The 72,089-nt window shown below is 45.3% G+C and overlaps 1 protein-coding gene across 1 annotated transcript; it reads right to left on the bottom strand.

The window, feature by feature from the left end:
- Positions 1 to 49,861: 49,861 nt before the first annotated feature.
- LOC138249253 (putative gastrointestinal growth factor xP1) lies at positions 49,862 to 68,552 on the bottom strand. Its single transcript, XM_069203224.1, has 4 exons — positions 68,418 to 68,552; positions 67,112 to 67,243; positions 60,085 to 60,183; positions 49,862 to 49,959 (listed from the first exon to the last, which is right to left on the bottom strand). Exons 1-3 carry the CDS (start codon positions 68,494 to 68,496, stop codon positions 60,119 to 60,121), a joined length of 276 nt encoding a protein of 91 aa, XP_069059325.1. The 5' UTR covers positions 68,497 to 68,552; the 3' UTR covers positions 49,862 to 49,959; positions 60,085 to 60,118.
- Positions 68,553 to 72,089: the final 3,537 nt, after the last annotated feature.

Here is a 72,089-nt window from a genome sequence, read left to right as displayed (position 1 = left end):
GCCAGAGAGGACCGCCAGCACCAGCCCCGCTGGGCCAGAGAGGACCGCCAGCAACTGAGTCACTACAAAGGGCACCGCCACCACAAGCATCGCTGAACAGGGCACTGCTGCCACAAGCACCGCTGAACAGGGCACCGCCACCACAAGCACCGCTGGCCCATGAGCGCCAAGGGCACTGACGCTACTGAGTCCATCACGAGCAGGATGAAGCACTCCGGGCACCATGCCCCCTCCAGAACCAGTGGAGATTGACATCCACTACCTTAGTCCTTAGCAGGATGAAGCACTCTGGGCACCATGCCCCCTCCAGAACCAGTGGAGATTGACATCCACTACCTCAGTCCTTAGCAGGGTGAAGCACTCTGGGCATCATGCCCCCTCCAGAACCAGTGGAGACTGTCATCCACTTGTGAGACTGTGGCTTTGCACTACCCAGGACGGAACAGTGGGCAACCCACCCACTGTAGAGACTTGTGAGACTGCGGCTTTGCACTCCCCAGGATGGAACAGTGGGCAACCCACCCACTGTAGAAACTTGTGAGACTGTGGCTTTGCACTCCCCAGGATGGAACAGTGGGCAACCCACCCACTGTAGAGACTTGTGAGACTGTGGCTTTGCCCTCCCCGGATGGAGCAGTGTGCAAACCACCCACTGTAGAGACTTGAGGGACTGTGGCTTTGCACTCCCCAGGATGGAACAGTGGGCAGCCCACCCACTGTAGAGACTTGAGAGACTGTGGCTTTGCACTCCCCAGGATGGAACAGTGGGCATGTTGCTCTCTCGTGGATTTGGCATTGTGCACCCAACCGGCTGAGGTGCCCCCCCTTTCCCTCCCCCTGAGGTGCCTGTTTTCTTTCTCTCTGATGCCCCTGCAGTGTTCTCTCCGTCATGGTCGGGTATCTTGTGTGGGCCTCGCCCATACCATGTGGGCCCAGTGTTCCACGGACTTCATTGGAGCACTACCAGGACTACTAAGCTTGGTGTATATTTTGTTTATAGTGTATATATATATTTTTGCGTACATGATTTTAATATATTACAATGGTTACACTCATTTTCTTTTGTCTTTGCATTCTTCCGGGGGGGGGTTGGGAGGTGTAACTATAATGTATCAATATGTATTAGTGTGTGTGTTGTCGTGGGTGGGAGTGGGGGTGTTGCGTGTTGCCTGTGTGTGTCCCTGTTTCCCCCCCCTCCCCTGTGTCGTAGGTGCAGTACTCACCGTTGTCTTCGCCGCCGGCGTCCGTGCTCCTGGTAGAGGAGCAAGAAGATAAGGGCTGGCAGTATCTGCAGCTCTGGATCCATGGCGTCCGGATTCCTCGTGGGTGTGCAGAGGTGAGCGTTTTCCCTTCGAAGTCCTGTTTCTGCCGTGTTTTTGTCCGCGGTGAATCCGCCCCGGAAAAGGTGGTGGATTTGTAGGTTGTGATACTGTGGGCGGTACTTTGTCCTCTGCCTGTCTGTTGGAGGTGACCGCCGCGCTGTTTGTTCATACCGCCGTTGCGGTCGGAGTGTTAAAGTGGCTGTCTCTGGTGGCGGTTTCCGCCACAGTCGTAATTGCAATGTTTTTACCGCTGGCCTGTTGGCGGTCTTACCGCCGCTTTAACACCATCCGCCAGGGTTGTCATGACCACCTTTGTCTACTATTTAGCGCTCAAGGTTTTCAAGTAGATTAGGTCCAAAGATGAAGCTGGTAAGGGTTCTTTGAAGGTAGATATGGTGGCATTGAGCTCCACTCAAGTTGTTGGTTTTGGTACTTAAAGTGTTAAGTGGAACAAAGTTGAATTTTCATAGCTGCTGACGTATTTGCCACCCTGTTCAATGTTTTTTTCTGTGGACATAGGCAATATTTTTATTCTAAAAATCCACCGGACGGGCAATGCTGAAAGTTGTAGCTGGGCATGGCTTCCCAGTGGCAGATACCCTTACCATGAAATCGGCCTGAAACTGTTTTCAGCACAGGAAAATACTTTGAGGGAACAAACCTGGTTTTGCCATGCGAAGGGCACACCTTCCGTGAGAGACCCTCAACATCTTGCACCAATGATGTCATTTTCAAAGTCAACAGTGATCTCATCAAAGATGTAATTTAAAATATCAGGAGTGGCCACATATCAGGAGTGATAAAATGCGTTGTCATAAGCAATACACAGTCGGGGGCAAGTTAGGTCAGGAAAGTAAAACTGGTGAATTTCTTTAGTTTTTTGGGGTTTCTAAATGTTAATTTTTATATTAATGCTAGAGCTAACTGTAATGTCTCTTTAACTTTTTACAGGAACTTTCTTGAGTTTTTCTAAATGTAAAATAAAATCTTAGTACCTTATCTGCCTATAACATCACTTTATTTGTTCTGGTTTATTTCATAAGTTTTTGGCTCATACTTACCTAAACACCCCACTGAGGACCCTGTGAGAAGCCAATCCACCTCTGTGCATGACTTGCAGCCAAGCTCTGTCCCCATCCCCTCATGGGTAGCTACCCCCCACAAGAAGCCATTGTCTCTCAGACCGTCTTTGCCCAGCAGTACTCCTACAGTGTCGCATCCAGTACCAAAGACCATGCAACTTTCACTTGTTGATGCTTGCATGATCTCGGAGTTCCACGGCTCCCACAACAGTTGCATGCACCACACTGAGGCCAAGCTGTGTCCTGCTAGAGTACCACAGGAAGGGTCCCTCTGGGGCCTCTATACAAGACCAGGTGTCAGGTCACCCATAGACTGCCCCCATACATTATATGTTTTTCATTAAGTTAGGAAATGGGGACCGAGTACCTGAGTCATGAAATAGCAACTGCAAATTTCAGTTCATGTTGCAGTCAGCAAATCAGATTTCTTGGTTTTGCTGGAGCAATTCTGGTCCCACAGGACCAAAGGACTGACAGGAAAAAAGCTCTCTTGATTAATCAGAATGCTATTTTATTTTTTAGATCTATTTTACTGAGGGAATACTGCAGAATTTCTGCAGGATCAACTGTCCATATAGCAGTATATTTTGAACCTTAATGTCTCAAAAACAGATTTACCCCTAATCTAGATTTTTGCCAAGTTTCATGCAATTCGGTTCAACCTTTATTTTTTATATCGCTTCCCACAATTCTTGTTGCAATTTACATAGTAAAACATGTTTTAGGACCTCTGTTTTTCTTGCCCCCCACTTGAAGGAAGAATCATTGTGAAACTTCCCAGGAAGGAGCTGAGGTGGGTAAACGGTGCTTTTGGAAATGTTTTGGGGAGATGTGTCAAATGGTAACAAAGTTATTGACAAAAGAAAAAAACACTCTTCCTATGGAAACTGTGTCCTAATGTACAACTGATCAATGGCTACCGCCACTGAAAAAAGACAAAGGAAAAGTGGCATTATAGATAAATATAGAAATAAGGCCTTAAATTCCTAATAAAATACTGAACAAATACAAAGTTTATTTTTTGAAGTGAAATTGTATTTAGGTGTGAGAAGAAGACGTTGGCCCAGATTTAATAAGAGTTCACGCAATGAAGAGCAGTAAGTAAAGTTGCTATGCTGTGCTTTGTTCAGTGAAGAAGGAGCAGAACTGTGTCAAATCTACAATTAAATGGTTGTCAGAGTCACCAGATCCTCGGGGTCTATGCACACTCCCAACACTTCCACCACAAGACAGCTCCAATACTTTGATTAGAATTTTCACAGAGTCTAAGAGAGTCCAAGTGGGGAAAAGGGCAATTAGGAAGGGAACAGCTGGGAAGGAGACCTGTAGGAAGCAAAAGGTTAAAACACACAATATCAAGATTATATCATATGAATCTATACTAGTCTATGACCCTAAGCATTGTCATTCTGAAAAAACATGGACAACCTAAGCAATAGACTTAAAATGTCTAGGCTTCAAGATGACTGGATACCTGTGAGGAAATCAAGAAAGGTTAAATGCAACTTTCAAATTCAAGTACTTTCCTTTGCATGAGAATCAGGAAACAATCTAAATGATTTTTAACCCATCATATGAATCATGTTCGAGAAAACATATTAGGGGCACACAACATTACAACTAGAACTCTGGCCTTTTTTGTTCTCTCAAATTGCCGGAACATGAATTGCGCACATTGCAGATTTTCACATAGGTAGTAAATATCATAGAATGATTGTGTACCATGAATACCACAAGCTAGACTCGAGAAATCAATCACGTGACTTGTCAACTCGAAAACCACCAAGTAAATGCCTTAGAATGGTAGAGCATAATGAACACCGTGTTTTCAAACACAGAAAATGAATCACGCGTCTTGCCTATTCGAGTACCACCATGTAACTGCCAAGTAATGGTTGCGCACAATGAATAACATGAATTAAGCACGAGAAAAGAATAGCGCGTCTTGCCAATTCGAATGCCACCATGTAACTGCCAAGGAATGGTAGCGCACAATGAATATCAAGGGTTAAAGCACAAGAAAATGAATCGCGCGTTTTGCCGATTCGAATGCCACCATGTAACTGCCAAGGAATGGTAGAGCACAATGAATAACATGAATTAAGCACGAGAAAAGAATCGCACGTCTTGCCGATTCAAATGCCACCATGTAACTGCCAAGGAATGGTAGCGCACAATGAATAACATGAATTAAGCACGGAGAAAGAATCGCATGTCTTGCAGATTCGAGTATGCGCATGCAAATGCCACAAAACGACAAAGCACACATTCACACGCACAAGAGTAGAATTGTTTATCATGCAAAGATTAGGCCCAAGAACTCAAGCGTCCTCAATAACGGGTTCGGGGGCCCAGCACAATGCATAAATTATGTTAGCTTGAAATTGCTAGGTTTTTGCATTCTAGTCGCCCGTAGAGCACGCACTGTCCTGATGTTGACAATGGTTCAGTTCTCCTCTTTCCATTCAGTGGGGCACTTTGTGCAATCATGCACCAATGGAGGCCACATAGTGTCATAATACAGAGGTGTTAGCTTTGTGGTCTGAACATTTTCTGTGCAAAACTTTAGTCTTTATTATAGTGAGCACCATATAACATACAATGCTGCACTAAAATTATTTCCAGGACTATGCTATTTCTATTCAATACATGCACACATGTACATAGGGTCACTCTGTGACCCTGAAGATGCACTCACTCACCATTTCCTTACTTGTAGGTAGTTCGCCTGCCATCATTTGGCAGGTGTCTGGCTCTCTGATACTTCACATGGTACACAAAGGTCAGATTACTTCATTTTTATTTTATTTTATGAGTTTGTTTTTCTCACTGTTTTTTTAGCTTTATTTTAGTTGCCAGTAGTATTCAGCTGCAGGGGAGCCTGTTAATGATTACAGGGGTTGCTGGACCCCGGTTTGACCTTAACAGTTTCATGGTTGTCATGCTGCCTTGCACGCAAGCCACAGCGCCTGCCTTGTCCCCTTCTTGGGTGGCGGGCTACTTCCAGCCTTCAAAAGTGTATCCGCGCAGTAGATGCGAACAGCCGGTGTGTCTTTGGCGCGCAAAAGGTGCACATAAGGCAAGCCCGTCTGCGCCCGTCTGTCTCTGAACTGCACCCACCTCAGGTCCCCCTGGTCGTTTGAGGCCAGAACACCTCCTTAATAATGGTGATATCACCAGCTGTAATGTAATGGATCATGAATCAACGAGGCCCTACACAAGGCTTAATTGGCGGACAATGACTAGTCTTAGAAATGTGGCCGGCTGGATTTGCATCAAAGACAGCCCCCTTAAAATGCACACTGGCGCCTAGAAAAGCTTTATCAGCAAGAGTGTTCATGCATACTGCATCTTGTGTACTCATCAATGCCAGATCTCTAGTAAAACACAACATTGAATTCTCTCTGTTTATGGACACAGACAAACCTGACATGGCGCTCATTACAGAAACCTGGGTGGATCCAGCTAGCAACCCCGATTTGCTATCAGCATTACCCCAGGGTTACTCCATTATCATACAGGACAGGGCACTCAAGCCGGGGGGGAGTTATAGCAATAGTACATAGAGCTGACTTACCATTTAAGCCTAATTCTGTACTCCCTCATCACTGTGAAGCAGTCTCCTTTAACATAGAGATATCAAATACCCAAACCTGTAATGGCATGCTAATTTACCATCCAACCTGCCCGAGACAATCTTTCACACAGGAGATCAGCCGCCTCCTAGAATGTCACATTCTGGCCAATGATTTAGCTCTGCTAGGTGTCTTCAGCCTTCACTTAGACCCCCCTGACTCTGATACCTTAGATCTCCTCCAGACTTTAAATGGGCTCGAGCTCCCCCAAATTGTTAATGGTGCTACCCATTAGACCAGCCATACCCTCAACAGGATTTTCAGTAACAATAAGTCAGAAGACATTGTAAAAAGTATTCCTTTAGTCTGGTATGATCATAGCGCAATCTTTTTCAATATCACTTATAAACATCCCAGCTCCAACATCAAAGACATAGCCATCACCACCATAGCCCATGTTTGGCATAACATCCAAACAGATCTCTTTGCTAAAGTTCTGAGAGACTCTACCCCGATTCTCACCACCGACTCAGACATGGCAGTCGATCAATACAGGTTATGGCTTAATACTGCAGTCAATAATGTAGCGCCAGCAAAAAAGATCAGTCCTAACCATAATTCCAGATCAGCTCCTTGTTTTTCCACCGAGCTCAGAGCACTGATACAGGGTGATGGAGGAGGGAGTACAATTCTGGTGAAAAATCCAAATACAAATTATGCTTAGGCAATTATGAGATGCTCATTGCTAAGGAAAATGCCACATATTTCACCAGAAGGATTACAGAGGCAAAAAAACTCAACTAGAGAATTATTCCCAGTGGTCTCCATGCTATCTAAGAACATACCTTTTATGTCATTTCCTATGACCCAATCTTTCTGCAACTCCTTAGCCACTTTTTGTAGCGATAAGATAGAAGCTATATTTAATAATGTCTAATATACTACATCCTCCAACGGCAACAACAGTCATGCCTCATCTCCCTCAAAACCAAAGGGTTTCAATAACTTTACTCAACCTTCTGTTGAGGAGGTCTCTAGACTAATTTGCTCCATATCTTCTGGCTACCCTCTCGACCCATGCCCCTCTAAAGTGGCTAAGCTTGTGGCAGAGAGTGCTGCCTCTCTACCATCATTTTGGTCATATGTTTCAGTTTGAGATTTTCCCATAGGTCTGGAAAAAAAGCCTCAGAGCGTTCCCTTTCTAAAAAGACCTCTTTGGACCCTAGGGACCCAAATAACTACTGCCCAATCTCATACCTACCACTGGCTGCTAAATTGTTGAAAAATCATGAACATATAACTCACTGAGTACATCCATCATAACAAACTCTTAGTTGGCTACGCAATTTGGTTCCCAATGCGGCCATAGCACAGAAAGAACCTTGCTGAAGGTGCTTGGTCAATAAAGGATCACGGCTCTCTTACTTCTAGATCTCTCGGCAGCCTTTGATACGGTCAGCCACCAGCTGTTTCTAGATTGACCTGCTAATATCGGAATCAGCGGCTCAGCTTAGGCCCTTCCAAACGTCTTTCTTTCCGGTCATGAGCAATCGGTAAGAGTCACCGAGTTAGTTTCGCAACCCTTTCTCACTCCCTTGTGGAGTCCCCCAAGGATCTTCACTTAGCCTGACTCTTTTCAATGTTTATGTATCCCCTTTCGCTGAGCTGGTTCATTCTTTTGGCTTTACTTCATATGCAGACGACATGCAAATTGTTGTCTTTTTAGCCAACGATGAGCCAGGCTATGTGAATGGATGTAGGCAGTTAACAGATAGATGGGTTAGAACTGCCTGAAATTAAACTCTGAAGACAGAAGTGATTTTTATGGTGCCCAGCTCCTCACTCTGGTGCCCAACTTGCTGGCCACAAGACATGGGGTCATGGGTTCTTTACCCATACCCGTGAGGAAGGCATGCAACTTAGGCATTCTCATTGATGACAAACTAAGCAATCATGATCAAGCCAATGCACTGACACCCTCTGCCTTTCTCATTCCTAGAATGATTTTCCCACATATTTCTATTTATTTGCAGAAGACCTTGGTTATGTCACTTGTGTTGGCCAAATTAGATTACTGTAATAGTCTTTATCTCAATGATCACCAACACATTTTAAACAAACTACAAACACTACAGAATGCAGCAGCTAGACTCCTTTTAAAGATTCAGAAAAAACACTCAGTGTCAGTCTCAATCAGAACACTTCATTTGCTGCCTATTAGACAGAGGATCTCTTTCATATCTCTGTATTGTTTATAAAGCTCTTCATGGCCTTGGCCTGGAATTTCTTCAACACAAATTCACTTGGTACTCCCCATGAAGAATCTTACGCTCAAACAGTAACAGATGGGTTGTAGCTCCTAGGTTCAAGGGATCAGCTTTGGGTGGCATGTGCTTCTTAGTAGGTGCCTCAAAAGTCTGGAATGCATTTTGTCTTGATATCAAGAACACCCTTACCCTACTATCTTTTTGGAAATGGCTAATGACTTGGCTTTTTAACTCTCCCCCTCTTACCAGCGCCAATACACCTCAGGGTATTCACTGCGCTTTACAAATTCCAATAACATAACATAACATAGAGTCAAACTATGCTGTATATTATTGTTGGCTCTTTAATTTTGTTTATAATGCTGGAAAAGTGTATAGAGTAATATTGTTATTAGCAGCTTAGATTATGTCATCAGTGATATTATTAGTGATGTCATAAGCTATGTAATCGGCTATGCCATTTAACCTGTTATGAGTGATGTAATATGTGACATCATAAGCAGTTCATGACAGGGGTTCAAGTTATAGTTAGCTTAATGAAATATACCTGGAGAATTTCAGTGTTTTTTAAAATGTTACATTTTGTGTTGCTTCATCAGCACTTAGCTATACCATCACTTTAACCCTAAACACATACATGAGAGAGTGGTGGTCACATATGTGTATAGTTAGGATTAGGTTTCGATAGGAAATATTTTTTTGTTTTGCTAATAATTTTGGCATTGTTTGACAAATGTTCACAAAAACATTCAAATAAAGGTTCATTCATCTCAGATCCTTCCTGAAAAGATTCAAGATGATCCTTCATGTGGGGGCTGAAAAAAAGGTGAAGTCCCATAATGCATTTTTCTCTTGCAATTTGTTCTAGGGAAATTGTACAGCAATACAGCCAAAATGGCTGAACCAATTTACACCAAGTTTAGCAGAGAGCAAGATCTTGGTCCAAAAAGCATGCTATGTGTGACTTAGCATAATTCCATCCAGTAGTTTAAGAGAAAGTAAGGTTAAAAATATGAGTGAGATGAGATCTGATGCCTGCTACCCAAACAACAAAGATGTGTTGGCAGCCATTTTAGTACTTGTGCACTCACTCCTTTGTCATACAAAGAACTACATTTTAAAAAATTGGGAAGCCAGGTAGAAATACCCTGACCCCCTAAGACTGACCATGCTCCTCGGGCCAAAAACCTTTTTATGAGCACCACGGATCCATGAAGGATCTGCATTTTTCTGGAAAAAAAAAATTGCAGTCTCCCTCATTTTATAAAAAAAACTCCTGGGGTGGGCCAGGGGCCAGGGGGAGGCACAAACACATTTTTTTCTAAGAAGGGTATGCAGCCCCTCTGTCCAAGGCTGCAGGGATCCCATCCTGTGGAGCTGTATTTAAAATGAAAGGGAAAGGGCATGCAGCCACCCCTCTCCAAGCTTTCGAGAGAGCCTGAGCCCTATTTCCCAGGGCTGTATTAAAAATTAGGGTAGGGGGCATCATGGTGCAAGGGTGCCTGCATCATAGGCAAGGTTGTTTTTGTGCAGGAAGAGATACAGGGCCAGATGTAGCAAAGGTTTAGCGAGTCGCAAATGGCGAAAATCGCCGTTTGCGAGTCGCTAAAGCCACTTTGCTATGTAGAAATGCATTTTGCGAGTCGGAACCGACTCGCAAAATGCATTTCCGACTCGCAAATAGGAAGGGGTGTTCCCTTCCTATTTGCGACTCGCAATGCGATGCAATTCCATTTGCGACCGCGAAAGCGGTCGCAAATGGACTCGCAGTTACCATCCACTTGAAGTGGATGGACCCCTTCCCCTTTGTGTCTGGCATAAAAAATAATCCAATGGACCACTACCTGCCCTGAAAAATACCGAAACTAAAGGTTTCGTTTTATTTTTCAAAGTGCAGCTCGTTTTCCTTTAAGGAAAACGGGTTGCACTTTGAAAAAAAAAAAAAACGCTTTATTTAAAAGCAGTCACGTACATGGTGGTCTGCTGTTCCCAGCAGGCCACCATCCCCGTGAGTGCCCATACTCGCTATGGGGTCGCAAATTGCGACCCACCTCATTAATAATAATGAGGTGGGTCTTCGCGACCCCATAGCGACTCGCAGAAGGTGTCTGAGACACCTTTCTGCCTTCCAAATTGCGAGTTGCAATTTGCGAGTCGCTGGGACTCGCAAATTGCAACTCGCAATTTGGAATCTTGCTACATCTGGCCCACAGTCTTCTATAAAACTTTCCAAAGATGACATAACAAGGAGAAAAAAGATGTTTCTCCTGTGATAGGTGGACAAACTTCCGACAATTCCAACTTTCCTAAACTTAAGTAAATGTGGAATCGTTTGAAATCCATTGATCAATGAAAGGAAATACCCATCATTAAGAAATGTAACACAATGCAGCACAAACTGCTGCATTGCATTACATTTCTTTACAGAGCCGTGCAAGGTTCAACAAATTAGACCGTGTGTGGCTTTGTTAATCCCAAAGAATCCTTTGCATTACTCTGCTCACCTTACATTATGCAAGGGTGATGGAAAGGCCAAGTAAATCTACTCTTAAATTAGTGGTTAGAGTATACTTTAGGAAAATCGTAAAGAGCTCCAAAAATTAAACTGATCGTATTTGTTGGTAATGGCCCTCCTTACAGAGTACCACCAAACGTTTTGCCTTCTTCCTCCAAATTTTTGCTGGAATTTTGCTTGTTGGCCTTCAGACTCTGTGCGCTTTACCAGTGCTAACCATTGCTAAAGTGCTTATGCCCTCTCCCTAAAACATGGTCAAATTGGCTTATGCACAATTGGCATATTTAATTTACTTGTGAGTCCTTTAAACAGCGCTATACCATTTACCCAGGGCCTATAAATTAAATGCTACTAGTGGGCCTGTGTCCATATAACAAGGGAAACCCAAATATATAAAGGGACCAGGGGTCCAAGTATATTTCAAGGAACAGGGGTCCATTTTTAGCAAAATATAGTTAACAATTCAAACATAGAAATACAATGAGTTCTATGCGGAATATCAAAGCACAATTATTTATTAATAAAGGAATCACAGAAAAAAATAAAAGAATGGGGACATACACATACGAAAATAACATAAAGTGTGCAACTTGCAGCCAAGCTAGTATAATAGAGAAAAAACTAAATAATTGGTTTCAGGTTCAACAGTTATATACATGAGAATTTGTCATCAAACATAATGGGCAACAAATAATCATCACAACACATGTCAATAACCAGTATTAGGTGACACAGTACAATCTAGAAATTTGTGTGAAATTCAAGTAGTATCAATACTCATACAAAGATCCAAATTACAGGTATACAAATGGGCTAAGGTACAATTGTCAATGACGCTTTGATCCCTAAAGCTAAATACTTGGAATCATTATCAGGACTCATGGGATTATGCCTGAGAAGGACACATGGGTTGCCATCATTCATAACCATATACCAGCTGAAAGGAAAAAGAAGTAAAAACAAAGGAGAGAGGGAGAGAGGGGACAGAAAATATTAAGGATAAACATAGAAGAGTGGTACGATTGAGTTCTTTTGTTTTATCAAAAAGAAAAAAGTGGGAAAAGATGTTTAATATTGAAATTAGAAAAATTTAAATTGTCAAAATATGAATGCAGCAAAATTTCAGGCAAAATTATATAAACAGTGAGTGGCAAGCAAACAGAGAAAAATACTTGTACAGCACATACAAAACATAAGAAAAAGTGAAGGTGAAGTGGTATAGTTAAATTCACATTCTAAACACAAAAAAATAATAACCACTCACAATAGAATCTTAGCAACAAAGTAGGATTACACGTGATAAATAATGCCTATAATCAAAAAATTATACTTTATCTTATAGAATGGTAGGGCTGATAAGGCATTTCAGGATACCAAAATTGGGGAAGTGCCCAAAGGTGTACTTTGAAAAATAGAAATAGAAAAATAGCCAGAACAAGAAAAACTGAGGATTAGTCGCAAGGACATACACACACTGCAAAAATGAGGCAGTAGAATGCCACTTACGAATGAGGTAGAATACCACCAGTATGCGCGTTAGCTTAACGTATTCGGCCTCTGTGCACTTTGCCCTAGGTACATTTTATTTAACCTCGCACTGTTATTTTACAATAACCAGTTTCACAGTCTTGTTTTTATTTCATTCTATCACACTGTTTAGCTTACTTCAGCACTGTGTTCGCAAACAATGCATTCTTGCTCGCTCTGTGCTTCAGTCAAGGCTACAGTCGGGTACATTGCCGGTAAACGTGGTAGGAGTTTAGTCTCTAGTGTTCGTAGAAAATACACATCCTTACTTAGGGACATTTTCTTAGAAGATCTGCGCGGTAGTTATAAAAACACTTTCTAGTCCTAGTACAGGGCAGAGGGAGATTCCGACCAGGAACCTACAACTAGATGCTGACTGCCCCGTTGCAGATGCTGATGCAGAATACAGGCCTTTGCTCAGGTATGAGGGTTGATGTCCTCCCGGGGGAACCTGAAAGGCAGGCTTAGAGCTTTACAGGCTGTGCTCAGACTAAAACTTAGAGAGAACCCAATGTAATTGCACTATGATAGCCTTATTCTTGTGCTTCACTCTCATCATTACTATTTTAATCCTACTGTGTTGTATAGTTCTGGTTATTGCAGCTCACGCTTTGCTATTAAAATGCAGTTGTTTTATTAAACCAATCTTTAAAACCTAAACTGCCTTTGCCATTTATATATGAGACTGCACTGTGTATGAGAGAATTGGTTGTGACCTGAGTGACCACGACTTTCCTGGGCAGTACTAAGATGTCATGCGCTCGGCTGCCCAATTGTCTCTTCCCTTTGGGAGAGATGAGGCAGTGCTAGTTAGCCAGAGCAAAACCCAGATTTAGAGAGACAAGGGTCCTTCACCGTGGGTCAGACTTAGTCCCCCACACCGTGAACGATCTTGCCGCCCAAAATCCAGTAGTCTTATTAGGATAATGAGAGCCTAAGCGACATGGCGCCGCCAATGTTTGGTCAGGCTCTAATTTTGGGTCCACCGGCATATCTCAGTCTCATATAATATAATGATTCCTCATTTCTGCATATGGAGACGTCCGTGGTACTGAGGATTTCCACCACCGCTGTATAGGTAACCCTATTTACAGTGGGTGGTTGTTCAAGCTTGAACCTTAAAAGGATAAAACCCGTCTTGGTGTGCCTTCTCTGAATTCTTGGTACTTTTCTAATGGCGAATCTCCAGGTTGTACAAATAGCTCTTAACAAGAGACAACCACTCACAGCACAATTACTAGCAAATGGCCTTACGGCCCAGGGTGGTCCAGTCACGTTTGTGGTGGACGCCCCACGCAGCCTATAGAACAGAACTTTTTTACTCTTGGGTCACATTTCCAGCAGTTGATGGGAACACAAATACATTTCATACATTTGCGAACGCGCCTGGGCAGTACAGGGCATACGCATACTTAGAGATAACTCTATCTTATCAAGGACATAATAATTGGCTTGATGGCGTCCTACCCCATATAATATTACCAGTAAGGTTAGGTCCACCAAGTAATGATGGTCCTACCTGGCCTTTATTGGCCACATATACACCACATCCTGCGGTTGCAAATTTGGCGGTGGCTGAAGTTCGACGTTTATATACAGACTTAACGGCTACATATAGACGCTTAGTACAACTTGTGATGCAGACACTAAATACAAACCCAGCGTGTGCTGCTCCGGCACAACCACATACAGTAACACCAGGTATAAATCCATTGACTTTACACTCTATTATGGGTAAAGTCCCAGCAAAACGAGAGGAGACTCAGTTTTGGCTGGCACAAAAAATTAATACGCTGGAAGCAGTATTTCCCCATATGGGACCTCAGGACAAGCATAGGATATTAACTATGTGTTCACCCTTTAGGATGGTTCCCACAGTGGAACATTGTAATACATGGGGCACGGTGTTTGCCGCACTCTATACAACGGCATACGGTACACCGACACTAGCCAACCTACCGGAAGTGCTTAAACAAATTCAAAATGAATACGGGGCTGCCACGGCCTTAGATTTAGGAGTGCAACTGATGGGCAATTTTGCCACGGTTTCTTCAAGAATCCTAAGTAATCTTAAAGGGGAAGCAGTTGCGCTTGCAGTGTGCATGCGTCTTCGTGACGTCCCGCATCAAGATCAGGAGCGGGAACTGCCTAAAATAATAATGGAAACATATTCCAGTATCGTCGAGATAGCCTGGGGGCTAGACCGCAAAAACATCAATTTCAGGGAAAAAGTAATAAAGACTAAACAACAACCTGAGGGTAATAAGAAGCGCTGGGAGAAAAAACAACAGACACCTAAAAAAGAAAGGGGAGAATCTCCGTGCCTGGAGACCCCGCAGAATAGGTATAATCTCAGAAATAGTTATAATATAAAAATGCCTGATAGATATCAATATACTGATACACGCCAATCTCGTTCCTTTCAGGACTCATCGGAAAAGAGAAATGAGAGAGGTGGGCGGTCAGAGCGGCGAACAGAGTACGTGAAATCGAGACAGGAATCACAACGCTCTTCAGAGGTTTCTGACAAGAAGGAAGAGAAACCATTACAACAAAAACAACAGTTTAAAAAGAAAAAGGTGGCAGCAGTCTCAGTCAGACATGCCACTCAGGAAGAGGGTTCTCTTGAAGAACAAGACATGGGCTCTAGCACTGCTAGACAGCGCGGCATAGGTCACAATGGTTCGCCTGAATCTTCTAGAGCATCTGGAGGTGAAAGCAACTGATGACTTCATACAAGTAGAAACAGCAGATCTGCATGTCTCTGAACCCGATAGGGTGTATACAGTGACTTGACAATAGGAAGGAGACATTGAACGCACTATACACGCAATCTTTTGGGATCGTGTAGTTAAGATATATGACATTGTGCTGGCCGAACAAGATTGGCTGCCAGATTTTGTCCGCTCCTGCCCAGCTGGGGAGGAGGTTATTAAACCTTCCTTCTCGCCCCTTGTTCCAGAGGAACTCGCAGAGTCCTATTCTATAAAATGGGCTCTTGCACAGGCACCTGCCTTATACAGAAATCACATAGGGTAGGACAGGGATTCTCCATATCATGTAATTCCCATTAAAGGTGAACCTCAGCCACAACCGCAGTATCCCATAAAACATGAAGCAAGGGCACCGGTGAGAGAGATACTTACACAATTAGATTACCAGGGACTAATTGAACCCTGTGTCTCACCGATGAATAATCCCTTATTTCCTGTAGCAAAGCCGGACCATTCATACAGAATAGTCTTAGACTACAGACATTTAAACTGACATACACGTACATATGCTATACAAAACTCGCATAGCACCGCATTAATGAGCAAATTGTGCGTAAAAAATATCAAACGACTTTGTATATCTCGAATGGATTCTCCTGCCAGAATATAGCTCCTGAAAGTCGTGATTTAACCAGCTTTAGCGCACTAGGCCCCCAGAAAAAAATTCTATTGTTTGCTTCAGGGGTATAAGAACATCCCAGGACTGTTTGCAGCTCGGGTGACTGCTATTTTGCACGAGTTAGACCCTGAAGTGTTGTCATATGTGGATGATATATATCTCACGGATGACGATTTGATACAACATTTAAGACGGGTAGCCTGCATTGTTGTAGGGTTTGCCGAAATAGGCTACAAATTTAACTTTAAAAAATCAAAAATTGCCTTCCTCAGTGTCCTGTTCTTGGGATATGAGCTGTTGAATGAAGGTAAGAGCCTAGCGCCACGATTCTTAGAAAAGTATGCACAATTGCAACCACCAAATACGATTAAGAAACTCCAATCATTGTTGGGCTTTCAGAATTTTGGCAGAATATACATTCCGGATTATGCTACATGCATAAAGTTTTTATATGAATTAATACATCCAGACTTTTCGAGCAAATTTTGGACAATAGAACATACACATACTCTTCGAGAGTTACAAGCAGATATGCTCGCAGCGAAACATCTACACACACGGGACAATAAGACACATTTGGTCATCAGGGTAATAGCTGGGGCCATTGGGTTTACTTATGACACATTTAATGAAAGTGAGACAGTCCCAATAGCATACAAGTCACACTTGCATTCCGCTGCAGAACAACAATTTGCACCCACAGAGAAAATTCTCACTGCGGTACAGATGACTGTTATTAAAGAGAGACCTCTAGCCCAGGGAAAATGCATTATTGTTGTTTCTCCTATTCCGGCCCCTGAGGCTGTTACAAAAGCTAGCGTCCCGAACGCAAAAGCACTCCACCCAAGATGGATTCAATGGGCCACGTCCTTGACAGCCACTGATGTAGACTACATTTTTGACCCAAAGTTACAAACTCAGGAATTTCTACAATATGAAGTTGAATATCCAGTTCCCGCTGACACATTGCCTATTGATCAATATCAAGTAGTCATGTACACCGATGGCTATGCGCAACCAGCGATTGGAACAAAACACCAATATTCTGCTGCATGTGCAGTAGTGAGCGGCTGTATGGAGGGGGAGAAATTCTGCCCCTAACATACTTATACCCAGACCGTAAGGGATTGTATAGCACAATTGGCTGAGCTAAAAGCTCTACTGATGGCACTAGAACATTCGGATCCGACACAGTTCACACTGATTGTTTGTGATTCGTATTATTACGTCCAGTCTTTTAATGAATACTTTCATTACTGGCGCTTGAATGGGTTCAGAGATTGGAAAGGCAACACCATTAAACACAGACTACTGTGGGGCAGGTAGCAGACCTGAAAGAGCCGCTACCTAAGGTCCATGTTGTGCATACACTTGGACACCAGCGCGTTTTAATACACGTTGCTGGAAATACTTTGGCTGATGAAACCGCGTTCGGCAGTGGCAGTTTGCCACTGTATCTGCAGTGACTCGTTCGAGTTCCAAACCAGACACAGACATTATGGCTGCCATAAAAGCTACGGTTGATGGCACGCCTTATCCTAAGGGATTTCCTAATAAATACCAATACTTTATGGGAAGTATGCCGAATGCTGAAGTTAAGATTCCAGGCGTAGGCGTTACGCGACATCCCCAATAAAGATGTAAGACCACAATTGATTAAAGCAGCACATGAGGGAGTGGCATCTGCACATGCTGGCGTGACGGCTACAATTTCGCTATTACAGGCCCGCTATTGGTGGCCTGGTCTCTATAAAGAGTCCAAGCAGTATGCCCTTTGTTGTGACATCTGTCAACAAACTAAAGTTTCAAAAGCTAAGCGCCCGCCGCAGACACCCCTCTTAATCTCAAACAGACCATTACAATGTGTGTACCTGGATCATTGTGGTCCACTAACACCGGATAGTGCATACAAATATATCCTAGTCGCTGTTGATTCTTGCTCCAGATTTGTGTGGGTGTGGCCACAACGCTCAGCTGACGCTCGGACTGTTATTAAAGATTTGCAAGTCTTTGTCGGTACATATGCAATTGCGGCATTCCATTCGGACCAGGGCCCTGCCTTTGCCTCAAGGGCATTTAGGAACACCATGGCTTAGTTGGGGGTCCAGCTCCAGTACTCATCTCCATTTCATCCTGAGGGAAATTCTGTCATGGAGCGATTAAGTAAAGCAATCCTTGACAGCCAGAGTCTTAGGTACGGGTCGTAGTTGGCTAACCCACCTGTATGGAGTTCAGAGAGCACTAAATAACCTGCCTAGAAGGTCCCTGAGGGGTCGTACTTCACATGAGTGCCTGTTCGGAACACAAATGTTTGTTCCGGATCTTGATGGTTCTGGTGTGGAGGCGGCGGAGACACCTTTTGACATAAATGATTGTGTCACTGTTTTACAGGAATTACAGCAGTTCCGTAAAAATAACTCTTCCAAAAGTGCTGCTTCCACAGGAATTAAGGATGTGCCAGTAACACCTACCGGCTGGATTCCCAAGGTTGGGGATCTTGTGCGTGAAAAGGTCGCAGTGAAAGAAGAATTTGGCCCTTCTTATCTTGCACCAGTCCCTGTGTTGGGGATACACGGTACCAGAACTGTTATTCTACCCCCGTTGCCAGGTACCAAAGAAAATCGCTTTGTTTCTATTGACAATGTCAAGTTACAACATGTGGCCGATTCTACACAGCCGACCAAGAGGAACGTCCAGTAGTTCCCGAATCCCTCTCACTACTGGAGAACAAGTTCCGCTTCAAGTTGTCTATACCAACACTGTTGACTCTCCGAGCTTGGGTAGGGTGTATGATGATCTTGCATTAGTTCCACTAACAACGACCAACTTAGAAACATTTGATCAAGTCACCATGACTACAGATGTGACGGATGGTGCTGGCTACAGTGTACCACAGCGAGAAACACCAACTCCTCCATTGACCACGGTGACACCTTTTGCACGAACTTTGCCGACAACAACGATGGTCTATCGGACTCGTTTGCCTCTTCGACTACTGCCCTGTCAGGTCCACGTAAGCTGATGTGTTGGCTTAAAGATCCGTATTTTGTTTCTCGATGGAGCTGTTTGTGGCTTTTATTGAATATGCTAGCATTTTTTCTTTGGATTGGGTTTGTCATTACCTTTTTTCTGTTGATACATGGTCATTTTCTTCCTGAAAGATCAGCGGTTGAACAGGTGGAGGATGTGTTGAAACCCCATTTTTCATCACATAAGGTTCGAAGAGACTTGTCCTTTGTGAACATTTCTGCAGTGCCAATTCCAGATGGGATTGTGTGGGATAATGTAATGTTTGATATATATGGTCCCACTGAAATAATTCAAATACTGTACATGCTAAAGTTATCAATGAATGATGTAGCAATACCAGGCATTGTATCTGATGATTGGGATGTGAAGACAGTTGACTCAATGATGACAGAATTGCAATATTACACTGTCTATGAAAATTAAGATGTTTACCAGTTCAGAGACAATTATGGTGACATGTTTTGCTATAATTATTATGGGCACCACTTCATACATAAAGCAAGTACTCCCAAAACGATATTTGACTATACGCAATGGGAACATTGCCCGACCCCCCGCAAGGGAGTTCCAAAACTTATTTTGATTAATTCAATTATTTTTCTGGGCAACACCAGAGGAATGCTGAGTCATATTATTTTAAGTTAACTCCGATGAAAGATAAACAAATGTTGCTGACCAACACGAAGTTCATATATTCGGACTCCTTTGTTTCCCGATTGTCAATTGAAGGTTATGAATATTGGTCAAAAAAATGTTGATTTGAAAAATGTTTGGAGAACAAAAAATTGTCAGAGCAAGGGTAGAGAAACATTGTTTAGAGCATGTCTCATTCCTGTTCAAATGATTTTTCTAAATGAAACAGTACAGCAGACCAGCTGCTTAGGTTTAGCTACAATCAGAGAATTAAACATGCCCAGTATACCTGCCCCTGCAAAAATTAATAATTGGCAGAAATACATAAATGCCACCTTTAGTGAGTTTACTGAATGGGTCCAGAATGGTACATTTAACACTTCATTGACACGTTCGGGTGGGTGGTTATTGTGGCCAGTAGATACCAACGGGTGTCATCAACGTTTTGTCACCTCCTCGTTCGGTTTCCGAACGAGTTGGTCAGACCCTCCTTATATATCACCAGAACATGCTGAAATAATTACGACATATAGTGGGGGAAAATTGTGCCAGCAATGGCTGAAATCATCCTCGCTAGATGCAGTTAAGACACATCTCACTCTCCTGTCTAATGACACTGACTTACAAGATTTTTTGTCAGGCCCGAAGACGCCACGTAGGTAGTGTTTCTTGTATGAAGTATACAATGAAATATGGAAGCTTTCTCAACAAGAGGGTGCAGCCCTGTTAAGCCAGATAGATCAGGAAAATCTGAAAAACGCAATAGCTGTTGTGGATAATGGGATTCACACCTTGTCTGACCGCATTTATACAATTAACAACATTGTTTCTTCTGCTATAGACATTATACGATCTGATATGTCGCCTTTATATCATGGACAGAGTCAGACCAGGTCCATTATGCAGTTGGGTTGGACGCTTCAGACATTGAAGACGGGTCGCGTTCCGTGGCAGCACATCAGTGCCAGGAATATATTATTCTCTTTTAATTTGACGCAACAACAACAACTAATGGCTAAGAAGGAGGCGACTTATTTCATGCTTAACATTGAAAAGTTAGAAAGATTGCCTTTTACCGTGGCCGAGATTCCCTCAGCGGAGTGGTTGATACACGGGGTTATTAATCTGCCTATTTCAACATTACAATTCACTTCTTGTTTAAAACATGTTCCGGTAGGCAGATATGAGAAGCTAGGAGATAGTTACATCCATGAGGTGTGGGAGCTTCCCTTCTTGTACAAATGCCTCAATGGCATGAAAGAGGTCAGTGAATGTAAGACTTCAGTCAGCCATTCGATGATTTGTAAGCAGCTGTCCTTGCATGGGGCGTGTAATGCCTCAGTTGCGAACTTGACTTGCTATCTGAAAGGAGTTCCAGTCCCCTTGATTAAACTCACGTTCCAGGTGCTTTCAAACGGCAGCTACGTCCTCCTCAATAGTGAAGACTGTTTACGTTGTTTCGGTCACTAAGGTCGTTACTTGCTGCGCGGACGTGTTGTTTCCCCCCACTAAAATTAGGGAGGTAGCAGATATTTGGCCTCACATTGCTACTTCCAAGGTGAATTTTGACAAGTTAAGCAGACTGAAGGCGTTGTTGTTCCAGAAGCATGTGGCCCTTACATCTGCACACAAGACCTACGCACTTCAGGTGGCAAGGTCATTGGCGGAAATACAGTCCCTGTTCAATACAAACTTTCCGAGCCACTTTGGTGAACTCGTGGGACGTATATTTAATGCTTCCAGCACAGCTGGATTAGCAAATTTTTTAAAAGCTGTTGGTATTGGTTTCGTTCACACCTTCTCTTCCATATTTGATTTAATACCTTTGGCTATTCATTCAATTTTCGGAAGCATTTTTTGGGGATTTCCGATAACTTTGGCTTTAATAGCCGGCATTTTGCTGTTGCTGTTGTTTTTCCGCAATGGCTGTCCCGCCGCAACAAGGACGAATGTGGGCGCTCCCATCAGCGCAGCTGTGTCGTGAACGCATGATGCAGCACTTTGGAGCAACACTCCTGGAACATTTGGAGTGTAACTGGTCTCTGTCATACAGAACGGTTTTGGATTGTGTGTTGCCTGTGTTTCGGTGCCGTTGGTGCTCTTTTGAACATGCACTGGACGTTTGTCTCTCACAGCGACGCCCCCCCAGTTGTTGATGCTGATCTGTTGATGTTCTCAATGAGGGCTCATTACCAGACATGCGCGCTGCGGCTGCGTTTGCTTAGAGAGGCTGATTACGAGATACCCTTCCTGGAGGAAGTTGATATTAACTTGTTTATAGGCACTGCACGGGATGCCGCCTTGGTTGACACTGGGGCTTTGGAACACACCTGCTCCTTGCTAGCCTTTGGCGTGGATTTTCCGGTTTTGTCATCTGCCGAAGTGGAGAATTTCCTTCTTTCCATGCCCACTGCATAATTTGGACTTATTCTAAATTGACATTATCCATTAAATTCGGCTTTGGCCGCATGCTCATATTTTAAAAGTGTGAATTACAATGCTTGTGCGTATTCTTGACTTGTTGAAATTGGATAGGGTTTTACTTGTATTTTAGCTTAAGGCATTTTTAGCTTTGGCTTAAACCACTTTCTACCGACAAGGGGAGGGTGTAGTGTAGCCATTTTTAATATAGCTTTATGCGCGTTAGCTTAACGTATTAGGCCTCTGTGTACATTGCCCTAGATTGTGGTTTATATATATGATATATGATAAGTTTGTTATGTCCTGATAGTGAAAATACATCCAAATTAATTTTTCACTACAGTGAGGCCAATCTCTCCCATGTGATAACATTGGTGATTCCTTATAATATTTAATAAGCTGCAATTCCTTAATGAGAGGGATACAAATATATCATGTTTGGTATCTATGAATTAGTCACGATAAATCCACTTTAATGGTAAAGTCAAATTTATTTTTACAGTTGTGAAAATGCCACTTAGCATTTTCCTTCCCTTAGTCCTTTGTGCCTGTCGCCTGAGTTGGATCAAATAACTTGGTGTAGCTGGGAATTAGGACTTTATCAATTCCTCCCAAACAGTCCCAGAATAGTGGGATCAGTAGAGCTTGAATGAGCTATCAACAGGTTTGACGGGGGATGGGGGTTCTTGCACCTGAATAGGCGTGCCCTGTCTCTTCACAATAGGATTAATCACTCTGTATTGTAAATGCAGTGAGCTTGGTGCCAGGGAAGGGGAGGCAGGAAAGTCCCAGAACTTCAAAGAACCTTTCCAGAAACTTCTCCCACATTTTAGGGGTAGAGCAACAGCGAATAAAAATAAGGCTCTCAGACCCATTCTTCCCTTCACTACTGGACCTGTGAAAGGACTCTCATAGGACTGCCTGATGCTGTCACCTGCTGTGTGAAAGGACTCTCATAGGACTGCCTGATGCTGTCACCTGCTGTGCACTCTTCCGTACTTCTGCTGTACTTGGAAGGACTGTTTTTCTTCCTGGAGCTTGCCTTGAATACTGACAGGCCAGCCCTGCTGTTGAGCTTTGCTTCTACACCTGCTCCCAGGACTACCCAAAGTGACTCCAAGGGCTTTTATTGTGTAGCCACTATTTTTTAACCTTAAACTTTAAAAATTCAAAACTCCGGTTCCACTCATTACATTTTAAATTTTACTCTTTGTTTCTAAATTGGTTTGGGATTGTTTGCTGCATAAATACTTTACACATTGCCTCTACGTTAAGACTGATTGCTTTTTGTGCCAAGCTACCCAGGGTTAAGCACAGGTTAATTTGATGACTTTTTGTATTTCACCCTGCAAGGGACTGTGGATGTTGCTTGTCCCGGGCATACAACCCAGTCAACCAACAACTCAGTGTCACCACATTTTGTACTATGAGCAATACAGCAACTAAGACCATTAAGAATAATTGGATCATGATCACCTCCGTTAGACTGACAAACCAATTGTCTATTTTCTTCTTCTGAACTAGAACATTTACATGATCATTTGGCCTATGCCAGTACTACATAATCAAAAAATATCCAGATATTGCTTCTTCTTTTGGTCAAGACCGAATTATGGGGCACTTTTGGTGGAGATGTTTTTTGATGTGTAAATATACAAAAAACAGTAGAGAGTTTACACATGGTGGTATGACATATACCCTTAGGGGTTTCTCTAAATGAAATATTAACCATGTTGTCTATGCTATCTGGTTCCCATGCCCATTGATCTGCATAGGGCAAACAACTGAAAACGTGAAAACTCAGCTTTATAGACACCAAGGTAGAAATAGGTTAAGTCCTTATGGCCCTGTTGCCAGCCACTTTGTGGAAGTGGACCATACTGAGGATGACACGGATGGCAGGTAGCTGAAATACTGACCAACCCACAACAAGTTGGGGTCATCCAAACCCTACTGAGTAAGGATGAATGTAATGAATCTTCAAATGTGATGGCATTACTAATGGTCTGAACACCAAGGGGGAATGCAACTTGTTTTACAGATTGCGAGGTCACAGTGGGGGAATTTAGTTTGAGTCTGGGTTACAGGGAATAATGTTTTTTACTGTGGAATTCTGTTACTGAACTGTGTTTGAAACTTCATCAGAAAATATTTGATCTTCTTTAGTGTGTGTATATATATTTATATATATACACACACAGAGAGAGATGTAGAGATAAATATATATAAACATCACCATATATTACACCATCCAAAGGTCCACCTTATGGCATGCAAATTTTACCGGTGCAAACGTGAGGAAAGGACCATTCCTCTACAATCTCCAAAACCAAGATTTGTCAAACAATTGATTTGTTGCACTCCAGGAGAGTTGTATTGCTTCTATCCAAAGAAGTATAAAAAGACACCACCAGCGCGTTTCAACCTCTCGGTCTTGGTCACAGTTTCAAAAGAAAACCTTCCCAAGAGTCTCTATTTATAGTACTTTTTCCTATCACCACCCAAGTGCATTCTGGGACACGTGGTCCCCTACAAATATCCAACACCAATCAAAACATGATAAAACCCAAAATATTACCTATTATTATTAAGCATTCCAATTGTAATTGAATCAATAAATACGGAAATATATATAAGGCCAAGACATAATAATAATATACATGTACAATTACAATTAGAATGCTTAATAATAATAGGTAATATTTAGGGTTTTATCATGTTTTGATTGCTGTTAGATATTTGTAGGGGACTACGTGTCCCAGAATGCACTTGGGTGGTGATAGGAAAATGTACTATAAATAGAGACTCTTGGGAAAGTTTTCTTTAGAAACTGTAATCAAGACCGAGAGGTTGAAACGCGTTGGTGGTGTCTTTTTATACTTCTTTGGATAGAAGCAATAAAACTCTCCTGGAGTGCAACGAATCAATTGTTTGGCAATTGTTGGTTTTGGGTATATATATATATATATATATATATATATATATATATATATATATATTGATAGATAGATAGATATATAGATAGATATACAGTAGATAGATATATATACATATCATCATCTTCTCCTTGCCAATTGTATTGCTTTGGTATATATGTATTTATTGTCCTAGAGATGATTTGCCTCTTCATTTGTGATTATTCAATCATGTGTAGAGTATTTGGACCGCATAACATCACTAGAATAACCTATTGCCCTTAGTTGTACTTCATTAAGCTTCACTCTGTATAACATTGAAGTAAATGTTAAATGTTCTAGTTGTTTCGCTGCAACTCACTTTAAATGTTTAAAAGGCAATCTTGATTAATGTTGTAGAAAACTTCACACTAACCTGTTTTAGTTAGTTTACATTCCCAGAGGTGTGGTTCTGCAATACTACTGCTTACCAAAAGATGTATTTTCTTTTTTTTCAAGATCGAGATCTGACGATCAGTTCAAGAAGGAGGCTTGAGCTGAAGGATCCAATGAGGGCACTGGAATAATCTCCGGTAAGTTTAAGCACGAGTCTCACAGGAGCTCTTCTTGTTTCAAGGCTAAGTAAGCCAAGCAAGATTGCAATGATTTGGGCATTGTATACTGCTGTGTGCAAGATGGCAACCATTTCCACAATTTCACGTGATTTTGGGAAGGGAATGTTTTCTAGAATTCCAGGAAGGAGAACTATCCATTTAGCCACAAGGAGTCCTAACAAGAGAGAGGCCTGTAGGGCCACGGGGGAAAATAGTTTGTGATTAAAAATAGCTAAAGGGCCTGATGCATGCAATGTGATTGGCCTAAGTGTCTTGGAGGATGAATGAACCATCATCAGATTGACCTAGTATGTGCAAAGTGGTCAGGAAGGGACAAGGTTACCAGACAGTTAAATGTGGGAAAAGTGCAAAGAGCAGACTGTGCAAGTGTGGGGAAAGTGCGGGGTTCAGAGTGGTGCATGGCACAACAGTTCTCACTCCAAAAAGCCGACCAACTGGCTGTGGTTTATCGGGAAACTGGACATAAAAACTGACAGCTCAAACAAGGGTGTGGGCATGAGCCCCTGGTTCCTAGGACATGCTCTCTGGAGCGAATGTTTACCAGTCCAGTAGATACAAGTATTTTTCTTTTTTTTCTCTTGGAATTCAGGAACTTCTGTACCTGGTACTAAGGGTGGCCATCAATACGGACAGGGGGAAGTGGACCTCAACTCCCTTTGAGATTTGAATGGTTTGATGAGGGTACATCAATCAAAGGGGGGATCTGGTAATTAACAGGCAATGTCAATTGCATTGATGAAGGGGTTACAACTTTACCAATGAGAAAGGGGTCCACAAAATGTGGTTGCAACTTCCTGGGGCCAGCTAAGTGTAAATTATTCATGGCTGGCAATACTAGATTCCCCCACACAGTACTGTGGGCCCCGTTTATTCTTAGTGTCTACCTGCTGCTTCATTTGAGTTTTGTATTTAGCAAAATGTTCTTTAGCTACAGACCAAATATATTGTAGCTGAACACAATGTTTTCTAACTGCTGGAATTAAATCAGACTGATATGACAGGCCAAGAAGGATTGATTTTGGGGATATGCCAGATTTGAATCACAAGGGGAAACTCCAGTAGTAGCATAGGAACTATTATTGTAAGCAAATTCCTTTAACTTGTTGTGTGCACCCAATCTGAAGTGTGAGAAGACAAAAGGCAATGTAAAAGTTGTTCTAGTGATTAGTTTACTCTTTCCATTTGCCCATGTGCTAGTGGGTAATAAGCAGAGGACACATGGAGGTCTATGCCTAAAGCATTACACAAACCTTGCCAAACTTTGGTCTGATATTATGACAGATGGGATGCCATGTGATCATATGATCTGTTTTACAAAGTTGTCGGCCAAGTCAGAGGCCCCTGGGAAGTTTCTGGAATAGAATGAAATTGGCCTATTTAGTCAGCATGTCAACTATTACCAACTGTAGTGAACCCTCCTCCCCATAGCATGGGGCATATCAGTGATGAAATCCATGCTCAGAGTATGACAAGGCATGGAATGTTTATGCAAAGAGTGTAATAAGCTTGCTGGTTGTGAAAGATCTTTTTTGGTACTGGCGTAAGTGGGACATCTTTGTATAAATGCAGAAATGTCCTCGGCCATCTGTTCCCATCAAACACAGTGTGAATAAGTATGCTTGGTTTTCAGTTATCCCTGATGACCAGCAAGAGAAGTTGACTAACATAAAGTGAGGATTTTGGTTTTTAGTTCATTTGAGGGGACATACAATTGTCCTTCAAGATAGAAGTAACCTTCTTTTCTGTAACAGTTTGGCTGCTGTTGCCACTTGGTAGCATCAAGTTGGCTGCTCTCTGAATGCAGGGTATCCCAGAATTCTAGTGAATCACAACTTCCAATGATCCTCTCCTGAAGTAGTTTATTCAGTACAGCTTCATATGGGGCATCAATCTCAACTGTTTTGGGTAATTGCGACAAGGCATCCGATTTTCCCTTTTTACTCACTGGTCAATAGGTGATTACAAAATCATACTTGATAAAAAATAAATAGCCATCTCATCTGACACGGAGTTAAGGCTTCAGTTGAATAGAAAGACTGTATGTTTTTATGGTCAGGGTATACTGTTACAGTATACATTGCCCCCAAAAGGTTGTGCTGCCATTCTTGAAAGGCAAATTTGATTGCTAAAAGTTCCATTTCTTCACTGTGTAGTTCTGTTTTGCAGAGAGCAGCTTATTTGAAAAGAAAGATGTGGGATGTAGCTGACCTGATGCCTCGTCTCTTTATGACAATACCTCTCCCACAGCATATTGCAAAGCATCAGCTTCCACGTGATAAGGAAGAGAGGGGTCTGGATGCTTTAGTATTGAAGCAGAAGTAAACTTTGCTTTCAGAAATGTAAACGCTTGCTCTGCTTCCTTGGACCAAATAAAAGAGGTTGCTCTCTGTAGTAAATTAGTAATTTGAGAAATAATGTCTGAGAAGTCTAACAGGGATCGGATTTCTTTTTTTAGATGGTGGGTGTTGGACATTTTAAGATTGCCTCTACCTTTTTTGGGTCCATCTGAATTCCTAAATGGGTGATTATGGCCCAGGAATTTAACTTGTGTACTGTTGGACCTGGTTTTGTGACAGGGACATCCCCAAACTTTTTGCCTCCTTCCTCCTATTTTGTCTGACCTGTTGTTGTTGGCTTTTGACCTCTGGGCACTTTACCACTGCTAACCAGTGCTAAAGTGCATATGCTCTCTGGGTAAATTGTACTACTGATTGGTTTATCCATGATTGACTATTTAATTTACTTGTAAGACCCTGGTAGAGTGCACTACATGTGCCTAGGGCAGGTAGATTAAATGCTACTAGTGGGCCTGCAGCACTGGTTGTGCCACCCACCTCAGTAGCCCCTTAACCCTGTCTCAGGCCTGCCATTGCAAGGCCTGTGTGTGCAGTTTCACTGACACTTCGACTTGGCATTTAAAAGTACTTGCCAGGCCTAGAACTCCCCTTTTACTACATATAAGTCATCCCTAATGTGTGCCCTAGGTAACCCCTAGAGCAGGGTGCTGTGTAGGTAAAAGGCAGGACATGTACCTGTGTAGTTATATGTCCTGGTAGTGTGAAACTCCTAAATTCGTTTTTACACTACTGTGAGGCCTGCTCCTTTCATAGGCTAACATTGGAGCTGCCCTCATACACTGTTGAAGTGGCAGCTGCTGATCTGAAAGGAGCAGGAAGGTCATATTTAGTATGGCCAGAATGGTAATACAAAATCCTGTTGACTGGTGAAGTCGGATTTAATATTACTATTCTAGAAATGCCACTTTTAGAAAGTGAGCATTTCTTTGCACTAAAATCTTGTGCCCTTCAATCCACGTCTGGCTAGGTTTAGTTGACAGCTCCTTGTGCATTCACTCAGACACACCCCAAACACAGGGTACTCAGCCTCACTTGCATACATCTGCATTTTGAATGGGTCTTCCTGGGCTGGGAGGGTGGAGGGCCTGCCCTCACACAAAGGACTGCCACACCCCCTACTGCGACTCTGGCAGACAGGATTGAGCTGAAAGGGAACTTGGTGCATTTCTTAGAGACTCTTTGAAGTCACCCCCACTTCAAAGGCACAACTTAGTATAAAACAGGGCCTCTGCCCTACCTCATCAGACACTTGCTGGAGAAGAAACCTGAACCAGAAACTACATCCTGCCAAGAAGAACTGCCTGGCTGCTCAAAGGACTCACCTGTCTGCTTTTCTACAAAAGACTGCTGCCTTGCTGTTGGCCTGCTGCCTTGCTGAACTCTTGCCTGGCTGTAAAAGTGCTCTCCAAGGGCTTGGATAGAGCTTGCCTCCTGTTCCCTGAAGTCTCAGGACCAAAAAGACTTCACTCTTCCTCTTGGACGCTCCGTGCGACGAACTTTTCGACGCACAGCTTGTTCCGCGGCAAGAAAAACGCCGCACACCGACGCTGATCAACGCGACGCCTTCGGGACGACCGAAACTTTGACGCACGGCCTCGCAAGGACAACGCCACCCGACTTCCTGGGAGAAATCGACGCAACGCCTGCCGTGAGATCAAAACTTTGACGCACGGCCTCGCAAGGACAACGCCGCCCGACTCCGCAGGAGAAATCGACGCGACGCCTGCCGTGAGATCAAAACTTTGACGCACGGCCTCGCAAGGACAACGCCGCCCGACTCCGCAGGAGAAATCGACGCGACGCCTGCCGTGAGATCGAAACTTCGACGCGCAGCCCCGCAGAACGATGCGCAGCCGGAAAACAAGCAGGAAAATCCACGCACAGACCCGGGACATCTGGTAATCCCCGCGACCCACAGAAAGAGACTGTCCGCGCGCCGGAAAACGACGCCCGACTTCCCCGCGTGGAAAATAACGACGCAAGTCCGTGTGTGCTGGGGAGAAATCGACGCACACACCCTTTTTCCACTCACCTCTTCCTTTGTGGCCCTCTGAGGAGATTTTCCACCAGAAACCAGGTACTTTGTGTTTGAAAGAGACTCTGTTTACTTTCTAAAGACTTAAGACACTTTATATCACTTTTCAGTGATATCTTTACAAATTCATATTGCAACTTTGATCGTTTTGACCTGAAGATACCCAGATAAATATTATATATTTTTCTAAATACTGTGTGGTGTATTTTTGTGGTGTTATGCTATGGTATTGTATGATTTATTGCACAAATGCTTTACACATGGCCTTCTAAGTTAAGCCTGACTGCTCGTGCCAAGCTACCGGAGGGTGAGCACAGGCTGATTTTGGATTGTGTGTGACTTACCCTGACTAGAGTGAGGGTTCTTGCTTGGACAGAGGGCAACCTAACTGCCAACCAAAAACCCCATTTCTAACATTGGTGATCAGCGGTGAGGATAGGACTTGTGTTTGTGCAGTGACATACAGTAGCTAAGTATTTCACTACCTACCCACAGTTGAAGGTCGACTTGATTTTTCATCTTTTTTGGCTCTTGGTTCTCTGATGTCCTCCTGGATAAACTATTGATATTTTGGACTTTGGATTTTGTTTTTTGCTGATAAGATCTTATCAAAATGGGATTGTGTACCTACTCATTCTTTGTTCGTACTGACCACCTCACTAAGGCTGACCTAAGGAAGCTTTGCAGACAATGGGGCCTTCCTGTAGCAAGGAGATCCACTAAAGCGGAGATGCTCCATCACTACATAGTCTGGAGGGAGGAAAGATGGGCAGAGAGAGAGGCAGCAAGAAACCAAATGACTAAGTACCCCTCAGATGAGGAGGAGGACTACGCACATGAGGAGGAAGACTACTCAGATGAGGAGGAAGACTACTCAGAGTTGGACAGTCACCCAGAAATAGATGAATGGCTCCGAAGTCAAAGGCGACAGGAGCAACAATTAGAGGAGTATCTTGCAGAGGTTGAGGCAAAAAGACTCTTAGCCCTGGAAGAAGAAAAGATTGCAGCTCAAGAGCTGAGCTGTAAAGAGCTGAAACTGGAGGCCGGAAGGGCTGAGTCCAGTTCAGATTGTGGCAGCAAAAGTCTTGCATCTAGTACTGCTGAAGAAGGGCACAAGCCCAGAGATGTGGTGCCCAACTTGAAGAAGGTAGTTGACACACCCCAGGCAGTTCAAGGGTATGAGGTAGTTCCCGTTATGCACAGGGTCCCTGAGAAGGATTGGGGAACTGGCACAGGGAGTCATATTCCTACTGGGGGGAGGGACACTTTACTGACTCTAGCAGAGAGTGACAGAGAAAAGGGTTCCCCCCTGGTGGACGTCCTGGATATAGAGTGTAGAGACATCCCAGAAGAGTTTGGGTTGAGTGTCAGGGACAGACAGATACTGTCTCACCAGTCTCAGGAGGGTGAAGTAGAGTGCTTTTCCAAGGTTGAGTTACTGGGTGGTTGGGTGAAGGGTACTGTGGTTAATACATGTGAAGGGCAGAGTGATGTAATTGCTGGAGAGCATATGTCTGGTCCTTATTTTCCAGAGCTACGCCAACACCAGGTGGAGTGTGAGTTCTCTGACCCCAGGGAACTTACAATGGAGGCAGACTTCTGGGTGAGTACCAGAGAGTCTGAAGAGGCATTTGGGGGTGCTCCTGAAGGGAGTGGTCTAGGTGGTTCCCAACCGAGTGTGGTGGGAAAGGATTGTAGTGTCCCAGGTAGGTCCCAGGTCCTAGAGGGTTCCATGAGGGAACACCAGGAGGGAAGCCTAGCCTGTACCGTAGGGCCACCTTTTGAGGGAAGCCCCGCAGTGTCAGGAGAACTTGGGGGGGTGACTGTAGCCAGCATCCCAACAGTTCTGGTGTCTGGCCGTACCCCTTATAGTGAGGGGGTGCAGAAGTCCAGACATAGGGTTGAGAGGGGGTTGCAGACCCCAGTGGAGGACCTTGGGAGTCAGGGAACAGCTCTGAGAGCAGAGCCCCCCAGGAATGACCCAGGTGAAACCGTTTCTGGTTTGGGGGAAACCCAGACTCTGCCGGATGGGCAGAGGTCGGGAGACCTGCGCCAACCAGACTCTTGTGTGTCCCTTGTGGGGGGTGAGAGTGCCCCCCAGGAAGTCCTGGCATGCCAGGCAAAGATTCAACCTCAGGGTGGTGACTCTGGGTTGGATACCCAGGTTCAGAGGTTAAACTCTGACCTGGTGGGAGGTAGATGTGCCTCCCAAGAAGTCCTGCTGTGCCAGGCAATTGTCCAACCTCAGGGTGTTGACTCTGGGTTGGATGACCAGGTTCAGAGGTTAAACTCTGACCTGGTGGGGGGTAGGTGTGCCCCCCAGAAAGTCCTGGCGTGCCAGGCAATTGCCCAACCTCAGGGTGGTGACCTTGGGTTGGGGAACCAGACTCAGAGGTTAAACTCTGACCTGGTGAGAGGTAGGTGTGCCTCCCTGGAAGTCCTGGCCTGCCAGGCAATGGTTCAACCTCAGGGTGTTGACTCTGGGTTGGCTAACCAGGTTCAGGGAATAAGCTCTGACCTGTTGGGGGGTAGGCGTGCCCCCCAGAAAGTCCTGGTGTACCAGGCAGTGGTCCAACCTCAGAGTGCTGACTCTGGGTTGGATAACCGGGTTCAGAGGTTAAACTCTGACCTGGTGGGGGGTAGGTGTGCCCCCCAGAAAGTCCTGGCGTGCCAGGCAATTGTTCAACCTCAGGGTGGTGACTCTGGGTTGGATACCCAGGTTCAGAGGTTAAACTCTGACCTGGTGGGAGGTAGGTGTGCCTCCCAAGAAGCCCTGCTGTGCCAGGCAATTGTCCAACCTCAGGGTGTTGACTCTGGGTTGGATGACCAGGTTCAGAGGTTAAACTCTGACCTGGTGTGGGGTAGGTGTGCCCCCCAGAAAGTCCTGGCGTGCCAGGCAATTGCCCAACCTCAGGGTGGTGACCCTGGGTTGGGGAACCAGGCTCAGAGGTTAAACTCTGACCTGGTGGGAGGTAGGTGTGCCTCTCAGAAAGTCCTGGTGCGCCAGGCAATTGTTCAACTTCAGGGTGGTGACTCTGAGTTGAATGGCCCAGTTCAGAGGTTAAACTCTGACCTGGTGGAGGGTCAGTGTGCCCTCCAGGAAGTCCTGGCGTGCCAGGCAATTGTTCAACTTCAGGGTGGTGACTCTGAGTTGAATGGCCAAGTTCAGAGGTTAAACTCTGACCTGGTGGAGGGCCAGTGTGCCCTCCAGGAAGTTCTGGCGTGCCAGGCAATTGTTCAACTTCAGGGTGGTGACTCTGAGTTGAATGGCCAGGTGCAGAGGTTAAACTCTGACCTGGTGGAGGGTCAGTGTGCCCTCCAGGAAGTCCTGGCGTGCTAGGCAATTGTTCAACTTCAGGGTGGTGACTCTGAGTTGAATGGTCAGGTGCAGAGGTTAAACTCTGACCTGGTGGGGGGCAGGTGTGCCTCCCAGGAAGTCCTGGTTTGCCAGGCAGTGATCCAGTCTGAGGGTACAGACCCTGGGCTGGAAGACCAGATCCAGGGTGTCCCCCCGGACCTGGAGGGAGGGGCTACTGATAACAGTGCCCCTACCATGTTGTCTTCTGAGGAGGCCACTCCTAGTTGGAGGGTGCTGGACCCCAGAAGGGAAGGCAGGGGGAGGGAAGCCTCACCCCGGGCCCTAGTCCAACCTGAAGGTACAGGCCCCAGGTTGGAGGGCCAGTTGCAGGTTAACAGCCCTGCACTGGTGGAGGAATGGTACAGGGTGACTTCTGTAAGCACCCTGACCATGTTGGACTCTGGGGGTACCGCTCCAGGAGGGAGGGTACAAAGCCCCAGAGGGGAGGAGCAGGTTCAGGCTGTCATCCCTGACCTGGTGGAAGGGAGAGTGGTTAAAGGGTGCCCAGCACCTGGGGCTACCGCCCCCCACTCTCCACAGCCACAGTGGTTGGAGAGCTTTGAGAGGCCTGGGGCCTGGCTCTCATCCCTGGCAGCTGTCAGTAATCACTGTGGCTTGCTGTCCGGGTGGACAGAGTTATCCCTGGGGAGGGGACAAGTGTCACACCCCAGGGGTAGAGTGGGCAACACCACTGTGTTGGTCATGGTGGTACTATCCTGCTCCTGGGATACATCTGTGAGCAAAGTAAGGTTAGGTGCTGCACAGATGGGATCCGCAGGTAAGGAGAAAGGTTCCCCATGGGTTGGCTTAGTGGGCCCTGAGAGTATGGACAGAGTGATCCAATTGGAGTCAGGAAGGCGAAGAACTGGAGCATGCCCCTGCTGCTGTGGGCTGGGTCCTTGTTCTGTCGCCTCAAACAGGGAAGTACATCAGGATAGTGATTGTTCTCCCCTGGCTTTAGGCTGGTAGGGGGTCATGTTGGACCTGGATTTTTGACAGGGACATCCCCAAACTTTTTGCCTCCTTCCTCCTATTTTGTCTGACCTGTTGTTGTTGGCTTTTGACCTCTGGGCACTTTACCACTGCTAACCAGTGCTAAAGTGCATATGCTCTCTGGGTAAATTGTACTACTGATTGGTTTATCCATGATTGACTATTTAATTTACTTGTAAGACCCTGGTAGAGTGCACTACATGTGCCTAGGGCAGGTAGATTAAATGCTACTAGTGGGCCTGCAGCACTGGTTGTGCCACCCACCTCAGTAGCCCCTTAACCCTGTCTCAGGCCTGCCATTGCAAGGCCTGTGTGTGCAGTTTCACTGCCACTTCGACTTGGCATTTAAAAGTACTTGCCAAGCCTAGAACTCCCCTTTTACTACATATAAGTCATCCCTAATGTGTGCCTTGGGTAACCCCTAGAGCAGGGTGTTGTGTAGGTAAAAGGCAGGACATGTACCTGTGTAGTTATATGTCCTGGTAGTGTGAAACTCCTAAATTCGTTTTTACACTACTGTGAGGCCTGCTCCTTTCATAGGCTAACATTGGAGCTGCCCTCAAACACTGTTGAAGTGGCAGCTGCTGATCTGAAAGGAGCAGGAAGGTCATATTTAGTATGGCCAGAATGGTAATACAAAATCCTGCTGACTGGTGAAGTCGGATTTAATATTACTATTCTAGAAATGCCACTTTTAGAAAGTGAGCATTTCTTTGCACTAAAATCTTGTTGTGCCCTTCAATCCACGTCTGGCTAGGTTTAGTTGACAGCTCCTTGTGCATTCACTCAGACACACCCCAAACACAGGGTACTCAGCCTCACTTGCATACATCTGCATTTTGAATGGGTCTTCCTGGGCTGGGAGGGTGGAGGGCCTGCCCTCACACAAAGGACTGCCACACCCCCTACTGCGACTCTGGCAGACAGGATTGAGCTGAAAGGGAACTTGGTGCATTTCTTACAGACTCTTTGAAGTCACCCCCACTTCAAAGGCACAACTTAGTATAAAACAGGGCCTCTGCCCTACCTCATCAGACACTTGCTGGAGAAGAAACCTGAACCAGAAACTACATCCTGCCAAGAAGAACTGCCTGGCTGCTCAAAGGACTCACCTGTCTGCTTTTCTACAAAGGACTGCTGCCTTGCTGTTGGCCTGCTGCCTTGCTGAACTCTTGCCTGGCTGTAAAAGTGCTCTCCAAGGGCTTGGATAGAGCTTGCCTCCTGTTCCCTGAAGTCTCAGGACCAAAAAGACTTCACTCTTCCTCTTGGACGCTCCGTGCGCCGAACTTTTCGACGCACAGCTTGTTCCGCGGCAAGAAAAACGCCGCACACCGACGCTGATCAACGCGACGCCTTCGGGACGACCGAAACTTTGACGCACGGCCTCGCAAGGACAACGCCGCCCGACTCCGCAGGAGAAATCGACGCGACGCCTGCCGTGAGATCAAAACTTTGACGCACGGTCTCGCAAGGACAACGCCGCCCGACTCCGCAGGAGAAATCGACGCGACGCCTGCCGTGAGATCGAAACTTCGACGCGCAGCCCCGCAGAACGACGCGCAGCCGGAAAACAAGCAGGAAAATCCACGCACAGACCCGGGACATCTGGTAATCCCCGCGACCCACAGAAAGAGACTGTCCGCGCGCCGGAAAACGACGCCCGACTTCCCCGCGTGGAAAATAACGACGCAAGTCCGTGTGTGCTGGGGAGAAATCGACGCACACACCCTTTTTCCACTCACCTCTTCCTTTGTGGCCCTCTGAGGAGATTTTCCACCAGAAACCAGGTACTTTGTGTTTGAAAGAGACTCTGTTTACTTTCTAAAGACTTAAGACACTTTATATCACTTTTCAGTGATATCTTTACAAATTCATATTGCAACTTTGATCGTTTTGACCTGAAGATACCCAGATAAATATTATATATTTTTCTAAATACTGTGTGGTGTATTTTTGTGGTGTTATGCTATGGTGTTGTATGATTTATTGCACAAATGCTTTACACATGGCCTTCTAAGTTAAGCCTGACTGCTCGTGCCAAGCTACCGGAGGGTGAGCACAGGCTGATTTTGGATTGTGTGTGACTTACCCTGACTAGAGTGAGGGTTCTTGCTTGGACAGAGAGCAACCTAACTGCCAACCAAAAACCCCATTTCTAACATGTACTATGAACGATGCATTTTTCCGACTTCGCCAATAAGCGATTCTCCCACAGTTTTTGCTGCACATTATCTTGTTAGGTCTTACAGTAGGCTATTACATCATCATTATGTAGAGTTATATAAACATCAAGAAATTCTCTAAGGACCTCATTAATAAAGAATTGGAATGCTGCCTGAGCATTTCACAAGTCAAAGGGCATGACACAGTACTGATATAACCCACATTTTGCGCGGAAGGCAGTCTTCCATTCATCTTCCTCATGAATACAGATTTAATGGTGTGCCCCATGCAAGGCCAATTTGGTATAAGTGGTAGAATCCTTTACCTGATCCAAGAGGACAGGTATGAGCACTAAAGGTTACCTGTTCTTTACTGTCACCTTATTTAAGGCACACAAGTCTATATAAGCTCTTAGCTGCTCATTTTTTGGGGGCATAAAAAACAGGGGTAAAGAATCAGGTGACATGGAATGATGAATAAATCCACATGCCAAACGCTCACCCAGGTATCCCTTTAGATGCTGGGTCTTGGGCTCCTATGAGGCACATGTTTGACTGCACAGCAAGGTGGCTCCGGCTTTCAGGCCAATTTGACAATGGAAACGTCGATGATGTGGCAGGGTTGTTGTCTTATCTTTGTCAAAAGTGTCCTGAAAATCTGAATCTTTTGGAAGCATATATTTGACTACTTTAGAAATATTGGCACAGAATACCAGGGCAGACCAGTCAGTTGCTAATTTGAAGCAGTTCTTTAAACAAACCTCTGAATATAAAGTTACTTTTTGGTGGGTGCAACCAATCTTACTACTTTGCAGTTGTAGCCACGGTCTTCCCAGAATGATGCAAAAATCTGATTGTCTATCAGATCGAAACTCGAGTTTCCATGTGGATCAGCGGATTTACAACGGGGGTCACGCTAAGCCCTGCAGTGGGTACACGGTTTGGCCAAAAAGCAATTTTGGGCACATTTTTGCCCATCCATCTGTCCTATAAGTTCAAGATACTTGTATCCTGACTTCCTGACTCCTTATGCCACTTTTCATTTTTTTTCTCCAGCTACAAGCCAGTAAACAAAATGGCAGCCACAACTTTTCCTTCAGTTTGTGACCTGGCAATCATGGCTTTACTATGGTTAGAAGATCTGAATGTCCACCACGGAGGATCTGAGAAGGATACGCGTCCATAGATATACAATTTTATTTTTCCTTTATGAACTCCAAAACTATCAAGCGGGTTTGCCCCAAGTAACAAAAAGAGATCTTTCTGGACCAAGATCTAGCTTTCTGACAAATTAAGTGTCATCTCATTCAGTGGTTCAGACTCCAATTGTGTTCCAAATCCCTTTGGAAACTGCATGGGAAAAAAGCGTTTTGGGACCCACACTTTTTCTACCCCTGTTTGACAGATCATACCAAACAGCAGCTGAAGTGAGTAGCATACTACTATTGAAAATTTCACAAAGGTTCATCAAACGGCACCAAAGTCATTAATAAAACACAATGCTCTCGGAATTAGGTCCTAAACATATTTTAATATATATTTATGTTTTTTCCCCAAAATAGGTTATTTAAGTACTGCAACCGTGTTGTTTTCTATCAGAGGGTGTTATAGTATTAGTGGCCATGTTTATTGCTGGAATTACTAATGCTCCTTTTTGGGTGTAGTAACTTTACACTAAATTAGGATCCATCTCTGTGTCCAGGGGTGTAGACGAGTAGGTGTACACTTTAGATTAATATTTAACTCGTAAATGGTGAATCGCCAGGGGTAAACTTACCCAAATGTGGAAGAGTAAGCTTACACATTTAGGCCCTCATTATGACACTGGCGGTAAATTCTGCTTACCGCCATGCTGATGTCTGACAATTTAATGCCGCAGGGCGAATTTCCATCCCCCATATAATGACACACACACACCAATCAGACAGAATACAGCCACATACACAAATCTGCCAGACCAAAGGTCAGTGATAAACTGCCAGTCCCAAAAACCCAAACACCATTTGTAAACACCATTACGCCAACAGAACACCCATCACATTATGACCCACGAGTCACCACTGCGGACATTCAACGGCGGTATACCATTGGCGGTACATACCGCTACACACAGAATGGATACTCACAGCCAAATTAACACCACATTGGACAATTCAAACAACACACACCTGACACCCATACACACTCCACCCCCACACCCCCACACCACTATAAAACACACACCCACATTACCCACAACCCCTTACGAATACAAATCATTGGCACGAGACTGACACCAAGACACTGACACAACTAGAGCCACACACCACTCACACCCATACACCCTTCCCACACTCCACATCACACACCCCATTCACATTACCCAACATACCCGCAGCAACACATATCACACAACACCTATGGCACACAAAGGCACCACAAAGGCACCTCGGTTTCACTGACGAGGATTTGAGGGTCATGGTCGAGGAAATCGTCAGGGTAGAGCCATAGCTATTTGGAGCACAGGTGCAGCAGACATCAATAGCTAGAAAGATGGAGCTATGGCGGAGAATCGTGGACAGGGTCAACGCCGTGGGACAGCACCCCAGAACAAGGGACGACATCAGGAAGAGGTGGAACAACCTATGGGGGAAGGTGCGTTACATAGCATCAAGGCTCACTATACAGAGGACTGGCAATGGACCCCCACTTACTCCCCCACAACTCACAGCATGGGAGGAGCAAGTCTTGGCAATACTGCATCCTGAGGGCCTGGCCGGAGTCAGAGGAGGACTAGACTCTGGTGAGTCAATTTTCAACAATTATCACTCCTCATACCTGCATGCCAGAACATACCCTCACTCCACTCCATCCCACACACTCCACCATCACATCGCACTGATCCCAATGCCAAGCCCTGCATGCTGTACCAATGCATGGACACCCTTCACAGCCCTTCATGGACACTCATCACTAAAGCATGCACAGCATAGGGAAACTAACAATCTCACCATACACCAACATAGACAAGTAAAAGCTGGCAGGAAAACACCAAACATAGAGGAGAAGCCAGGGATGTACAATACGTCATACACATTAAGCATAATGCATCTTTTACATCCCCACAGGTACCCCTGCCAATGTCACTGGAGAGGAGGTGCCATCACTACCCAGTCCCCCAACAGAAGAGGCCCACAGTGATTACAGTAACTCTGGTCTTCAGGATCTGGATGATCTACCTGACCCATCAGGGACCACTGGACAGCTGGTCACTCAAGCCCAGTCACAGACCATAATAGAGCCACCCCATCAGGAATCAACATCACATCACCCACCCAGCATCCCCAAACCTCTGTCCCCAGGACACGTCAATCAGCAGTATGCCCACCTGTACATGGACCCCAGGCTACACCTCATACACAAGACAATCAGGGACCTGGGGTCAGTGGCAGTGGGCACACGGTTCAGGGGACAGAGTCACAGGCCACCAGGGACATTGGGAGGACTGCTGTATGCCAGGGGGAGCACAGGAGCAGGGAACCAACTCTCCAGGAGGCACTCTCCGAGATCATGGGAGCCTACCAACATTCCCAGGACATGATGGGCCAGATCCTAGACAACGTGCAGGAGAACAGGCGGCTGAAGAAGGGACAGTATCAGGGGATCAGGGAGGACTTGCAGGCCATCAACAACACCCTGATCTCCATAGCAGGGGCGCTGGCAGACATGGCCAACATTATGAGGGAGGCAGTGTCACACCAGCGGGCCCCTACCACTAACCAGTCATCTGAACAGCCCTCCACTTCTGCTGCCACTAGTGGCCAGGAGGCCTTGCCACAGGACCAACAGGCCGTCAGCACCCCTCCCCATGCAGAAGGAGAACCACCCCACAAACGTTTCCTGCGACCCAGACAGAAGCCAGAGACACTTGCCAAGACCACCGCCAGGAAATGAGACTCTCCTGATTGTCCCACTTGTGTCCCACTCAGTCACCTTGTCCATCTTGAACTACCATTGCTCCCCTTCCTATGGCCCCTTGGACAATGCACCTGTACTACGAACAGACTGGAACAATACCCTGGACTGGCCTCCATCATCACCCCATCCCGTTACACTTTCCCCTCTATATATTAGCACTACAATAAACACCCTTGGATAAAAAACGACTTTGAGTATGTCATGTATTTCAAATTTGTATTGATTGAAACAGCTACAACCATTGCAAATGAACTGTACGTAAAATGAGCATTGAATTAATGACCTGTAGCTGGCTGTTGTGATCACACCAGGAGTATTTGTCAAATCACCAACTTCTGTAAAAAGAATATCCAGAAGTGGACAAAGAAGTGGGAAATACCAGCCAATGCCACACAGAATACAACCAAAGTCATTGAAATGTAAAGTTGCACTGTCTGACCTGTGTGTCATTCGACGTACTGACAGATGTTCTGTTGTCCACATCCTCATCCTCTGCCTCATACTCACTGTCCACAGGGTCCACTGCTGCCACAGGGGCATCTCCAGTTTCCTCATCCTGCAGAAAAGGCACATGGCATCTGAGGGTCAGGTTGTGCAACATGGAGCATGCCACTACTATTTGACAGACCTTCTTGGGTGAGTAGCATAGGGATCCACCTGTCAGATAGAGGCACCAGAACCTGGCCTTCAGGAGGCCAAAGGTCCTTTCAATGATCCTTCTGGGTCGCTCATGTGCCTCATTATAATCTTCTTCTGCCCTTGTCCTGGCATTTCTCTCAGGGGTCAGTAGCCAACTCTGGTTTGGGTAACCAGAGTCACCTGTGATTGTTGAGGGACTACCTTTAGCCACACACTATCCTAAATGGCCAACACCATGGGCATACAACAACATATACTGGGTGGGAATCAGGGGTCACCTATTACCACACCCTGTCCCTCTGTAGTTGGGCCATCACATTTGGGATGCTAGTATTCCTCAGGACAAAGCCAGCAGGATACTTAGCATTGACGTGGGAAATGTACTGGTCCGCCAAGCACACCATCTGCACATTCATGGAGTGGAAACTCTTACGATTCCTGAAAACCTGTTAATTCTAGTGGGGGGACAAATGCAATAGGTGTTCCGTCAATCGCACCAATTATATTGGGGATATGTCCCATTGCATAGAATCCAGCCTTCACAGTGGTCAGATCCTCAACCTGAGGGAATGCTATGTAGCTGCATATGTGTTTTATCAGGGCAGACAACACTCATGTCAGCACTATTGAGAACATTGGCTGTGACATTCCTTCTGCCAAGCCCACTGTCACTTGGAAAGAATCAGTTGCCAGGAAATGGAGCACTAATAGCACTTGCACAAGAAGGGGGATCCCAGTGGGGTGACATATAGCAGATATCAGGTCAGGCTCCAATTGTGCACACAACTCTGTGATTGTGGCCCCATCCAGTCTATAGGTGAGGATAATGTGCCTGTCCTCCAGTGTAGCCAAGTCCACCAGGGGTTTGTACACGGGGGTATGTCTCCATCTCCTATTCATCCACAGCCGAAGGTATCTAAGGGACAAAAGAGTGAGGAGGCTGTCACAAACTGAACAATGGAGCCACAACTGCAGTCCGCAATCTGCAAACATGTTATGGGACAGTGCAATTTGTGAAGTATGTGCCAATTTATGCTGTGATGCAGCATTAATCCATAGGCCTGTTCTCCCCCCTCAAATGGAGTCCGCCTGTCCTGTGTGGAGGGACAGGTAAAAGTGAGGTGATGCCGCTGCCGTTGTATACCGTGGCAGAAGGCGGCCGGAAACGGCTGTGCAATCCCTCCTTGGTTATAATTGGGCCCTATGGGGTACAGTGGCCAATGGTGATTTACGCCGGCGGTGACGGTATGCACCGCCGTGGACATGACCGCCATTTTCTATCATATTCCTCACTTGTTTCCTGACCTTCCATAGGAGAAGACCTACACTGCATGTGCTGCTGTGACCTGTATCTGGAACCTACTATGGCCTGTGTGACCGGGGAAAGGGCCCCAGCCTTCACTTCAGAGAAGTTGGAGCGACTGGTGGACTACTGTATTGGCCTCCAGACCAACAGGTGAGTACACTGTGGGCACAATACATGTGGCATGAATGCATGGAATTGTGTGTGTGAAGGACTTGTGTAAGGGTGGTGGGTGGATGTCCTCTTGGCGGTGTACGTTGTGTGTTGGGCTATGTGTGTGCCAATGGTGATGGAAACGGGTATGGTGGGCCATTTGTGTTACTGGCTGGACTGTTTGTCTAATGGTGTTCTCCTGTCTGTATTGCCTCTGCAGGTCAGCGCCCATCAAAAGAAGGGTATGTGGTGTGCCATCGCCAAGGACGTGCAGACCCTGGGAGTCTATGGCAGACGGAGCACCCACTGTTGGAAACAGTGGGAGGACCTGAGATGCTAAGCATGGAAGAACGCAGAGGACCAGCTGGGGATGGCCTCCTAACAAGGAAGGGGTGCCCGTCGGACCCTGACCCCCCTGATGGCCCATATACTGGCGGTGGCTTCTCCTGAGCTGGATGGGCATTTGAGGGCATCACAGCAGCCACAAGGGAGTGAGTACAGTGGCCATCATTGAAGTTCACGGATGGAGGGGTGGTATCTGTGTGGTGGTTGTGGGTCAGTGGGTGTCCCTAGGCCTAGGTGGCTAAGGGTCTGAAGGGGAAATACTGCTTACCTAGCTTGTTAGTATTTACTACTGTCCAGGGCTGCGTGGGTCCCAGATGTGCTGCAGTTGGCGGTAGGTACCCCTCCTCATTCCTTGTTGAGTAGCCATTTCACTGGTAGTGCAATGCATAGTGTGTAGACCTGTTCACTGTGTGTGAGGGTGCTGTGTATGCCAACGGTGGTGTTGTTGCAGTCAATGATCCAGTGTATCCTTTGTCTCTTTCTCCCCTTTTTTGTTTTGTCATCCTGTCCTTATGTGCATAAGCATCATCTGGCGGAGGAGCAGAGGCAACTGTAACAGAGGGAGTTGCATCCCACAGGACCTTGGAGGCAGAGTCCGCTGATGCTGAGGGCACCAGTGGGATGGAGGGTGAGGGGAACACCACAACGGAGACTGGAGGGGACAACACAGACTCTGATACCTCCTCCTCTGGGTTCTCCCTAGTGGTGGCGGACACCTCTGTGACCACCTCAGCTGCAGGTACAGCCACCACCCCCGTACCAGCACCGCCCTCCCAGTAGCCCTTCAGCGAGTTGCTGGTCCCCTCTCACCCAGGAGGGTGGGCATCTCCTTTGCCCAAGGCACCTCAGGCCCTGCCCCAGTGAGCCCTGCTGCCCTGAATGAGGAGTCTATTGACCTCCTGCGATCCATCTCCGTAGGGCAGTCAACCACTTCATCCCACAGGCACTCACACAAATACCATTTATTTGCAGACACAACAACATCAACTATTTCCACTGTTTCCCTCTCCCCCTCCTTCTCCACCTCCCACCCAGTTACATCCACACTCACACCTGCATGTACTACATCATCATTCACTACCAGCATCATCACTACACCAGGCAGAACACACATCTCACTGGCAGACACCTCCACAACATCCATGCACACATCCCCTGTGTCCTCTCTCACCGTGTCTGTCCCTGCCCTCCTAAAGTACACAAACGCAAGCACTCAGACAACCAACAGCCATCCACCTCACAACAGCATATAGCCCATGCACCTGCACCCAAATCCAGCAGACAAACACCTCCAACAACCACTCCCTCATCCTCCACTCCAATTACTCCTCCCTCTTTCTGCCCCAATGTCCCTAAAAAAGCTTTTCCTTTCCCAATTTGAGCTCTTCCATACCCCTCCACCCCCCCTAACAGTATGGGCAAGGTAGCAAGGACCCAGCCAAGCAACTGAGCCAGACAGTCCACGGGCCCAGTGGTAGCAGCACCTACTTGTGGTGGAATGGATTCCAGGCCATAAACACTGAAGGGGAAGGAGACTGCACCAACCACAAAGAAGGGGAAGGAGCCTGCACCAGCCACAAGGAAGGGGGAGGAGCCTGCACCAGCCACAAAGAAGGGGAAGGAGCCTGCACCAGCCACAAGGAAGGGGAAGGAGCCTGCACCAGCCACAAGGAAGGGGAAGGAGCCTGTACCAGACACAAGGAAGGGGAAGGAGCCTGCACCAGCCACAAAGAAGGGGAACGGGAAGGTGTCACGGAGCCCCCACTGCCAGCCATGGTTGTGCAGCCATCAGAGAGTGAAGGGGCTGAGCAGGAGCCTCCCACAACCACCACCACAGTGCAGCCATCGGAGAGTTTCGGGGGCTGAGCAGGAGCCTCCCACAACCACCACCACAGTGCAGCCATCGGAGGGTTCAGGGGCTGAGCAGGAGCCTCCCACAACCACCACCACAGCATCCGTCACCCACCTGAGAGACTGTGGCCTTGCACACTCCAGGGCCAAGCACAGGGCATGTTGCCCCCTCCAGAACCAGTGGGGTATTCATCTACTCGAGAGACTGTGGCCTTGCACTCCCCAGAACCAAGCATAGGGCATGTTGCCCCCTCCAGAACCAGTGGGCAAGTCACCCACCTGAGAGACTGTGGCCTTGCACTCCCCAGGACCAAGCACAGGGCATGTCGCCCCCTCCAGAACCAGTGGGGTATTCACCCACTCGAGAGACTGTGGCCTTGCACTCCCCTGGACCAAGAACATGGCATGTTGCCCCCTCCAGGACCAGTGGGCAAGTCACCCACCCACGAGAAACTGTGGCCTTGCAGTTCCCAGGACCAAGCACAGGGCATGTTGCCCCCTCCAGAACCAGTGGGGAAGTCACCGACCTGAGAGACTTGTGGCCTTGCACTCCCCAGGACAAAGCAGTGGGAATGTTGTCTCCTCCAGAACCAGTGGGGTATTCACTCACTTGAGAGACTGTGGCCTTGCACTCCCCAGGACCAAGCACAGTGCATACTGCCCCCTCCGGAACCAGTGGGCAAGTCACCCACTCGAGAGACTGGGGCCTTGCACTCCCCAGGACCAAGCACAGAGCATGTTGCCCCCTCCAGAACCAGTGGGCTTGTTTCCGCATCCGGCTGAGGTCCCCCCCACCCCCTGAGGTGCCTGCCTATTTGCCAACTGATACCCCTGCAGTGTTCTCTCTGTATTGGGGCTGGATTCAAGTGGGGTCTTGGACTTTGCCCTGTGGTCATGTGGGCCCTGTGAACCATGGACTGGGCAGTGTCCCTTTTTTATACACTTGTACAGATCTGTTTGATGTGTAAATGGGATTGCTGAATTCATTGCTGGACTGATTACAATCATTTTCATAGACTCCTGTTGCCTTCACATTATTCTGCAGATTTTCTTGATCAATTTGTTTTTGTAATGCATATGGTTGTGTGTATGGTGTGTGTGTGTCGGGTGTGTGTTGTGCGTGTGTGTGTCACTCTCTTTTTCCTCCCTTCCTCCCTTTTGTGCTAGGCGGCTGTACTCACTGTCATCGTCTTCGCCGGCGTTGGTGTTCCAGGTGGAGCTTAACGTAGAAGATCTTCGGGAATACTTGCAGTTCTGGTTCCTTTGATTTTGTGCTATGTTTCCGCCAGGCTTTTGATGGTGTTGGTACCACCTTGGAAAAGGTGGAGGTTTGCGGGGTCATATTATGGTGGGCGGTACTTTGTCTTCCGTCTGGCTGTAGGCGGCTACCTCCGTGGTGCCTGTTGTTTCCGCCCAGGGGGTCGGTGTGGTACATTGGCTGTTTATCAGTGATATCACCACCATCGTCATAATTTGGCGGTAGTTACCGCCAGCCTGTTGCTGGTATTACCGCCACTTTATAACCGACTGCCAGGGTCGTAATGAGGGCCTTAGATTTCTCTCTTGTATGGATGCTTCAAATGTATGTTTAATAGTTCAAGAAGCTGTTTTTTATCTTGTCACATTTTAACACATTTGCTTCATCTGTGGGATATGTTTAGTTTAATACTGAACAATATGAGTTTTTCGTACACTATCTGGTAGTGAGCAGTTTGTATGTTTCTTTCCAGATTATCACATGCAATAAGGGAGGAGCAATGAGGGTTTGAAATGTCAATCAGGCAACAGCAACCTGCAAGACCTTGTTCTTGTTCAGCTAATTATCACAAATTTGTTTATTTTCCATTTTATAGTGATGTGTTCTGGATAGTAGTGAAACACTGACGAAAGTAATACTGAACTATAAGATAAAAATGACACAGTTTTGATATAAAATTGGAAGTTGACTCATCACTGAACATGTTGAAAACGAGCCCAGACACTCTATTAACATGAGTGTTCATGAATGCAGCTCATATGTGTAGGAGGCTGGCCTGGCTTATATTGAGTGCCTGATGGTACTTACACCTTGTGCCAGGTCCAGTTATCCCTTATTAGTAGATTAGTAGTGTTCTAGCAGCTTAGGCTGATAGAGGTAGCTATAGCAGAGTAGCTTAGGCTGAACTAGGAGACATGCAAAGCTCCTACTATACCACTTATATCATATAGCTCTATATCACAAGAATCACAATACTCAAAGTTACTAAAAATAAAGGTACTTTATTTTAGTGACAATATGCCAAAAGTATCTCAGAGGATACAGTCCCTTAGGAGGTAAGTAAAATACACAAAATATACACACAAACCAAAAATCAGGTAAGTAAAACACCTAGAAAAGTAGTGCAAACACTGTGGAACACAATAGAATGCAATAGGAGACAATAGGCCTAGGGGCAACACAAACCACATACTCCAAAAGTGGAATGTGAACAACAAATGGAGCCCAGGCCTAGTGTAGTGTGTAGAGGGTTGCTGGGAGTGTAAGACAATACTAAGGGTGTCCAAGATACCCCACCCCAAGACCCTGAAAAGTAGGAGTAAAGTTACCCTACTACCCCAATAAGATAGTAAAGTTGATATAGGGGATTCTGCAAAGACAACAACTGACTGCAAAGCACTGAAGACGTATTCCTGGACCTGAGGACCTGCAAAGGAAGGGGATCAAGTCCAAGAGTCACGCAAGTGTCCAGGGGGGCTAGGAGCCCACTAAACCCCGGATGAAGGTGCAAAAGGGCTGCCTCTGGGTGGAAGAAGCCAAAGATTCTGCAACAACGGAAGGTGCCAGGAACTTTTCCTTTGGCCAGAAGATGTCCCATGGCGTGCTGAAGGACGCAGAGTTGTTTCCATACAGAAAGACCGCAAACAAACCTTCCTAGCTGCAAGAGTCGTGGTTAGAGATTATGGGTGCTGGCAGGGCCCAGGAAGCACCAGGAGGTTGCTGCTTGGAGGAAGAGACAGAGGGGGCGCTCAGCAATACAGAGAGCCCACGCAGAAGCAGGCAGCATCCGCAGAAGCACCTGAACAGGCATTCAGGTAATTTGAGCACAGCAGTTGTCTCAGCACAACAAAAGAGGGTCCCACGAAGTCGGAGGTCAACTCAGCGAGTTGGGCAATGCAGGACAGAGTGCTGGGGAACTGGGCTGTGCTGTGCATGAAGTAAGTCTTGCAAAAGTGCACAGAAGCCCTAGCAGCTGCAGATCACATAGTACACAGGATTACTGTCTGACGTGGGGAGACAAGGACTTACCTTAACCAAATTTGGACAGAAGGACCACTGGTCTGTCGGAGTCACTTGGATCTGGCTCCTGTGCTCCAGGGACCACGCTCGTCAGGATGAGAGAGGACCCAGAGGACCGGTGATGCAGAAGTTTGGTGCCTGTGTTGGCAGGGGGAAGATTCCGTCGACCCACAGGAGATTTCTTCTTGGCTTCCAGAGCAGGGTGAAGGCAGACAGCCCTCAGAGCATGCACCACCAGGAAAAAGTCGAGAAAGCCAGCAGGATTAGGCGCTACAATGTTGCTGGTATTCTTCTTGCTACTTTGTTGCAGTTTTGCAGACGTCCTGGAGCAGTTAGCGGTCGATCCTTGGCAGAAGTCGAAGAGAGAAGTGCAGAGGAACTCTGGTGAGCTCTTGCATTCGTTATCTGAAGAGAAACCAACAGGAGAGACCCTAAATAGCCCTCAGAGGAGGATTGGCTACCTAACCAGGTAAGAGCCTATTAGGAGGGGTCTCTAACGTCACCTGCTGACACTGGCCACTCAGAGTTCTCCATTGTGCCTTCACACCTCTGCTTCCAAGATGGCAGAGGTCCAGGACACACTGGAGGAGCTCTGGGAACCACCCCTGGGGTGGTGATGGACAGGAGAGTAGCCACTCCCCTTTCCTTTGTCCAGTTTCAAGCCAGAGCAGGAGCTGGGAGATCCCTGAACCGTCTGTGCCCTTCAAAGCATTTCCAGAGGCCAGCAGCGGCTACTCCTCTCAGGCCCTTATCACCTATTTCCAAAGAGAGAGGGTGTAACACCCTCTCTCAGAGGAAATCCTTTGTTCTGCCTTCCTGGAACTGGGCTGCTCCGGCCCCAGGGGGGCAGAAACCTGTCTGAGGGTTGGCAGCAGCGGTAGCTGCAGAGAAAATCCCGTAGAGCTAGTTTGGCAGTACCCGGGCTCTAAGCTGGAGCCCCGGGGATGCATGGAATTGTGCCCCCCATATCAGAATGGTATTGGGGTGACAATTCCATGATCCTAGACATGTTACATGGCCATGTTCAGAGTTACCATGGTGACGCTACATATAGGTATTGACCTATATGTAGTGCACACGTGTAATGGTGTCCCCACACTCACAAAGTCCGGGGGAATTGCCCTGAACAATGTGGGGGCACCTCGGCTAGTGCCCGGGAGTCCTCACACTTAGTAACTTTGCACCCAACCTTCACTAAGTGAGGGTTAGGCATATAGGTGACTTATAAGTTACTTAAGTGCAGTGTAAAATGGCTGTGAAATAACGTGGACGTTATTTCACTCAGGCTGCAGTGGCAGTCCTGTGTAAGAATTGTCTGAGCTCCCTATGGGTGGCAAACGAAATGCTGCAGCCCATAGGGATCTCCTGGAACCCCAATACCCTGGGTACCTATGTACCATATACTAGGGAATTATAAGGGTGTTCAAGTGTGCCAATCAGAATTGGTAAAATTAGTCACTAGCCTGCAGTGACAATTTTAAAAGTAGAGAGAGCATAAACACTGAGGTTCTGGTTAGCAGAGCCTCAGTGATACAGTTAGGCACCACACAGGGAACACATACAGGGCACAATTTATGAGCACTGGGGTCCTGGCTAGCAGGATCCCAGTGACACAGGCAAAAACAAATATAAACACAAGTAAAAATGGGGGTAACATTCCAGGGAAGATGGTACTTTCCTACAGTATGGCACTCAAAAATAAAGCTGAGTTGATAGTTTAGCAAGATTCGGGGTCTTCTTAACTTTTACATTGCTCTACTTTTGCACGTGCACTACCTGGTGTGTTACAAGAATTCCACTGTGAAAACATGTGCACACCATTAGATTATAATAGGTAACTGTTTTTTTGGATAAATAGATGTTCCATTGTGCAACTGCTAGAAGATCAATTCAGTACCATGACCTTGGAAATGTGGGCATGGGTCGTTGTGGTGGCTTGCATAATATACACAGCATACCAACCTCACTTTAAATGCTTGGTTGATGTCGCCAACCAAAAACAAAAGAAAGCGAGTGAGGCACAAAGAAATCAAAGTCACAATTAAGATTAAGTAATCGAGGAACAACGAATAGTTGGTCTTGGGCTTACATCCATGTGGATGAGAAGCATTCCAATAAAACACACTCAGACTAGAACTCAATTTGCGATTTTATTTAATAAGCCAGCCAATAAAATCGGGAAAAGCTGGTAGACATTAACAGCCTCGTCTCGTTTCCGATATACATCAAGGAAATCTGCGAAAAAAATAAAAAGGAAAATAATTAGCTGGCACCAATAGACCATCCTATGGAACCTTTCTTGAGAACAAAACATATTAGGTATTTTAGTTTGTGCACAACCTATTGGAGAGTAGTGATAGCTGTGTAGATGCGGTTTAACTGCTGTATTAGTGCAATCAGCGGACAATTGGACTTAAACATAGTGTCACTGACGTCTGATTTTAAATATGTAAAATACTTCTAAAGTGAGTTGCAGCTCTATTGCTCTGATTGATTTCCGGACCATAAGCGCGATGCCAGGCAATGTTAAGGACGCTAATGAGGCAAAGGTCTGCAACTATTCATTTTATCAACAATCAGTCTTGTTGGAGTCTTTGAGAGAGGGACCATACCAGCTAGTCTTATGTGGAAAGGGCTGCTTTATTGGAAGCAAGCAGCACCCACAATTTCTACAAACCTTCAGTTTAGCAACGCATTCTAATCCCCTAAAAAGATTTCTAATCTCACCTTCCACTAATCCAGTGGTTCCCAACCTTTTGACTTCTGTGGACCCCCACTTTATCATTACTGGAACCTAGCGACCCCCGACTCATTATTGGAATCTGGGGACTCCCCACTGAGTTATTACTGGAAGCCAGGTACCCCAGCCTAAACACTGTTGGTAAAACGCAAAACAATACACAAAAAATACAGAAACAAACATTCATCAAACATACACAAATGATAACACATTTTATTTAATTTGCAAATATAAATTACAAAAATGTACATTTAATAGGAAGGTTGGAGCTTTTCTAAATTTAATTGGAGCCACAACTAATCCATGCCATGTTGTGTTTGATGTGAGTACACTGCTCCCATGACTTAATCTGAGGATACTAATTTAATTTTTAGCTTTCAATTTTTAATTCCTTGACATTTGTAGTGTGTTTTAAAATTTTCATTTGGATATTGAGCCACTTTATTCATAAACACTTATATACCCTTTATTAATATGTTAATATTTAATTTACTAAGCAGTTTCTGACTCCCTGAGGGTGCTTTATGGACCCCCATGGGTCCCCGGAACACAAATTGGGAACCACTGCACTAAACAGTTCCTGCCCCTACAGGAACTCCAGACCCCCACCTCCTTTTATTAATGTCCATATTCTTAAAGCATGTCCTACTACCCACTTTAGCTTCAACAATTCAACATTTGACTGTCCTTCCCTTCTTTCACGGGTGCCCGCACCAGAGGCAGACTGCCTCATCTCCATCTTCAATAATGTCATTGTCTGTACTGCTCTTACCCTAACCTTCCCATCTCTCCACCTCTTTATTCTGAGCTCTTTCTTTCTGCCTGCCCCCAGGCACTAATCTAACTCTAATAGTATCTGTTATCAGCTCAGACCGCGTCCTGCCTGCTCCAAAATATGCCTCCATCAACTTCCTGTACCATGGTGGGTGTTGGTCTTCTCACTGCACACTTTGAAGGGATTGATAAGGTCCCTTGAAAGGTGTACAATTCAAGCTATGATGCAGTGACCACGAGGTTGCTGTGTTGCACATCTTGCACCCTGCCATTGTGCCACTCCCAATAACTCCGCATGGAGAGGGCGAATCCCCTCCATCTCCGTATTGTGCAATTAGTAGGGCTCAGGCTGCAGAAGAGGAGAGGAGAGGTGAGGTTGGTGAAGTCTAAAAGGGTGTCCAAGTCTTTGGTGTGAGTGGCAGTCTTCTGGGGATTGTTGAATGTATGTAAGTATGTATGTAACTAGAATTACATGGCACGGCACGAAGCTAGCAACAAACCAATGGAGACAGAGAGATCTGTGATGAAAAAAGAGCACTACAACAAGAGAGGGTTGGGTTGATTCAAAAGAGATAGTGAAATATGGAAATCGGGGGCAGCTGCAGGCAAAATGTTCTGGTAAGAGGAATGGGAAAGTTGGCAGGGGGGACCTACTCCACATAGGGGTGAAAGAAACAGAGGTGTGTTTCAGGCGGAAGATCTGTATATTCAATAAATGTGGGCATTGCCTCCATTAGAATTTCACCTCTATATTGCTTGCACTCTCTGAATTGAGTGCTAGTTCAGAATTTATAAACCATGAATATTGCTGAAAATGTAGTGGGAAGCAAGTCCACTTTCATGAGAACATTACACAACCTGTCATCATTCAAGAACATACTGCCATGTAATAAGGATCTTGTGTTACCTAGGTTAGAATATTGCACCATAGCCTTTACATGGTGTGGAAAAAAAATCTAAACTCCAGAGATTCCAGAAATAAGCGTCTAGGCTCAATTTGCACTAAAGTATTGAGGTCATATCACCTCAGCTCTAAAAAAAATCTCCCTAATCATGTAGGTTTGTATTTCATTTTTTCGTTCCCCCCTGTAAACTGTGTTGCAATATTCCTGTCAGGGGTATACAAGAGTATTATTAAAGTTCACATTCTTGTCCATTTGCAGGCTTGAGAGCACCATTCTTGGCAACATGATTTGAAAGTTGGTACTAATCAAGGCAGCTGCAATTTGCTTTGAGGCAGATGAGGTGCAGATCAATGTAGATTGCTCCATTTTTCACTTTTTGGGAATGACGCAACCACAAATTAGGACGACGTAGAGTGTATTTGATCAATGAGTTGGCCATGGCAATTGGTAGTTGACAGGGGTGTGACAGGAATGATCGAATCCATCTTAGGGCAGTCTCTGAAATTCAAAAGCATTTTTAATGCAGCTTCAAAAGAAGCGCATTGTCCACTGTCAAATGCGGCCAATTGGTCAAGAAAGAGTAAAACATCAGATTGTCCAATAGCAAGAGACAACAAGAGATTATCTTTAAGGTCAGAAAAAGCAGAATTGGTTCATATAAGGGGCCAGACATTTGTCTGGCAGTCCCAGCCCAGGGTTCCACTTAGTGTCAGAGCTGCTATATGACCTTTCCTTGCCTAATTGCTCTCAAGAACAGCATTATGGATATGATCTTTTTTTGCTAAACATTTTGTAACCAGTTTTTGTTTCTTCAGCATGGCATAAATTTGCTCCTAAGGTGCTATGGCCTACTAAAAAATGCAGCATTTATTTCCAATATGTCAGATGCTAATGTAATGTGGAGGTCTTTAATGGTTTCTGCCACGCTTAGTGCAACCACGAGATTAGATGTTTTAATTTTCTCAGTATATTACTTGGGACATGGTAAGTTTTGAGAAGTAAATGAAGTGGCGGCTTCTAGATAGTACCTATTTCTCTCAGTTACATCATCCCCATGCAAAATTGTATTGCCCGCTGAATGCATTATTTGCCCATTAAAAGAAGTGGCATGGTGGCTGGTATGGATTTCATAAAAAAATATGTAGCTCCTTTTATAGAACTTGAGGTTGCCTCTGATATTCCAGAATATTCTCTATATGCACTCCAGGAGCATTCCTCACCTTTTCCTGTTCTAAAATCGAAGTGTTATCACCTATTAGATGTGCCAAGAAATGTTACTTTTTTCTGTGAAACTGCTGTGCCAAGTGTTCTCGTAACGGTGGTGCACACAGTCTTTAACAGCTGATCGACACTTCTTTCTGTTGGAACCTAAAAGCAGAATTGTGCAAAGGACTCCCTGAGCGAGAGTTGTGATAGCTTCTGTGGATTGTGTCTATGACACTGGGGCTTTGGAGTTCAGGTTTTTTAAGAGTGGGTAATGTAGTGTTGCTGACCAGTGACGAAACCGGTCAGCCGACACGCAGGAGTGTACAGGGTTGCCTGAGTGTGCCCAACTCAGGCAATGCCAATGCTCCGGCCCGAGGGTATAAAATAAAGAGGGTGTGGTCCGGGCAGCACAGGGAGTGCCGCGACAGGAGCAAGGACGCGCCAGATCGCTCGAGGCAAAGCAATTAAGCCACAGCCGACCACGCAGTCCTATAATAAAACCGTGTCGGCTCTAATTTCTTACAGCGCGCGCACATCGCGCTATCGGGTCGGGGACGGTGCCGCCCATCCCTGACACCACATTGGCGACGAAGGTGGCTGCTCCACCCTGCAAATCGCCTGCTGTGGCCTCAATTAACACAGTGCTCGTGCAGCGGCCGTGATCTGGACACCTGATACAGGTACTGCAGAGCGGCGGCCGCACTCTACGCGGTGCTCGTGCGGTCTCCTGTGGGCCCCAGCTCCAAAATCACATCCCTCCCACCGGCCCCTCCTTTCTGGCTCCCCACCCTGAAGGAAACACAAAGCAAGGAACTGTGAGTACTCTGGAACACCTAAATCCTGCAAGAATAGCAGTTTAAAATAAAAAAATATATATATACATATATATATAATAAAAGGGAGTAACCACCTGTCTGACCCAGCTACCATGTCGGCTATCCCCCCAGTTGAGCCATTCATCGTAGAAAGGGCCCCGTCTACTCAAGCACCTAGATGGAAAGAGTGGGTAGAAAGAGTACAACCTTTCTTCGAAGCCACCAAAGTAGCAAATTATCAGAAATGCGTCTTGCTCATCCACATAGGAGCGAGAGGCATATACAAAATATCAAAAAACCTCATAGAAGATGCACCAAAAACGCATGCAACGCTGATAGCTGTATTAAACAGGCACTTCGAGCCAATGGTCAACACCGACTATGAGAGGTTCATATTCAGGCAGGCTAGACAACAAACAGAAGAGTCACTGGACGCGTTCCACATGAGACTGAGGGAATTAGCCAGCACCTGCCGGTTCACCGACGAGACGGAGGAGGTGAGGGGACAACTCATACAAGGGTGTGCTTCTTTGGAACTCAGAGAACGCATTCTAGAAGAGTCGGGAAAGCCCCTGCCGGACATCCTGCAAATGGGGCGTACCAAAGAACTATCACAGACTTGCGCATCACACATAGAAGCAGCCCTACAGCGACCCATAAAAGAAGAGGTAGCCAACGCAATCATGGCGCCCGCGAACCGGCCCAAACAACGGCCAAACGAGACTCAGACCAGGCAATGTGGGTACTGCGGGGGATCCCACACAAACCCTCAGAGTGCCCTGCGAGAGGCAAGATATGCTCCAGCTGTGGGAAAACAAACCATTTTGCAAAGGTCTGCAGGTCCAAAAGGAGCAGACCGGGGAACGCATCAGTCAACGTTGCAACCGAAAGTACAACGTCCAATAAGTTAGAGCCGGGAAGTGACATGGACATGTTACACGTAGTTCATGCCCTTTTCATGGTTAAACACACCCACTCGCGGAAGGCCAAACTGCCAAGATGCCAGATTTGAATGGGCACCATGAGACAATTGCAGCAGTAGACACAGGAGCGTCCATCAACCTCCTAGCAGTGGAGGAACACTGCCGGATGATACCAACCCCAACGCTAACGAAGGCAAGTGTGAAAGTCTATGCATATGGACAAAACACCCCACTGGCCCTGAAGGGCATGTTTCAAACCACCCTCACCCACGGTTCCCGATCCATCCCAGCAAAAGTCTACGTGACCGAGGAGGGACAAGGAATGCTACTGGGCTGTAAGGCTGCTGAAGAGCTGGAAATAGTCACGTTTGCGTTCAGCATCCATCATGAATCCATAACCGAACTACTGGCGAAGTACACAGGAATATTGCAAGGAATCGGCTGTCTCCGTGATCGTGATATCAAGCTCCACATCGACGAGACGGTGCAGCCAATAGCCCTCCGGCATCGACGAGTCGCATTTCACCTCCAGCCACAAGTGGAAAAAGAACTAGATCACCTCGAAAAGGCCGGCATCATCGAAAAGGTCACAGGACCCACCCCGTGGGTCTCACCCATTGTGGTAGCCCGTAAACTCAAGCAACCAGGGGAAGTCCGCATCTGTGTGGACATGTGTCTCCCCAATGCCGCCATCAAGCAAGAAAGACACCTGACCCCTACCATTGATGACATTCTGGGAGAGCTTAGCGAATCACATTGGTTATCGAAGCTTGACCTTAGGTCGGGGAACCACCAGCTGGTACTAGCAAAAGACTCCAGGCACATCACAACTTTTTCCACGCACGTAGGGCTGCGGAGGTACAAACGGCTGAACTTTGGGATATCGAGTGCCACGGAAGTGTTCCAGAACGTCATCCAAGAACTGCTGGCTGATCTACTCGGAACCATCAATGTCAGCGATGATATTCTTGTTCAAGCACCCACTATTGCAGAACACCACTCTCGCCTCAAAAGTGTCCTGCAGCGCATCCAAGAGTCCGGACTCACCCTGCACCGCCGCAAGTGCGAGTTTCTCAAGGACAAGATAAAAAAATTTTGCTACACCTTCTCAGCCGATGGTGTTGCTACAGATCCAGCCAATGTAGAGGACATCAAGAACGCGTCTCCCCCCACGAATATAACAGAGGTCTGAAGCTTCCTCGGCATGGTCAATTATTGCGGCCGATTCATTAAAGACTTGTCTAACGTCTCCCAGCCCCTACGGAGATTTAAGAAAGCCGCTGAGCCCTGGCAATGGGAGGCCGAAGAGCAGGCAGCTTTTGAAGCTATTAAGGAGGCCCTATCCAGCGAAACCACATTGGTGTATTTAGATCCTAAAAGAAACATAAAAATCGCTGTCGACGCAGGGCCGAAGGGATTAGGTGCAGTTTTGCTACAGGAACAAATGGAGGGGATGTGGGCCCCAGTCGCACACGCCAGTTGGTCGCTCACGGAGACTGAGCAGCGATATTCGCAGATAGAGAAGTAAGCCATCGCAGTGTACTGGGGCTGCAACCACTATCACATCTATGTCTACGGCCGTCCATTCATTGTGACCACAGACCATAAGCCCTTACTCCCCCTCTTCAATGGCACCGCCTCCAAACCTCCGCCAAGAATAGAGAAATGGATGTTGCAGTTGCAAGACTATCACTGCCAGTTAGAATACCGTCCGGGATCCGAGAATCCCGCTAATTACCTGTCGAGGCATCCCCGAGCAGCGTCGGCTGCTGAAGTTGAGGAGGCCCGGGAGACCGAGCAATACGTGAGGTACATCATGGATCGGTCCCGGCCAATGCCCATGTCAGTGGGTGAAGTTGTGCAAGCAACTCAAAGTGACGACTGCCTCCAAAAGGTCATTGCAGCCATGAGAAATAATCAATGGCACGTTTTGAAGAAACAATTGCTGCTGTTGACCAGAGAGTCTCAACGGTCATAGGGAGTCTGTACAGCGTCAGGGATGAGCTCACCACAGATGCCGAAGGGTGTGTACTGAGGGGTACTCGCCTAGTCATCCCGTCAGCCCTCACAGCTCGAGCCGTTGATTTGGCCCACAACGGCCACCAGGGTATGGTCAAAACCAAAGGGCGACTGCGATCTAAGGTGTGGTTCCCCCTCATGGGCGAACACGTTGAGAAGTTGGTGAGGTCCTGCATATGGTGTCAAGCCACGGGGAACCAAGCAGGCCTGCCCCCATTGAGACCGAACCCTCCCCGGACAGACCCTGGATGTCCGCTAGCCTCGATTTCGGGAGCCTACCTGATGGCTGCCATACCATGGTCCTAATAGATGACTTCTCCAAATACCCCGAAGTGGAGATCATTCCAGCCCTCACGGAGGATGTTGTGATATCGGGTCTAGAAAAAGCCATGGCCACCCATGGTTTGATAACTGAAATCAAGACAGACAATGGTCTACCATTCCAGAGCCGTGAACTAGCGGACTACATGGGCAGTATTGGCACTCGTCATCGACGAATCACTCCCCGCTGGCCCCAAGCCAACGGTGAGGTGGAGAGATTCATGCGGACTCTCAACAAAGTAATCCGCATCGCCGTTGCGGGTGGTCAAGCTGTGAATTATGCTGTATTCTCTTTTCTACGCAATTACCGACAAACGCCTCAATCTACCACAAACAGAGCGCCGAGTCATGTTGCGTTTGGGAGGGTTTTTACTGACACTATTCCTCATCACCCCTCGTGGGGTCCACCTGCACTAGACCGCAATCACGTTCAGGACCGAAGGCGTGCAACCAACCAGCGGGCCAGCTTAAGGCGGAAGGCTGTTTCGTCTGACCTCACGGTAGGTGATCAGGTGTTGTTGAAGCACGTTTTACCAGGAAGCAAGTTCCGCATGCCTTTTGACACTATCCCATGGACCATCATTCACCGAAAGGGAACTGCCGTCGTGGCTCAGCGAGGGCAGGAAACTGTCACCCGGACTGTGTCCCCATTCCGGAGATACCACCCTACGGGCAATGATCCCCAAGGCAAGGTGTGTGGCGAGGATGATGAGTCCCCATCGTTGCCAGCTGATGAGTGTGATTCTAATCTCTTGCCAAGTGTTCACCGAGATGAGTTGCCAGGTCAGAAGCAGAGTGGCCCTCCGGTCACGGTTCTTGAATCATGTTCGACCCAGGGCCGGATGGATGCAACCAAGTACAATTTACGTAGCAATCCCCGCCCTTCCACACGTCTGCGTGTCCATCTCTGCAAAGTGTAACTATTTGCCACATCATAATGTCTTGTTTGTTGTTTATACATTTTTGGAGGAATGTAGTGTCACTGACCAGTGACGAAACTGGTCAGTCGACACGCAGGAGTGTACGGGGTTGCCTGAGTGTGCCCAACTCAGGCAATGCCCGGATGTTGGAGGGGTTCCTCGCCTCCCCTCTATTTATGTTTGTAGTGGTTTACCCCTCGGGCTCCGGCCCGAGGGTATAAAATAAAGAAGGCGTGGTCGGGGCAACACAGGGAGTGCTGCGACCGGAGCAAGGACGCGCTGAATCGCTCGAGGCAAAGCGATTAAGCCGCACCTGACCACGCGGTCCTATAATAAAACGGTGTCGGCTCAAATTTCTTACACCGCGCGCACATCATGCTACCGGGTCGGGGACGGTGCCGCCCATCCCCGATACCACAGGTAAGGAGAGTGACAGCTTTTGTTGTGTGTGATCAGTGCATTATCTGGCCAAGGTATATGTTGGGTTGCAAAACAGGTGTTTGAAACGTATATTTCAACAGTAATCTTCAAAGAGGATGTTTAATTGTTGTGAAGTTATGGATAGAGCTGTTTTAGAGTGGGCCATCTTGTACAAGTCAAGCAATTTCCCACCTTGAGAAAAGCAGGAGTACATGCCTCTCTAGTGTTTGAAACTGAAGAAAACGCTCCATAATCAAAGGGGACAATGGAGAATGTGTTTCGAGGTGTAAAAAAAACATTTCTATGTTTGAAAAAGGTTAATTGTGCAAAGTCACAATTCTGCATGACTCATTCCTGCAGATTTCCCATTTCTGCCGCCATTATGATCCTTTTGATAATTTATCATTGGAAAAGCAAGAGAAATGTTCACCTGAATCGCGATTCCGGAATGTGTGGCAAAACCACACCCTCACAGTTTTCTGTGAAACCATTTCACCAGATGTAGAGAAACACAGCAACCCACAGCTTTGAAACTGCATGTCTACTTTACCAAAGAAACACCATTTTCTGCAATAGTTTCAGATTCATCAGCGGAAAACAAGTAAGAGTGTGGTAATTCTGCAACCAAGAACATCCAAAAACCAGTGCTTAATTTGTGCTTGTTGTTTCCATTGCTGAGCACCGGCACTTATTTTTGAGGGCCCGGGCTTATTCTTCTGCCTCAAACATTTGCTGTGAGCAAAAGACACATATGGGAAATACGGAGGAAGAAAAAACTAAAAAGCATCACAAAGGAAGACGTTAGAAAGCTTCAAGAGTGAGCTGAAGGGGCAGGGAGTGGCTTTATATGGATTGAAGAGGCCCAAGATGGCATCAGGATTACGCCGCCTCAGTATTCCACGCTCACTCATTTAACTGCAGCAGCCACGTGTTTAAGAGGAGGGCTTTGGGCAACGGCACCTTTTTATTTACGAATTAAGCACTGCCAAAAACCAATGTATCTTTAGTTTCAGGTACAGAATTACCCGTGCAGTCCCTAAGAATAGAGCAACCAATAAAATCTGCATTAATGACTTTTACAAATTGTCCTATTTATTGCTGTTTTTTTTTGTAAATCGTGCCAAAGTTAGAAATATTAAATCACACGAGAGTAATCCTAGCCTTACAGCTTCATTAACACTAAAATCATTTTTACAATGTAATTCTCTAGAAATGTGAATATAACACCGCATAGAGAGAAGTATATGGCTTGATACTGTATATTCAGTATAATCACATATGCCTACCTAATGCTTTATTGAGTTAACCCATTCTTACCAGGCTGAAAAGAGTGATCCAAGAAGCCACACATTTAGCCAGGCCTCCTTCTCCTGGTGGTTGTTCTCCTCTTTGTAGTAGTGCGACGGCTTGGAGAACCTATTTATATACACAGAAATAAGAGCTTTGAATAGGTTATCTCATATTTTGTGGCTCTTATAAAAAGCAGATCGAGTGAAACTAAATCATAGGAATATCAAGTAGAATTGCTGAGACGGGAAAAGATTCAGTCTTAAAACAGACCCTGGCATATTCAATGGTATCAGAGAAGGAGGGGATATTTAACAATATTGTCTTTCAATCTATTCTGAAAACTGAGAAAGTAAGATTGAACAAACTAAGCCTGTAGAGATGAAGACATACAGGTGGGAGGTGAGCTGCTTTACTATGCACAGAAGATGTTTCTTCCGTACAGCCGCAGCAAATGGTATAATAGAAGTCCCATCTCCCATCCTGTTGCAACATTCCAGGCAGCTCCCTTTCCAAACTTCCATGAACCCTTTATTCAGAACACCACACGAAACCCATTGTAAAGGTCAATGGGCGTATGTTGAGGGTGCGCCTTAGGCAACAGGAAACACCACCCACCATCCGGCCAGACAACTCTGATCTCGTTCCATCGCCCTTGCACGCGTCACCCGTATTCAGCAGAGCCGCATTCAAGGTTGTTCTCTCTCCTACCTCACCGCCAAGTTCTGGAATGACCTCCCACTCCACCTCCGAACCTCTCTTTCACTCTCTGACTTCAGGAAGGGACTCAAGACCTGTCTCCTTCACTAAGGCTCACTAGACCTCAGCGCCTGGAGAACCCCTGGGGTGATAAGTCGTGCTATACAAATAATGATTGATTTATTGAAACAACTGAAAAATGAGGCATGCAGTGAAACAAAATATTTCATTACTGACTGGGGCAATTAGAGCCAGTCACACACTAGTATAAATAAAAATCAGGTGCAGTGCATGCTTACATCCCTGTTCAAAATAGTTCCTAGGAGATAAGAACAAATTGCACTTTTGCACGTGTTTGAGCATCAAATGCTGCTTAGGCTCTCATCATGGCCAGCCTGTTGGTTATCCCAGTAACTTGATCTTCCAGAGTTACCTATACTAGAGGTGCTTGTAAGTCCGGAGGGCTGGAGTTGGGGGTGGATGGATTACTAGTGGGATCATGAAGGCTGAACTAGAAGTGAGGAAATATCAGGTCAGTCAATAATTATGGCCCAGACTCTCCCAGTAATGCCTCATTTTGGAAAACACTTTCATCCACACACTTTGGTTGCTTTTTGCAGCCAAATTCTCCTGAGTTGTTCCCTCAGAGCTCATAATTCCGATGGGGCTGGGAAATACTGCTATCAGCCCCGAAGTGAGGGCCTTGCTGCTTATACTGAATGTAAAACTAGCAGAAATACTGCCTCCCAAGTTTATGTCCTGGTCTGTAAATCAGATTTAAAAACTCTGGGAGCACTCGCCACAAGTTCAATTTGCACAGGCTGCTTTTGCCTCTGATTGTAGCGATCAGGTCAAATCACCCTTTCAAAAGATCCTACTTTAATGCAATATGATGATTTCTTGTATTGTTTTGTTCAGGGCCTCTAAAATATTACTAACCATTTCTTTCTGAGTGTCATGACGGGGTTAACTGCAAAACCAGATAGCATAATTCCATTTGCAAATGATACTGGGTTGGTTTTTTGTGTCCAATTACAAGTTTTCTACAGTGTAATGAAAAATAACTTGCGAAAAATGTGACCTGTATTTTCACATAGTATGTCCATTACCACACTTGTTAATCCCCTTAATTTAATTAGAATCTCCGGAAATGTATGCCATGGGGAAAAATCTATGGAAACGTGCAATTTACACAAAACATTTGATTTAAAGTTTCACAGAAATGCTGTTTGCACCTAATTTTAATGTTGACGTGGAACTCAGAATGAAGGGCCAGATGAACCACCGTGAGTTTTACAACTCACAATGTGTGACTCATTTGCAAGTTGCAAATTGCGAGTCGCAAAACCAAATGTACAACAGTGTAACTCACACTGTTTGTGATTCCCAATGGTATCGCAAATTAACTACCTCTTCAATATTCATGAGGTAGGAAGCAATGTGCTACCCCATTGTTAATGGCTGCACTCACAAGTATGGTGGCCTGCTGGGGACAGCAGACTACCATGCCTGTGACTGCTTGTAAATAAAGCAGTTTTTTTTAGGAAAGGCTGTCCGTTTTCCTTTAATAACATAACAGGTGCATTTCAAACAAAAAAATGAAAAGTCATTTCGTTTTGTTTTCATTTTTTCAGAGCAGGCAGCTGTCCCTGGGACCACTGCCTTCTCTGAAAACAAATTTTGCATAGTTTCACAAAAGGGAAGGGGTCCCCTGGGGACCCTTTACAGTTTCCAAATGGGTTACCACCAGTTTGAAAGAGGTGGTAATGGAGATTGTTTTGACTGCAATTGGGGTCACAAAACAATCATACATCCCCCTGTGACTCTCAATTAGGAAGGTACGCCCTTGGAATGCCCCTTCCTAATTGCGAATCACAATCCCTATTTTGCGAGTTGATATTTGCATGCAGACTTGCAAAACAGGGATAGTACATTGGGAGAGGCCATTTTGGAGGCCCAAAGGTGAAATTCGCCTTTTGCGACCCCTTAATCACGTCGTACATCAGGCCAGAAATCTTCTGTCTTGTTGAATCACAAACACACAAAGGATTCTGCAGAGTGGGTTTATCATGAGGGCCTAATTTTAACCAGGCAACAGTACACAGCAAAGGAGTCCCACTCAAGGAAATCTAACAATGTACACAACTTACAGAAAGTTTCAAAAACAAGCCCCCACTTTGGGTGTTTGTCTTTGAGAATGAAAGAGTTTGCACAACTGGCCAATGCAACATGGCATCTGCTCAACAAACTATTGTTGTCTTCTTTCAGAGTAACTGCTGCATTGATGTTTGCTTTGATAGCAATGATATCCCTTCTGGGAAAGCAGGGATCTGATGATAATGCACCCAACTTTAAGTTACCTATTCTCATTACAAGTGATGGGGTGAATTCTGATCCCTTTACAAACAAGAGTTTGCACAGGGTTTGTTTGTAATTATGAGTTGTGTAATAATTATCACAACCTCATAGTTTTCATGCAAACATTGACCCCCAGTCACAGATATGGGTTTAATCCATTGTTGTTTTGCTCACCACGCCACCTCAGTTTGGACCCAGCCATATGCAAATCAGTCTTGACCCTGTTCCCCTTGAGAACAGTCCAGCCCGAAGTGCCAGGGCAGGTGATACCCTGAAACCGATCCCAGGATGCTTGTTTCTGGTCCAGGAAGGACCTGGCATGGCAGTTCTGGCTGGACTGTTCCCATGGGGAGCAGGGGGAAGACTGATTTGCATATGGCTGTGTCCAAACGGGAATGGCATGGCAAACAAAAAAACTGATGGATTAAACCTAGATCTGTGACTGGGGCGGAATGTTTGATTTGTTCTGCATTCTGCCCATCAACTGTTCTTTTTGCATTTGTATTCCTGCAATTGGGCAAAGAGCTGCTTGAGGATTCACCACTTGTGAGCTCCCTGAAATGAAAGATTGTATCCACTTCAGGACTGTACTGGTGTTACCCTCTGCTTTCAGATTCTTAAGCAGGATGTTGTGGTCAGTGGAATCAAAACCAGCCAACAACTTTAAGAGGACTAGCATGCAGTTTCTCCTTTAATCAATATGCTGATGAAGATCGAGGGCCAACACAACATCCATCTTGGTGCTTTGACCTGGATGGAAGCTTGGCTGTTGCTCATCCATTACATTGCTAGATTCTGCAAAAACCTGAAGCTGATGCAGGGCTACTTTTTCTAGAAGCATGCCAATGTACAGGTGGAATGACTTGGGTCTAAGATTGTTAATGCTGACTCCCAGGGCGGGCTTCCTTAGCAGACGCATCACAATGGCTGCATTCCAGAGTTATGGAAAATGCCATTCTTTATGGAAATGTTAAAAGGAGTCAAGAGGATATCATGTGTGGCTACAAGGAATGGATCTAAGTGTCATGTTGGAATAGGATCATTTGGCAAACCTGTTGGGTGGCTGTTAGGTATGGTCTGCAAGTATTCCTCCTGTTTAATGTGTGTGAGGGAGCCATGGTGACTCTTTCAAAGATAGATTTCAGTGATGAGCTGGGCATAAGAATTGGGTCACTAATAGACTTGTGATGATGGTGTTATGAATTTATGGCCCGTGATATTAAAGTTGAAAATGCACTACAGCAGAATGTTCACAAGCTTGGTGGAATTACGAATTCTTTCAGCCAAGAGGACATTTTCTCAGCTTTAACATTTTCCTTGAATGACAGCATTACACACTGATATGCAGGAGTGGCGTCACTCCGCTGAAAAAATGCCTCAGAGCAGCTGAAAAATAAAATGGCAATAAAATGTATTTTATTTTTGAGCAACCCGTCAGCAACCTTTCCTGAACCGAGTGTCATGACGGGGCAGGGCAATTTTGGCTGAGTGGCAGCAGGGAGCTGTGCACTATGTTTAAAATGTGCATGTCCATTTGGCCACCCGTCTTGCGATGGCCAGCCAGACATGCACATTTTAAACTTCTGTAACCCAGCTGTCTTAAGACAGCTGGGCTAAGGAAAGCACAGGCCTCCAGTGCTCTTTAGGGCGCTGAGAGAGGTCGCTCCCCTCTAATCCGGACAGTTCTCTTATGCAGTTTACCATCATGAGAGCAGGGCGAGCATTGGCTAGTGCAGTTTCCTAGGTCCAAAGCTTTGAGGAGAGTAGACACCAGCCGAGGAGGACGTTGTGGCAAGTCAAGAAGGTAAGTGACTTTTTTATTATTCTATTAATGCTGCCCCACCACTCTATATCCACGGCAGCCACCACTGGTGATATGCCTCGTTATCTAAGTTTGAGTAAACTCTTCTTCATTTCCTTTTGGCTTTCCAGCCCTTTAGCTTTAGGATTTGTAGCTTGCAGGAAAATAAAGGAGTATTTCAGCTTTATATATTTTTACATTTTTGATCCCAGACCCTGATAAATAATCAAAGGCAAGAGTTAGAAGTTGAAATGATAAAGCTGAACATAAGGGTTGCAATATGTGTGTGGTGCACATTGTTGGCCTCATAATTCTGTGGCAGCTTGGTCTGGGCTGGCCTTAATGTGGCTTTTTAGTGTGTCAGAAACTCATTTGGGTTTACCAACACATATACGATCACCTGACCCTTTCTTAATGTTTTCCCAAACAGGAAACTTTTTTTAAAGCAGCACCATGAATGAAAACAGGCTGCTTTAAAAAAAAAAATCCTATTTGAGAATTCAAACACCGGGATGGTGGTCTATTGTTCCTTGCAGGTTATTATCACTGTGTTTATAGAAAATCACAGGGTGTTGATAACAGCAACCTGCCTGATTAATATTCATTACGCATGTCCTTTTGTGACCCCCAACAACTGTAGATTTTGCAATACGACATATTAGAACATACGTTGTATCATAAAATAAGGAACAGGTCACAAATAGTCGCACAATTTGCAAACAATGTTTATGGCCTGTCACGTTGTATATCACACCCCAAGAACTTAATTTCATATATTCATTGCATACAGAAGGGTTTCCTTATTTGGGACAGCATTAGTACAGTGCATGCAACAGCATTGTAGGTGTCGTTCACACACACACACACACACACACAACCTCACATACATGCAAACACAAAACACATACTGTATAGCACAACCAGAGTGCAAGTAATAGCACATGTGAATCACAAGGTTACAATCAACACAGACACTCCACACCCAAGTAGACATTTCCATCACAATAGTCCAACGTATTAATGAAAGTAAAACAATACGGAACCTTTCTGGTGGGCAGATGGCTTGTGCTTATATGAGGCTCCAAAATGTGTGTGATCCTCGAAGGTTGTTGTGGCCACACATACACCTACTAATTCTGATGCATGTGAATTTTTCCCTTAAGGGAGTTCTGGCCTGCACTGAATCTGAAAAGAGCCAGGCAGGACTGGTGCCGTATTCAGGATATTGCAGGCAGGTATTTACTGGTTCCACAACCAAGGGCCCAAAGATGGTGCCATACTGCAGCAAAGCCCTAAAAGACCTTGCTGCTAGTGGAATGGGGTGACTTAGAATTCAGAATATAATTTAGATTTTGACACTGAAAATCCTTGTCACTCTCAGAGACCTAGCATTAGCAAAGCCATTAAGAATAGCTTTAATATAGTAATGCCTTTAAATAGCATTTGTGCACGCTTGGGTTTGCATATGATACTACATTAAAGCCAGAACCAATGGAATTACACAGGCTTGTTTTTTAACTAGCCCTGGGGCTACTTAAAGGGAAAGGAATGGCTTTCAAAAATAAAAGGTGGCATTTAGTGAATGGCACTGGCGAGAAACTGTTGTTCCCTTTTGCACTGTATGCTTTTATAAGTGGCAACCGTGCACATTTATAGCTTCCACTTTATGAGTGGGGCACCTTCTCCTTTATGCAGTTGGTATAAGGTTCATATTGTGGTTGTGAATCATTTATGCGTTCCATTGCAGTTCAGTATGTGTGACATGTCCTTTTCACCACCCCCCTTCCCCTTACCTAATTGCAATCAGTGCAAAGGGCATTTGGTGAGTTGGAAAGTGATTTCCAACTCACATTGTGCCATTTGTGCATTGCAACTTGCATATCTGGAGTTGTAACACCTATAATCATTTGAATAGCAACTTGTGACCACAAATATGCATAGAACATAGGGTTGCAGGATTTTTTTTTTACTCTTGTAGATAGCGTTTTGCAAACTTCACTTGGATTTAGGTATGCAAACTGTATTGTGAAATAACACCACAGTTAGTATGAATGACCACATTTGAGGAACACATTCATGAAAGTATCCGAAAAGTACATGTCTATTATGTGACCTTTAAAGCCAGATTTTTTTGTAACATTCCCCAAAACACTGCGGTCTGAGACGATGACATAGACGTGGGAAGGCCGAATATATTACCAGTTTTTTTAAAGCAAGAAATTGCATCAGGAATGCTTTCATCATAGCAACAATCTTCACTCAAGCAGTCCTCTTCACTGAGATCTTGGCTACTTCCGCATTGAATTCGGTTTTTCGTCTCAGCCTTGCATTCTGAAAGAAAGAAAGAAAGAAAGCAGCAAGTAGAGAACATCCTAATCTCCTGTTCTAGAAGACATTCAGCTTCAAAGTGTGAATGATGAATTAAACATAGTTCCATTGTAAACATACAAAGGAGAAAGTTCAAGATATTTTTAAGAAGTGTACAACTACTCTGAACATTAAGGCTGTCATTCAGAGAAAGTCGAAAATAAATATTTTGTACAATGTACGACCAGCGGATATACTCGCATCTAAAAAAGTACAAACAAAGCTGTAGTGCTTCCCTGAGTATAAAAGGGCTTAAAATGTGGATATTTGTTGCAACCATTTCTACATAACAAGAAAAACTAGGATTTTCTGTACTGGATATGGAGTTTCACTTAATAGTCCTGAACTAACACCTTTTATCATTAATAATACGCATGCCGGTTACTTGGAAAGAACAGGAGCAAACTGCTCCTGTTTAACATATAGATTTATTTCTATTTGTCTACTCTACTCTGCAGTCAGATCACTGCCTGCACAAATTCAAGCGCATATCTCATCACACTTGTGGGCATGCATCTGTTGTGTCACCACAAGTGCCTATTGTGAAATTCATACTTAGGTATTTTGATCTTTTTTTTTTTGTTATAACTCAATTTGATATTTGTATTTGCACAAGTGAAACCATTTTTATGAATCAGTCGCTGGGAGTTTTTTTTAAATATGTACTGTGAATGTCAAAATCCATGAAACGTTTATACAGTTATGATATAGATTTCACTTTTGGAACATAACAGAACTTTTAGGGGTAAACCATTTATTCGAATATTCGTATGTGTTTGTATTGTTTCAAAACATGACATTAATATTTATTTCAGATGTTGTTTTGTCTTTCAGTGACATTTTAAGCCAAATACATCCCTTCACTCTCCTATCTTGAAAAACTACAACCTAAAAGTAAGTGGGTCTTTAGCGTTCTGAGCGTTTACAAATATATATGAAAAGATTCCTTTAGACCACAACATAATAATGTAAGACAATATCTTTTCTGAAAGGTATGTGAAAATAAAAACAAAATATTATGTAGTGGTATTCAAAAACCACATCAATCAACCTTGATTTTCAAAACGTTTGTCAGCTCAGTTAATCGATTTCAAAGTTAGCTGATCCATAGAAAATGGATAAAGGAATCATACATTACCCTCAGCAGCTTGTACATTTGTCATGATGACTCCTATAATAAGGGCCAGGGCAAGAACATGGATCATCTTGTGAGCCATGGTTTAGTGTAGCCTGAATTCAATCTGTTTGGTCAAATTCAGAATATGGATTGCTGTTTGAGAAGTTTATGCCACCTTTATATCCTCAGATCTGTTTGCTATATAGTTTATTTTCTGTGCATAAGTAGCGTCTCTTTCGCGTGAGCCACATAATTTAATAAAACAAGTCAGCAGTTACATGATACATAAACAAACAACAAACAGGCAAATCTTTTTGCTATATAATGAGGATACTGGATCATGCTGTATTTTTTGGCCTTGGTTCAAAGTCAATTGTGGTGTACAAAGCATTCACGTTGCTGCATTATTTCCTACTGGCGGTTACCTGTAGGTATAGTTAGGACCTAGATTCTATTGAAAAAGCATTTTTTAACTTGCCTATATCTTTGGTACCAGTTGATAAATCTTCACAAACTTTCCTAAATAAAATATGATGTTCATTTCAGCTGCTGTCTGGAAAGTTTTGGGGTGATCCGTCAAGTGGGGGCTGAGAAAAAGGGGGCATCCCAAAACGCGTTTTCCCCATGTTAATTTCCATAGGGACTTTGAACACAACTACAGCCCGATCTGCTGGACGGAGTTACACCAAATTTGTCCAAAAGCTAGCTCTTGGTCTAGAAAGTGCCCTTTTCATGATTTGGTGTAAATCCATTCAGTAGTTTTCCAGTTATTAAATGAAAACCAGATTTGTATATATAGGGACGGGGATCCTTCTCGGATTCAGAGGAAAAGCAAGGCCCTGACTGGCTGGCCGTAAGCTGACAGAAAAGTTGCAGCTGCCAGTTTGTTTCTCGCATTGCCTGGGGAGGTGGGAAAAATGCTGTGTAAAAACATAAAAGAGGTCAGGATACAGCTATCCTGACCCCATAGGGCAGATGGAGGGGTCACTTAGGGAGCCCTCATGGGCAAAAAAATGCTTTTTTTTCATCTGATCTGTGGATTTGACGATCCTCCTAGAATCCTCCTTGTATCTGGAAAAACATCAAGGCCCTGATTGGCTGGCTGCAACTGTTGCAGGACAGAAATATTAAAATGTGTGTTAAAAAAACCATAGAAATTCACTGAAAAAAACAAAGTTTACAGGGACGCTATAGTTAGGATGACGTTTTACCCATACAAAACCATAGAAATTCAGGAGTTATAGTTATACTTATCTAAAAAAAACTATAACTTGTGCCAGAAAGTAACTTTGGGGAACAAGTTATAGTTTCTTAACATAAAGTATACCTATAAGTATAGCTATAAATGCTGAATTTCCATGTTCTTGTATGGGTAATAATTCAACCTAACTATACCATCCCTGTAACTGTTGGATTTTTCATTGAATATATATATAAATATATATATGCACACATATATGCCAGCTACAAGCAGTGTTCCAGCAAATTGCCAGCTAATGCAAAGTTATCCACTTGCCTGAACACACTCAAAAACAATTTAGAACAAAACTAAAATGCTATTGTGTGTGTGTGCAAACTTTATGAATATGCTTTATGAATGGCTGTTTTGGCTTTTGTTTTACTTACTGCTGCAAGATGCCACATGCACATCTTGGAACAATTTATAAAAAGAGAGCAAAAAGCACATTTACAGAAAGGGCATCCCAGTAGCAAATTGCGTCGGATGGGCCCTCCTAAAAAAGTAAAAGAAAAATAGGACAGTGAGAGACAGTGGATTAACGGAGGTGCAGGGAGAAAAAAAATTCAAACCTGTGGGGTGGGAAGGTAATAAGTAAAAAAGCTGAACATGACAGGGTGAGCTGATGCATAGGATAGGAAAATGGAAAACGGAAGGAAGAATCTGAAGGCGGAAACAACACAGAGTGGATAGAGGAGAGAATAAGAATACCCAGGCACTTCCATTAGTGCTAACAGCAAAAGAAAAAAGTAGTTTCCTGAATGTAAGCAGTGAAATGATAGTCACCCTATCAAATGGATGGCAAAGAAGCCATGCTTCAGGTGAGGGACAAACACAAGAGCAAACAGGGTGTGAGAAATTGGGTTGTTGGTTGACTGTGGTGTGAGCCCTGGTTAAGCAGCAACCACAATTCTTGTCAGGGTTAGGCACAAGCAAACTCCAAATTAACCTGTGCTCACCCTTGGGTAGATTCAGGCCTTAACTTGAAGGCAATGTGTAAAGTATTTGTGCACAGTGGAGGTTTGTGGGATGGAAAAGGGGTGGGGCAGCGCGTGGCAGGGGAAAAATAAACTAAAATATAAATAATTTTTAAAACTTACCTTAATGCCGCACTGCTCACTGCTCACTCCTCCGTCCTTGAATCGAGTGCAGGCACAGGCTCCCAGCCTGCTCTGCAGCCAATCGTGATGCTGCTCAGAGCAGCATTAGGACTGGCTGCGAGCGCCTAGCCAAGGTGCTCACAGGCAGACTGGGAGCCTGTGCCTGGGGAGAGCACACTGCGCATGTGTGTTTGGCCAGCCCGAGACGACTGGCCAAACACACATGCGTCCTGAGGGGAGTGCACAGTACACTCCACTCACTGCTCGTCATAGTCCGTCACCCCGCCCCTCCTCTTTTAATACAAAATAAGTTTATTATTATTTTGTATTAAAGGGTTTGCAGCAGCTGCTTATGGTGGGGCGAGACACCCCTCTGCCCTAGTGGAGGAGCCTCCCCTGTTTGTGCAACACTTTAAACAGTGGCACAGTGAAAACATTATACAAAAAGGATCCCACATAAGTTTAGAACAATAGAACCTAATTTAATAAATCAAACAAGACCAAAACAACAAAAATTCAATCAGTAGGACTTGAGTTATGAATTAGTAATGAATAAACTGTGGAAATCTGCCTAAAAGCAAAAAGTGTCAGATGGGCATATCTGGTCGCACCAGACTGGTATAAAGTCAAAGGTTTAGGCCAAACCAATGGAGCACAGGCCGGCTACAGAAACCCAGTTACGCTTGCGGAACAAAGTATCTTAAATCCTTGGTACGGAGCGTTGCATGGATCAAAGTTAAAGATGTATCAAACAGCTGAGGTGATGCATTGGTTTCGAGACGTGGCAAGGCTGCAGTGGGAAGTCCTGTTGTGTTGATGTCAAGGATCCCTTCAATGGTGCTTGCAATGTGAAGGCGGGTGCTGGGGATGTGTTGCGCAGCCGAGGCAATGCGTTCGGCCTTATGAGCGATGAGGCGGCGATGCTGCACTCCAGTGTCGTCAACGAAGCTGCCGTCCAGAAGAGACACGAGAGCCTACTCTGGGGAATCCCCGTGCACCCGATGTTGTGAAGGAAATGGATTGAACCCAAGATGCAGCATGCAGCGGCTTTGCAAGTCATTTGTGTCAGTTCCAATCCATGCGGCAGTGAAGCATCAGTTCTCTAGAGGATGCATTGTTCCGCTTAGGAGATGCGTTGGTTCTACTCGAGGACGTGCCGCTCAGCAGAGAGGATGTGTCTGTTCCACTGGGAAGCCTCTCAGGCCCACTTCCAAGGTTCCAGGACTGGGGTGGCACCACTTGACAGAGTAGACTCACAGATGATGGAGTCCAGGTGCAGAAGCAGAGTAGTTGGAAGTCTTCTGTACCCCTCAGTCCTCAGATCTGGAGGCCAGCCAACTAACCTATGGACTCACT

This window comes from Pleurodeles waltl, chromosome 8 (genome assembly GCF_031143425.1).
Source record: "Pleurodeles waltl isolate 20211129_DDA chromosome 8, aPleWal1.hap1.20221129, whole genome shotgun sequence".
Taxonomy (NCBI): Eukaryota; Metazoa; Chordata; class Amphibia; order Caudata; family Salamandridae; genus Pleurodeles; species Pleurodeles waltl.
This window is presented reverse-complemented; position numbering and strand designations above follow the sequence as displayed.

What these genes read in the sequence shown, in the direction of transcription:
- LOC138249253 (XM_069203224.1), bottom strand. Translation starts at nt 68,496, where the DNA reads ATGGCTCACAAGATGATCCATGTTCTTGCCCTGGCCCTTATTATAGGA. An exon ending in AAATGTACAAGCTGCTGAGG is followed by an intron (nt 67,244 to 68,417) that starts GTAATGTATGAT and finishes TCTTTCTTTCAG; the next exon opens with AATGCAAGGCTGAGACGAAA. An exon ending in TTCTTGCTTTAAAAAAACTG is followed by an intron (nt 60,184 to 67,111) that starts GTAATATATTCG and finishes GTATATAAATAG; the next exon opens with GTTCTCCAAGCCGTCGCACT.